This window comes from Centroberyx affinis, unplaced genomic scaffold (genome assembly GCF_046629955.1).
Source record: "Centroberyx affinis isolate AG114_WGS23_722 - 3 ecotype Tasmania unplaced genomic scaffold, CSIRO-AGI_Caff_v1 ptg004001l_1, whole genome shotgun sequence".
Classification (NCBI taxonomy): domain Eukaryota; kingdom Metazoa; phylum Chordata; class Actinopteri; order Beryciformes; family Berycidae; genus Centroberyx; species Centroberyx affinis.
In genome coordinates, this window is record NW_027281814.1 from 101,273 (window position 1) to 171,819 (window position 70,547).

The 70,547-nt window shown below is 41.2% G+C and overlaps 5 protein-coding genes across 8 annotated transcripts; 2 read left to right on the forward strand and 3 right to left on the reverse strand.

Annotated features, from left to right (window-relative positions):
* Window positions 1-3,674: 3,674 nt before the first annotated feature.
* On the reverse strand, window positions 3,675-11,583 carry LOC139663399 (dual specificity tyrosine-phosphorylation-regulated kinase 4-like). Its single transcript, XM_071542051.1, has 15 exons — window positions 11,485-11,583; window positions 10,960-11,049; window positions 10,182-10,340; window positions 9,972-10,089; window positions 9,632-9,795; window positions 9,079-9,215; window positions 8,756-8,896; window positions 8,434-8,572; window positions 8,085-8,166; window positions 7,757-7,929; window positions 7,579-7,639; window positions 7,335-7,452; window positions 5,112-5,221; window positions 4,208-4,357; window positions 3,675-3,766 (listed from the first exon to the last, which is right to left on the reverse strand). Exons 1-14 carry the CDS (start codon window positions 11,581-11,583, stop codon window positions 4,209-4,211), a joined length of 1,740 nt encoding a protein of 579 aa, XP_071398152.1. The 3' UTR covers window positions 3,675-3,766; window position 4,208.
* A 6,672-nt stretch (window positions 11,584-18,255) lies between these two features.
* On the reverse strand, window positions 18,256-19,332 carry LOC139663400 (snRNA-activating protein complex subunit 1-like). The gene has a single exon (XM_071542052.1). The coding sequence runs from the start codon at window positions 19,330-19,332 to the stop codon at window positions 18,256-18,258; it is 1,077 nt and encodes a 358-aa protein (XP_071398153.1).
* Window positions 19,333-20,425: 1,093 nt separating this feature from the next.
* srp72 (signal recognition particle 72) lies at window positions 20,426-32,744 on the reverse strand. 2 transcript variants are annotated; one of them, XM_071542043.1, is made up of 19 exons: window positions 32,627-32,744; window positions 31,907-32,027; window positions 31,525-31,648; window positions 30,814-30,957; window positions 30,004-30,115; window positions 29,883-29,914; window positions 28,947-29,071; window positions 28,211-28,268; window positions 27,793-27,924; window positions 27,099-27,227; window positions 26,608-26,680; window positions 25,966-26,030; window positions 25,512-25,607; window positions 24,788-24,891; window positions 24,166-24,243; window positions 23,513-23,650; window positions 23,298-23,335; window positions 22,733-22,892; window positions 20,426-21,651 (listed from the first exon to the last, which is right to left on the reverse strand). In XM_071542043.1, the coding sequence occupies exons 1-19, from the start codon at window positions 32,724-32,726 to the stop codon at window positions 21,471-21,473; spliced, it is 2,010 nt and encodes a 669-aa protein (XP_071398144.1). In that variant the 5' UTR covers window positions 32,727-32,744; the 3' UTR covers window positions 20,426-21,470. The 2 variants fall into 2 exon arrangements, with proteins under 2 accessions (XP_071398144.1, XP_071398145.1); XM_071542044.1 differs by lacking the exons at window positions 28,211-28,268; window positions 28,947-29,071.
* A 687-nt stretch (window positions 32,745-33,431) lies between these two features.
* Window positions 33,432-38,753, forward strand: leprotl1 (leptin receptor overlapping transcript like 1). 2 transcript variants are annotated; one of them, XM_071542049.1, is made up of 5 exons: window positions 33,433-33,604; window positions 34,296-34,371; window positions 34,713-34,899; window positions 35,690-35,802; window positions 38,038-38,753. In XM_071542049.1, coding segments are annotated over exons 1-5 (393 nt in total). In that variant the 5' UTR covers window positions 33,433-33,588; the 3' UTR covers window positions 38,039-38,753. The 2 variants fall into 2 exon arrangements, with proteins under 2 accessions (XP_071398149.1, XP_071398150.1); XM_071542048.1 differs by lacking the exon at window positions 38,038-38,753 and having other exon boundaries at window positions 33,432-33,604; window positions 35,690-35,806.
* A 2,759-nt stretch (window positions 38,754-41,512) lies between these two features.
* Window positions 41,513-55,791, forward strand: LOC139663404 (hyaluronan mediated motility receptor-like). Of its 2 annotated transcripts, none has more exons than XM_071542057.1 (8): window positions 41,513-41,657; window positions 44,294-44,451; window positions 46,606-46,808; window positions 48,884-48,971; window positions 50,588-50,700; window positions 52,155-52,307; window positions 52,942-53,014; window positions 55,248-55,791. In XM_071542057.1, exons 1-8 carry the CDS (start codon window positions 41,567-41,569, stop codon window positions 55,284-55,286), a joined length of 918 nt encoding a protein of 305 aa, XP_071398158.1. In that variant the 5' UTR covers window positions 41,513-41,566; the 3' UTR covers window positions 55,287-55,791. The 2 variants fall into 2 exon arrangements, with proteins under 2 accessions (XP_071398158.1, XP_071398159.1); XM_071542058.1 differs by having other exon boundaries at window positions 52,945-53,014.
* The last annotated feature ends 14,756 nt before the right edge of the window (window positions 55,792-70,547 follow it).

Below are 70,547 nucleotides of genomic sequence, written 5' to 3' on the forward strand. Positions count from 1 at the left end.
CCATCACAATACTTTCTAGAGCAGGATGGATTGGTTGGAGCAACAGGAGAAGTTTCTTATGGCTGATCTCAAGAAAAATGAGTAGGCTAATTGTCATGGTTAAATTCATTTTTAGACCAAACATAGAGAAGGGCTACTTGAGCCCAATATTCTTTTTATACATTCACAGAACAATTTTATATGATCAAGGAAATATTCAAGTTTGTACTTTACCTTTATCTTTATATCTATTTCTGCAAATTGCTGTTTGACCCTTGGCTTTATTTCATTTAATTTTAATGTAAAAGAAGTTAAAGCTGTAATACTGTAGATAAATTAGTTAAAATGGTTGTACTGTTGTATTCATTGTAAATCACTTTGGCTACGGGGAACACTTATAGGCCTCATGGAAGCCATATTGGCCCTCATTTACGAAACGAACGTACGACGCAAAGCTCGGCATTTATCAATTTAGACGTGAGCGGAGGCTACGATCAAGTCTCAACTCGTGTACGCAAGTTTTCGAGTCAGCATGGACTTGCGGTGTAGCATAGTAAATCTGGCTGAGTCGGAGAATTGTTATTAGACCATATATTCTGACTGGCATCTAAGCATATGCAACCACATATGCATCACTTAAAAATATGTAGCCTATGGCAAAATATTCTATTTTGTAAAGGCCTACATCGACTATGCGTCATACAGCCTATCCCTAACATAAACAGGTATTTTCAAATTGTTTGCAATTAACGTGGTTAACAGTTTTCTGGTGTAAGATTAATTTCTCTTTCATTTTGAGATAGCCTACTTGTTTGAGGTCTGACCATTTTTGCTTCACCTAAATGTAAAGAAGCAGTGATTTCTTTCCATACTGCATTTTTCCGACTTCCTTTGATGCCACTTTTCAGGCTCCCAAATAGAACTAATTGGTTCAATTGGACTTTGTGACGTTAGAGTTTCTATTTCGAGGTCGGAGAAGTTTCTCTTCTTGGACGTATTACGCGTCTCCATGTCGTAAACTCTGGGGGCGAGGCCTCTAGGGCGTGATATTTAAATGAGCCTCCACATTTATCAACGCCCGATCATTCTTACGCTGTGATTGGCGAGATACGAAAGTTTCATGAGTCACATGTGAACCGTGTCGTAAGACGATTTCTGCGCTCGGATCTGCGCTGGTTTCTACGTTAGATTGATAAATGAGGGCCATTGACTTTACTGTAGAACAAACTCCTAAATCAGTTCAGGGCAGAATGAATCATTAATTACTGATTAATAATAACTGATGTGGGAACCAGCCAGCACGCAGGCTGTTGATATCTCAGCCACAATGTTTAGATTGAAGACATCATGGAATTTGATGCTTTGAAGCCAAGACACCAGTGAACTTCAACCTCTGCAACCAAGGCGACTATGTTCCTATGTTCTTGGATTTATTACACGACCATGCTTTTGTATGTTTTTGTAGGATGGAAGGACAACAATGTGCATACCTGTACATGGTTTTGGTTACATTTACCTTGTTTTAAAACCATAGACAAGGACAACATTTTAGAATTCATATACTTCAAAATAAAATCCCAGTGGGCATTTTGCGTTAAATGAAACAAACATGACTCAACAAATAAAATGCAAGGAGACTTTATGGTTAAAATTTGGTGGATTGGGTGGAGTCATTTCATTTTCCCATATACTCCTATACAGAATCACGTGGAGCTAATTTAGAATCTCCAGTCCACATGACTTGCATGTCTTTGTACTGTGGGAGGAAACCGGAGCACCCGGAGGAAACCCACGCAAACACGGGGAGAACATGCAAACTCCACACAGAAAGGACCAGGGCCGAGATTTCAGCCCCGGACCTTCTTGCTGTGAGGCCACAGTGCTAAACACTGAGCCACCGTGTCGCCCGTTGATCGATCTTATGAGGATAAATCAAACTCGAAACACCTGAGAACATGGAGAGAGGATTTCAACTTGTGTTTTGGAATTTGGAGTCACAAAAGATATCTACAGATCTGCGATTTCACTTTGAACCCGCAGAAAAGATTCACATTTGCACGTCAAATTTGCAAAACAACAGCCTTCTTCACACCTGGCATTACAATGCATCCTGTATCCAGATCCAGGTCTACTCTGTCTAAGGCTGTGACTTAGCTGGATAACATTAACACCAGGCATTAAAATATGTGTGTTATACACATTAGGAATAGTTCACCCAAAAATGAAAATTCAGTCATTATCTACTCGCCCCCATGCCGATGCGTTCACAGCAAAACAGCGTTGCAGCATTCTCCTAAACAACCGAAGTTGCTGGGGACTTGTCTTAAAACGTAAAAAAACAACTGAAAAAACCCCCATAAAATGGCTCCATACAGCTCGTCCGGCAAGCCCCGAGATCCCAAGTTGACTTGAAAAGATGTCCCTTTTTTTTTAGCTGAGCTCAAAACTCGCGATCTCTCCATACCTCCGTGGCGTGTTTACACTGCTACCCAGAAGCTAGCGTCACACACAACAGAGAGAGCTCTGCTGAAGTTGCAGCAACAAGTGCCTCTGTCGGATCTAACGTTACATTTTCAGTCTTTTATTTGTTACCACCTCCGTTGTAGCTTCTTTCAATAGCGCCGACATATAAAACGACATATCTTTCTGTTTCTGTTGTCAGACGACTGTGCAACTGTGATCAAGGGTCACAAAATGCTAACTGGCTAACCAAGGCTAACTAATTTCTGTACTGTTAGCATTTTGTGACCCTTGTTCAATCAGTTTTTTTTTTTATAGTGGTGCAGTTTTCAGACAACAGAAACAGAAAGATATGTTGTTTTATATATCGGCGCTATTGAAAGAAGCTACAAAGGTTAGGTACCAGATCAAAGACCGAAAATGTAACGTTAGATCCGACAGAGGCACTTGTTGCTGCAACTTCAGCAGAGCTCTCTCTGTTGTGTGTGGCTAGCTTCTGGGTACAACACGGAGGTATGGAGCGATCGCGAGTTCTCGTTGATCTCGTCTAGCGGTGCATGTACGCGCCTTTTAGCTCGTGCGCCCACTTCAGACGAGGTGCGCGCTAATGTGAACGCGGCTTTGAGCTCAGCGGCTACAGTGAAGATTTCGGCTAAAAAAAACACATCTTTTCAAGTCAACTTGGGATCTCGGGGCTTCCGGAGACTTGGATTACGCCGGACAAGCTGTATGGAGCCATTTTATGGGTTTTTTTCAGTTGTTTTTTTAACGTTTTAAGACAAGTCCCCAGCAACTTCGGTTGTTTAGAAGAATGTTGCAACGCTGTTTTGCTGTGAAGCTCCAGGACTGTTTTGTGGACTAAGAAACTTCACCCGACTTTCCATCGGCATGGGGGTGAGTAGATAATGACTGAATTTTCATTTTTGGGTGAACTATTCCTTTAAAATTAGATTTCTCTTTCCCTCCAAAACACAGACTGCTGCATATGTCACTTCTTCTGATAATATGTTTGTCCTTTAAAAAAAAAGTGAACATTAAAAAAAAAACGTATTCAAGTGCAAATTTGAATTACAAATTTGTACATCTGTGATTTTTTTTTCTGTGGATTCAAATTTAACACACTGGTTTGCAGATATTGTCAGTGACTACAAATTCCATGACACAAAGTCAAATCTAATGTACGTATTCTCAGGTGTTTGGAGTCTGATTCACCTTCACAGATCAGGAGGGGTCAGTGGAGGCTGAAAAAGTAGCTAGCGGTTGGCTGGACGGGAGGCCGGAACAAGTGGTGGGAAGCAGCTGCCAGAAACCATGGAGTCCGTGACACCTAGGAGAATGAGGAAGACCAGGGTTAAGGTTCCTCCTGTCCAGGCCCTGTTCACCAGACCATCAGCATGCAACGATGAAACAGCGATGATGCCACCAGCTAAAGGCAGAATTATTCTACAAGTAGAGACCAGGGGAAACTACGGAGCCCCAGAGGTAAAATGGTGTTTTTCATAATGGGTTCTCCATGATGTGGCTCGACATAACAATCTCGTTCCCACGCCTTACTAAGTCATTCCCACAATGAAGTATCTCATTCCCATGTGTTAGTAAGTCGTATCCAAGATATTCATCATGTTGCCACAAGATGAAAAAAATTAAAAAGCACCATTTCAACTCCGGGGCTCCGTAGGAAACAGTGTCGCATGGTACCTTGATGTGTTTACATGGTACTTGCATTTTGCGTTCAATCTCTTCTATTCCCTGCTTTGGAGGTAATTACCTTAGGTCAAGACTCTTCCATTTCTTGACCTGAAGGTAGTTTCCGTCCTTGGCTCCGGTACCCTCTCCCCGATTGGCTGCAGCCGCACAGCTGGCATTTTCTCTCTCCTCAGCAGGCTACCCTCCTTGCTGCTGAAGAGTGCTGTGGCAACTGTACGGGAGTGGATGGGAAAAGGCCCAGAAACATGTTATTTCCTCTTGAGAAAGATTGGATGAACAAAAGAGGTAATCCTGCTCAGAGACTTAATATGGTTGAGTCGTTTAGAGGTGATGATGATCTTCTAAAGTTCTGTTGCAATAGATAGATAAAGTATACACAGTAACATTATGGGCTACAAATGAACAATAACACATTGGGTTACCGCTGACTTTTGTAATATTTTGCTGTTTGTCACAGGACCGGCTGATTGCCTGCCTACCTCTTCTACTTCCTCTCCATCCTCATCCCCTACTCCTCTCTCCTAGCATCTCTGAGCATCTCTCTCTTTGTCTGTGTCTTGTGTTTCTAGGTCCTGTTGCACACTACATCAGAGCATCAATCAATCCAGCCCAACTCCTCCCTGCACCAGCTGTCCTTAATTCACCATTAGTCTAGTAACATATACCAGTCACTTTCCCCTCAGTCTCTGCCAGATTGTCTAGTGTGTTTTGACCTCGCTTTCCTGTGTTTCTTCACGTTCCAGTTTGTATCAGTCTGTTATCTGAACTCTGCCTTGTCTGACTCTGTCTTGCCTGATCCCTTCCTGGTTTGTTGTGTATCTTGCTTTACTCACAGTAAAGTATTTTTCACCGTTTATCTGCCTCTATGTGTCTGCATCTGGGTATACGTTTGCCTGCCTGTCATACTGTTGGGTAATGTGTTGCAAGAGAGAGAACACAAGAGTTTTCATAGGGAGTTCTCTTACCTGATCTAGTGTTGTGTGCAACACATGTCTTCGGTCTGGCCTTCTGGTGGTGCTGAATCCATGCATGCTGCATAGCCTCCTCTGGTGTCATGCGCTTCTCTGGGTCATATCTAAATAACGAGATACATGCAGTTACTGTAGTCCACACATTCAGAGAGAAACTATAGATTTTCTAAATGGACTGCATTTATATAGCACTTTTATCCAAAGCAGTTTACAACATGCCTACATTCACCCATTTACACACACATTCATACACCGATGGCGGCAAGCTACCACGCAGGGTGCTGTCCTCTGCTCCATGACCTCGACTGTATGAGCTTCATACAGTTTGAAGGCGAGTTTCTTTTCTGAGCCGCATACAGCAGGGTGCTGGGTGGCAGGGGTGGGGTAAGAGGGGCTAACATTCCTTAGTAATTGTATGTGTTTCTCCCTCCCTCCTCTCCCTGTGTGTGTGTGTGTGTGTGTGTGTGTGTGTGTGTGTGTGTGTGTGTGTATGTGTATATGCACATGCGTGCACTTCATGGCGCAGAATGGTCTGGAAAAATTACCGCCAAGCCATGCGTTTGTGAAGTCGACCTTTACTATACAGGGTCAGAGTCAGGGTTCGGTTTTGTGTTTCAAAGAGCAGTTGGTTGGCTGATGTGCTACAGTAAGAAACAGAAAAGGGTCATATGAGGTGGCTTTGGTTCCACTGTCATTCTAGTTCAAGGTGCTTTCTATGGCTTGAAACAAAAAAAGAAATCCTCTGGTGCACAGGGAGTGATGATGCGTTTTGCGTTTCAGTTTGTTTGGAATAAATAGAAGAAGAACTGGATAGTTGATAGCCACCATGGCTGAACAGACAAAGAAAGATACCAGTACCTTCAGAAATTCAAACTTCACCAACAGAAAGTCCAAGGAAAAAGATGTCTCACCCTGCATCCACGTGCTTACGGATATATCGGAAAAACAAAATTCCTATACTTGAACATTTCACAGGAATGCCATTCAAAGTCAGATGATGAAATTTTGCTACACAAGTTTCTAAGTTATAACACAATGATGACCTTTAACCTTCTCAACATGGTGGAAAAATCAAGTTTAGTGTCAATCAACTACTAAAATCTACTACTACTTCTCTCTCACCTACCTGATATGCTTTCTTTACTCCTCATTCTCACAAAGATACATGGTAGCATTGTAGCAGGTGCTTTTGACAAGCAAGAGGCAGCTAAATCCACACCGTCCTTTTCAGTATGTTTGTCTATCGTTTGTCTACCTAATACTTTTTATTAAAGAACAGCTAACTCTTTGTTTTTCCAGTACTTGGATGCAGACCGGATCCTGTATATTTAAGAGTTGTTTTTTTTCTTAATTATATATGCGAACAGGGTCTCCCATGCAGGAAAAGAGCATCTTGCTAAGGAATATATATTATTTATGTTTACCATAGGCATCAAGCAGGAGTACTCTGCTACAAAAGGATCAACAAAATGCAAAACGAACCAACTGTACCACCACTGCCTTACAGAGACAAATATCTTTAACTCTCAGAAAAGTAACAATGTGTGTAGCTTTTTCAATATTCTCTGAATGACATTTTACTGAAGGCAGGGAGTTTCCAGGTGTGAGGTGATATATGAGTCCACTTCTATCAGTGAGTAGCTTACCTTAGGCGAGTTAGTAGGGCTTATCTGGTGCGATGGAACATCCCTCTCAATTTAGGTGTGTGTGTGAGAGAGTTTATGTGTGTGTGTGTGTGTGTGTTTCCATACTATCATTATCCACACACTGGCACACACTCTCATAAACACATATGCTTAGGTGGATGCACAAACACATGGGCACACATTCATAAAATATGATTTTCACTTATTCAATCACTCTCTCTCGCTCAAAGACACATACCTCACACCACATCACACACACATACACCTTTATTCACACTGCACACACCCCACCCCCACACACACACACACACACACACACATAGAGAGCCACCTCTCAGCGTGCTCTTGTAGCTATTAGGGTAGTATCATTAAAGCTCTTCAGACTAATTACCTCCCCCGATGAGCAACATACACACACACACACATACTCTCTCTCTCTCTCTCTAAAACATACTTTGATAGAAAGTTTGGTTAACATAAACAAAAGAGCAAATGAATTGGGACAACACAAAGTACAACACATATGGAAAAGTGTAATCCCTATGGAGTGTATCTGAGGGAGTGCACTTACTCGAGGCAGCGCTGAATGAAGTCCAGGAAATTAGCATCCTTGGTATTCAGGAGCTTGGCCAGACTGAAAGTGTTGCGTCGGTCCTTGTTGCCAAAGTTCTTTGGGATGCCCTTAGAATCTGCACAACCATAACATATTGACAACTCAATTACAAGATATCTTGTGGAGGATGACAATATCATTGACCCTATCATAAAGATGAGCAGCCAAGAAACAGTCAAAAAGCTTAAATGGTTTTGCTCACCAAAGAACTGGTTCGTTTTGGGTGCGGTTTGCCGGACCTTTTGTGGAGGGATACCCAGCACCTTAAATAATACACATTCAAACCACTTGTAAACATTACATCTTGACTAATAAATATTTGCTACAGTAAATTAAATAGAAAATGGCCTAAAATTAGTGTTCACATCTGTAAGTATTACCTCCATTATGCAGTACAGCTGGCTCTCCATGTCGGTGCCTGGAAAGAGAGGTTTGCCCGTGTGCAGCTCAGCCAAGATGCAGCCCAGGCTCCACATGTCGATGGCTGAGCTGTAGTCTTTTCCCAGAAGCACCTCTGGAGACATGAAGAGCAAAGTCTGGACGCAGGGATAGGCTGGAGGAGGGAGAGGGAAAGACAGTGTACAGTCTGTGGTATTTCATTTATTTAATATATCAAATGGCAAACAATTAACAACTCTACAATATCTTTAAAGAAACATGGCTTACTATATAATGATAAAAAAAAAAAAAAGAAACCCACACACTCACCTTTGCTATGCTCAAAGCAGCTCGCCCCGAAGTCAATCACCTTGACCTGCTCATGGTCCTCATTGGACAGAAGGATGTTCTCCTGAAAAATCAACATGTAGGTGTGGCCAGTAATTTACCTATAATATGTACATAGTAAGACTACTCTTATTAAAACATATTCATTTCTGTCTAACAACTTGGTGCACTGTAACAAATAATTAAAACAACTTGCATTGAGTATTTCAGTGCAAGGAATCAAGAATCAGTGTAAATTTGATTTGAATGCCCAACACTCATGTATTGTTTTTGATTTTGAGTTGAAACAACAGGCGGTTTCTCAGTGAAGATGGATAACTCTGGTTCCTACCGGTTTTAGGTCACAGTGGATGACCCTCTCCTTCTTGAGCATCTGAAGGCAGTTCAGCAGGTCTACAGCGTACCGTCTCACCTGAGACATGCTGAAACCCTGGAAATTATTCTCCCTCATCTTCTCATGTAGGTCTTTTCTGGAGACAATGAGAGCGATACACATCCTTTACCTTTTGATCTCAAACAAACCCCAACCCCAAAGAAAAAACACACTCCCTCCATAGTTTTGGTACAAATTTGTCCTCATCTGTTTGCTTGCATGAGTCCAGCTGCTTGGTCATAATAAAGCAAGTGAACAAAAAAGTATTTTCTGAACGCACCCCAAGAGTTCAAAGGAGATGCAGAGATGGTTGCGGAAGTGGAAGTGCTCCTTCATATGGAGGATGTTGGCCGTGTTGTCGGTGTCCTTCTTCCGCAGCGCATCTAACATCTTCACCTCAGCCATCGCCCCGCGGTGGAAACTGAATACCAAGGACCACACAGAACAATATAAGCTCAGTGATAATGAGTGACTGCTGCCTAAACTGAATCATAAAGTATGAATTATTGTCTCATTAATGTAACAATCGTCTGATAAGACGCTCAGCTTTCTCCCTTTTATATGTGACTGTCTGCTGTACTTAGGCTTTAGAAAATCTTTCACCTGTATTGGTTTCGAATGACTTTGAGGGCCACAAGCTCCATCGTTTTGTGGTCCCGGCACTTGAGGACCTGGCCAAAGGTGCCTTCGCCGATCTTCTCCAGCACCTCGAAACGATAAGCGATGTGGTCTTTCACGATCTGTGGATAAAAGGTTTAGCCCTTGATCAACTGATAAAATGCACCATAGGACAAATACACCCACATTAGTTAGCCATCCCACAGTGCAAAGCCTCCAAATATCCACATCTAACTGCCAGTCATCCCAATGCAATGGCACAGTGTTTACGTGGTGACAAACATGAATGAAGTGTCCGCCATTCTTCAGAAAGAATGTGTTTTTTTTTAGTAGGGAGAAATCACTTAACCTTGTAGCAAATTGGAGCAAGTTGGAAGGAACAGGAAAGAGATTAACTGAAGGTAAAAATTACGCAAAAAATGAATAAACTACTTTAAGTAACAGAGCACTGACAAAATTAAAGGTAAAATTCAAATTCAACTGCTTCAAACACTGGTTAATTGTTGTCCATCCCTACAGCGAATAGTTCAATAGTTACCATCCTGTAGTATCCTTTCTCCGTATCATATCCAGAGTTGCGGGGGAAGGACTTCGATCCGCGGATCTTCTTGGCATTCATGCCCAGGTACCACACCTGTGTGTAGTCCCTGATTTCCTTCCGCTCAAACTCTGTCAGATGTTTCCTGCAGGTCTTCAAGACATCTGTATGGAGGGAAAGAAATGGTTTGTCAGGCATCTTTCTCACTTCCTCTCTCTCCATGTCCCCGTCTCATGTTTTTTTTTATACAGGATTCTAAAAAGGCCTCAAAACTCATATCCTAAACTTGGGACCTTTTAAACGATTCAAGGAGTCCCTCTACTGGTCTCAGCCCACTTACATGCAGGGGACATGGGCTGTTGTCCGTCAGAGGGCGTCTCTGTGTCTGCCGTCTGCTTCTGCCTGGAGTCTGAGCTTTCCTTCACGAAGCCTCGGCCGCTCTGCGGTCTCTCCTGCTGCTGTTGGTCACAGGGATCAAATGCATGCAGTGAAAATTTTGCCTAAACGTTTCATGAGGATAATAACAAATGTGTAAATAAACAGGACTGACCAGACGACCGCCATGGTGAGGTGTTTTCTGCTGGCTCTTGCCGATTTGTGGCAGGACAGTGTCCAGCTGCTGAGGGCGCTTGGGAGCCTTCACAGCCACTGACTTTGGCTCCAGCGGGGGCAGGGTGCCTTTCTTGGTGTCAGTATTCACTTTGAATGTCTATGAATGTCAGAAATTCATAGTTCTTTAAAACAGATCATTTTAACAAACAACAACCTGGATGTTATGTAGCAATAATCATAGGATTCGATAAACACAGCCATAAACAACATAGCAATAAACAGGAAATTGTACATTTAATACAATCATGTCTGTTCTGTATTGAGCAGTATGTAATTAAGAGTAAAAGTAAAAGAGGGATGGATGCTCCTGCTGTTATATTCATGTGTGTGTATGTGTGGTGAACAAAGCATGCTACTTATTGATATGTGTTTAATAGAATAATAATCTTGCTATTTTACAGGCTGGGGAGTGCCGCCCTGACAAAGCGGTCCTTCACAGGTATGCTTGAAAAATGTAAGGCAAGGCACTATTAGTTAGTTAGTTATATAATGTTCATTAAAAAAAAAGCCTTTATCTTTCTACAGCTGCCCTGTATGTTTTGTTATAAGTACCTTTATCAGGGTTATCTCTCAGACACAGCTCAATATAGCCCATAATACTCACATAAACTATATTTTTATTGTTCCTCTGCACCTCCAGACAAATGCTGTCAGAGGACCAGAGAGAGAAACCCTCCTGTAGTGGCTCTAGATGGGGGAAAAACCCAAAACCTTACCAGCTGCTTGTCCCTGCTGAAACCCTGCTGAATGCCTTCAGCCTGGAGGTGGAACCGCTGTGGCTGGGCTTCAGGTTTACCTGTAGGTAGCTGACAGGATGGGATGATATTGCAGTGAGAATTACACAATGAGCACACCTTAATCCACAAATGTACATCTTCACTCTTCTGTTTTTTTGTTTTTTCACTGACTTCACTGTACTAGCTCAAGTATGCTGCTTGGAGCAAAAACATCACAAAATCTATGGCTGTAAAAAGGAGTACTGGCAGATTGTGAAGCTGGCTTCAATCCATAGCCAACAGCAGTGGTTCTCAAAGTGGGGTCTAGAGACCTCCAGGGGTCCAAAATGAGAAATCATTTATTTTTATCTAGAATTTAATTGATAAGAAATAATCACAGAGAGTGTATGAGGGACTTTTCTAATCATTTTCTAATCAACAGTTACACAATCCTTGATATCAAAACGTTTGAGATCCCTTGATGTGAAACACTAGAGATTTAAGTGAAAAATCAATTAAGCCAACCTTGTTGGGTTGTAGAGCGTTGTTCCTTCGTTTGAGAAGTTTCTCTGGCTTCTTTGAAATCTCTTTCGTGGAAGTTTCAATCAGGTCGGAAAAGTCCATGATGATATTTTTGTCTGTCGATGTACTTCGGGAATCATTTATTGGAAACGGTCACTCGTCGATGCACTTGACTGAACGCTGCGAACCGAACTTAACACTGGGTCATTTGTGACGGCGTAATGCTGCGCGTCATAAAGAACCATGCAAAAATCCCTATAGTTATCCAATGGTAAAGTCTAGAGGGATACTATACACATATTATAGTACTGTCTTAGTGATACCAAAGCACATAAACAATGCTATAAAGTGGCTTATAATGGTCATTATAAACTCACTATTGAGTGCTACAGACACAGTCCTAATATGAGTATTACAGTAATAACATAGGAGATAAAATACCATAACATATTATAAAGTCAATATAAAGTCATTCCAATCCAAAATGCTCTGCGCACAACACTGTAGGCTTACAGGTAGGATCTTAACCTGTCCAATAAAGTAACGGTATACATTATGGTTTGCCTGGCGTCTGCTTGTGTGCGGTGGACCACTTAAGATTTCAATAGAAAGTCAATATTGAATACCACAGACACAGAAGTCCTTACAAGAATATTCTAGGAATATGAAAAATATGAGAAATGAAAGGATGAAAAATACCATTCAGCAGGATAAGGTCACCCACTGAGTGCCACAGACACAATATCAGTCCCTTTGGGAATATTATGCCTAATTTTGATAAACTAAAAATACAGTTAGGAAATTATGTCACAGCTTTTAAGTCAAATTGTTGAAACAAAGCATTTGAATATGGAATAACTGAAATGTGAAGGCAGGCACTTCATCAGCTCCTCCCTCAGGCACAGCAGAGGAGACACTGATGTTGGACTGAAAAAACGCTCTTTGGTCATGTGACACAGGCCTTCAGCATCCACACGACCCTGTGGCACTGAAGGCCCAACGTATCAAAAACCTTTCTGTTCACTGAGAAAGTTTAGGATCAGTTCTGAAAAATCAGAATGAGAGATTTAGTGAGTTTGAATTTGCATTTCATATCTAAAGGAATCACTTGAGACGAGGCAATGGCTGCAGATGGATACCCTGGGTGTTACTGAGGCCTTCCTTGCTAGATTTATGTGATGTGTTGACAACTTGAGGTGTGAATTTGATTTGAAGTGCAAATTTGTTCAGTGTTTCGTATCTGTGATTTTCCAGTAACTTCATTCAGCAAACACTTGTTATGACTTGCTACCCAGCAAGCAATAGACGTCATTTCAACGTCTCGGCTAGATATAGCCCCGATTTAGTCCGGCTATGTGCAACCCACTTCTAGCCAAAATGATCTTGAAATTGGTTAGATTTAGTTTTTGCCAACGCAGCTTGCGAGATGTATGATATTCCATCATGTAAGCAAAGTCAGCAGTGATTACAAGGTGTTTAGTTTCATTTCTTTGACATGGTCTATGCGTAGCCACGATTTAGCTCCCAATTGGCCGGCTATTTGTAGCCCATTTGTAGTCCACTTCTAGTCAAAACTGTTTAATTGTAGTTTTTGCCTACGGAGCTTGTGAGGTGGATAATATCCCATCATGTTTGCAATGTCAATAATAAATACAAGGTGTTAGTATCATTTCATTGACATGGTCTATGTGTAGCCACGATTTAGCTCTGAATTGGACCGGCTACTGTAGTCTGCTTTTAGCCCATCCGGCGAAATCGAGGCAATCAATTGCAGTCATTTCAACGGCTTGGCTATCAACGGCTATGTGTAACCCACTTCTAGCCCTTATAGTGTTAAAATTGGTTAAATGTAGTTTTCGCCCACGCAGCTTGTGAGGTGCATGGCATCGGATAATGTTAGCAAGTCAACTATGAAAACAAACTGAGATTAGTATCATTTCATTGAAATGGTCTGTGTGTAGCCCCGATTTAGCTCTGAATTGGACTGGCTACTGTATAGCCTGCTTAAGCCCATCCGGCGAAGTTAGCATTAACCTTTGAATTAGAATTATTTTTTGCTGTCACACATTCATACACCATTCTCCGTATTTGACTTTCTTTCATTTTACAAGTAAATACAAAATGCAATTACGATTCTCAACCGCTAGAGGGCAGCTGCACTGCTTGAGAGACATGACGACTGGCAACGCGAGCCTCCACAGTTGGGTGGCGTAATGCTTCGCCCGGTTGAAGAAGCAGTCAGAGGCAGAGCAGAACTGAGCAGTTCACGACACGTTTACGGCTTATTTGGTTTATCTTGTAAGTCGCTGTGTTTTTGTCTTGTCATGTGTTCATTATGTATCTACATTATTTGTTATCATGCAGGAACCGTGCCATTTTTAGCGGTTAGCAGTGTAGAGTAAGCCATAGTGTGGTTAGCTTAACATGCTACACATGTGCTGGCACAATATTCATGCACATTTCACAGCAGCAGACGATGTGTGTTCAAGTTGCATCTGTTTGTGTATTTCCTAAAACTAGTGCAGTGCCCGTTCAAAACGTGCATGTTAGTGTTAGCATTCGCCTTAGCGGTTAGCCGGCAGTTGTTGTTGTTTAAAATATTCCTGTATGTCATTTTTGTAATAAATTCTTTTTATATTTATCTTGTTTGTTGTTGTTTGTTGGATGGATTGACATTTATTATCAGAACATGTTATATTTGAGTAAAAATAATCCTTTTGCCATTATTTTGTTGTCTATTAGACTTATATATGTAGTTGTTAAATAGCTGTCTAATTGATGGCTATATACTTGGGCTATGGTTGGACGTCTACTAAACTTTCACTGACAGCCCATATTTAACCGTGCTTTAGCCTAGACGTCAGGTCTACGTATAGACGCCCATTAGACGTCTTTTAAACGAGAGATTGGCTTGCTATTTTGTCTATCAGACGTATATATGTAGTCGTTCAATAGCTGTCTAATTGATGGCTAGGCTATACTTGGGCTATGGTTAGACGTCTACTAAACTTTCACTGACAGCCCAAATGTAGCCGTGTTTTAGCCTAGACGTCAGGTCTACGTATAGACGCCTATTAGACGTCTTTTAAACGCAAAATTGCTTGCTGGGTAGGTTCAAACTACAGCAGGTGACAGCCTTTTCTTTCTCAGACTCCTGTGGAAAGATTTCCCATTGTAAGTATCCCATCACCCATTTAACCCGGAAATATTTTTGTTATCTGCTCCAGCTACCAGTTATGGGCATCAAACCAACCACTCCCTGACACAGTGTATTTGGTTAAGCATTCATTCATCATAATCTTTATTTAAACAGGAGAAATCACAGAGAGAAGTGCTTTTGTTTACAGTTGGTAGTAAGTATTATCGTTGAAAATATATTGTAAAACTTTGTAATGAAAAACACACATAAAATAAAAACATAAAAGAGACAAAGGATGAACAACAAAAGCAAGAAAAAAAAATCGTTACAGGGCTCGAAACACAATCCATTACAAAAAAATAGAAACATTCAATTGTATGTACAGAATTAAAAGATCTAAATATTGATTCTCTCAACACACACAATGAGAGTGTGCGATCTTTCTATGAGGGGCTTATGTTAATATTATTTACATTTTTTACTCTCACAAAAGTGTAATAGTGTCAAAACGGTACTCATTATTCACAACATTGAATTGCATTTGGTCCATTTTGTGATGTGGGTGATGGTTAGAGGAGTGGGGGGCCTACAGAAATTCTTGTGAACATCAGTGGTTTATACACTTATTGACCTGAGGAGGGCGCTATAATTAAAGGGCTACATTTTGAATTAAATCAGAATACAGATATGAATATGAGCAGCTGATTGACTTCTCTTTGACCCTCTGCTGACATGAGAGAGAAGTAAGATGTTGGTGATCTCTGGATAAGATATGACCAGTAGAGTCTAAGAACTGTGGATCAATGGGTTCAAACTGTCTGACCACATAGTCTGACATGTTGGAAAGACATTTTGAATGAGCTTAACTCATTTTAGGTTTACAAAACTTACAGTGACCAATAGAATATCAAATTTAAAGAAAAAATGATAAAAACAGAGACTTGAGGCCGTTACAAAATACCAACTGGAGGATATGAAGACTCATAATTATAAAACAACTTGAACAAATTGACACCTACTTTTTCAAAATGATTGCTAGCATCAAAGTAAAGTTTCATGACATGAAAACAAGATGATGCATCTCAAGGGGGTTTAACCTCTCAACAAACTTATTATATGTTATATGACTGTTAGAAACCTGAGAATGTAATTATCTGTGTTTGGTAAGTAAGTATTGGTAGATTAATTTTAATGGAGATAATTTTTTGGAGATAGAAAATAAGCCTTGAAAAGCAGCATAGCCTGATACAAGCTGATTACAGCCTGATATTCCCTCAAATCAGTCATGAGTCATTTTTCATTCCCCTTCTCCTCAGAGAAGCACTTTGTGGATACACACAAGACACAAGTCTACCACTCACATAAGGGAACTCTATACATCACTGAATGCCAGTGGAGACTGAGGCAAAGATATATTCTAAATATCTTTACTTTGCAATAAATATGAGGAGATTTTCTATCAGGTTGGAAAGAGGAAGCAGCCCATGTTCATCAGAGAATCAGAGCAGAAATTAATTAAGAATCCCACCTGCATTTGACTTTGGATGTCTGTTTTTCTCCTCATGAATGCAAATGGTCCATTACAAATTAAAAATTAGGAAAAATAATAATTATCCTGCTTCCATCTGCACCTTTACATGTAAAACAGATTTATTTTTGAGTTGTGGTTTTTGATTTATGCCAAATTACCCCAAAATGTTTCAAAATGTGCTGATAAGTATTTTTTTTAATCAGTGTTTTTTAGTCTTATTGTGATAATTTACTTTTGGAGGATCTGTTCCAAAACCAGCAGAAAAGACTTACCTCTCATTCAAAATTCTTCTTCTGTGGTTCTTATTCTTTGAATATGTGATTAAACTGTCCAAAAAATAAATAAATACATGAAGCCATTCTACTAATGTAATACAGCTCACAACATGTGCTCATCCTTCCCTCCAGGTTTTGACAACAAACACAAATCAAATCCAAATCCATCCTGACAGGTTATGAATAATCTTGTATGGCTACTATAGACAAAACAACATAAAGTAAACCTTTAGCATAGTGTCCATTTAAGGCTAGACATTTTTGCTCCTGTCACTCCTCTCCTATGAGCAAGGGACGGAGCCAGGCGTTTTGCCCCAACTGGGCGAACTGAGCCTCGCTGGTGATGTCATGACCGTTCAAGGTGATGCATGGTATTCATAGGCGGATTATGAGCTACCTGGGCCCAGGTAGCTACTAAGTGACTTGGTATGAGTCAGTGGGCCCTATTCTGACAGATCAGGAGTGGAAAACAACATTTTGGTAAACCGTTTTCGTAAACCATGACTTTACATTACGAGGCCTTTGGACAATGATGCAGAGCTTTACTGCTAAAGCGCTATAGATAAACTGAGGGGAACACTCACTGTGACAGAGCCATGTTGACAACTTCAAAACCAATGTTAAGGTTATTATAGGGGGAATTTTGGGGCTTTGGTAAATAAATAAATGACAAAGCCCTTCGACTGCAGGGCAGTAAATGTAAAGTTAGTGACAGCATCATCCTGTATCAGGCTCTGGCTCAGGGACCCCTGAGCTCTTGAGCCCCTGGGCCTGTGCCCGGTTGGCCCGTTCAGTAATCCATCCATGTATTTCATAATGAGTTTCTTTCTTACATGAAAGCCCTTAAAGTCATGGAAAATAAAAATGCAATGAAACTTTTTAGTATAATAGAAGAATATGATTTACAAAAAAAGCCCTAGCCCTTTAAGTTATTATTTTTCTTTTTGTTATATTTAATATTATTTCAGTCTCTTGTCTGTTTTGAATTGTCATTTTTCTGTCTTTTTGGTATGCACCTGATCCTATTGGTATATTGTGAAGATTTCTAAGCCATGATATTTGTACATGGAAATTGTACAAAAAAAAAAAAAAAAAAAAAAAGAATTATATATATATATATATATACATATATATCACACACACATACTAGCCTATAGTAGTTCTGTAATATTCCTTTTTTTATTGAAAGAAAGTATTCTTGGTGCAGTCAGAAAAATTAATGAGCTGAGCATAAAATTCACATTTCAACAAAAAAGTATGTTTCATTTTACTCAAATACAGAGAAATAACTCAATAAAATATTAATTTACTAAATAAATACATTCAGTATAAATTTGAATAAATACATTTATGGCAGGGATTTTTTTTATCTCCTATGATATCAGAAAAAAAGAATCCTATCATATTTACATACACTTTAAAAGTTGATAACCAATTTTCTAGAGGTCAGTAGTGGAAAAAGAAGCGAGACAGAATTATTATTTAATACATTTTGTTTATTAGCAAAATAAAAGTGTAACATTTTAGTGCTTATTAATACTGGAAGTGAACAGACACTTGTTATGAAGGAAAATCAACTCATCTCAATCAAGTGTTTATCAAATTAAAAGGTCAGTTTCCAATCAGGTGAAATTGGTTTAACGTGGTAAAACAAAAACAATCTGGATATAACTCTTCTCTGCAGTCAGCTCAGGTTGGACCATCCTCAATGAAGCCCAACATCTCTTCAAAATAAGACAAATTATCCTAGGGGAGTCATGGTGCTCCTTTCAAAGAGCACTGCTAAACCATTTTACAATTCACAATTCCCCACTGACAATCCCCCACAATCACCACCTGAAGGGAGCCGCCTGGTTGGTCCTCTTCAGCGGCACCGTGTCCTGGTCCGGGGCGCTCAGCAGCCAAGACTGGAGGTTGCTCGTCTCCTGCTGCACCCCGAGGCTCTTCCAGGTCCGGGCCCGCAGCGAGGGAGGCCTCTTGCGCTGCAGAGTCGCGGCCGCCGCCTCCTGGCCGTGCTCCGCCCCCGAGCCGGACGAGTCCACCGTCTCGGCCTGCCGGTGCCTCCGTGACTTGGACGCCTCCTGGTAGCTGCTGTAGCTCTTGTTCTTGATGGAGGACAGGAGCCTGGCCCTGCTGCTGGACTCCGCCTCCATCGGGGTTTCCTTGTCACCGGAGCGCTCATCTTGGTTCTCCTCTGGGAAAGTCTTCTCCTGCCAAGAGCTGAACTCCACCGCGCAGTCGTACAGGCGGGTGGTGAAGTCTCGATGGGCCATGGCGATGTGGCGGTTCTCCTCCGCGATGGCCTCCTTCATCTTCTCGTAGTGGCTCTGGATGTTGCCCAACTCCTCGAGCCTTTCCGTGGAGATGAGTTCTTGAACCCTTGTGATCCTTCCAAGAAACGCCGCGCACAGGGGCTCCGTCCTGGGTTTTCTCTGCTTGCGGAAGGTGAGAAGATGTGGCATGGCGGTGTAGTGTATGGCTTTGGTAGCGATGAGCTTCTGTAGTATGTAAACCACATCGTAGTGCCGAGAGCTCACAGAGTCTTTGAGGAAATTCTGGACGTGGACCCAGTCCTTCAGGGCCAGTCTGATCTTCACTGGCGGCAGGGCGAGTTGGGTGTGGTAGAAACCGTACATCAAATACAAGCCTCCTACTTGAATCTGGTAGCTGTAAGGCGGGAGGAAGTACTTGACGGCTGTAGCCAAGGAAATTCTGCAGAATCTCTTGAGTTCACTCATCTGGACGATCCCTCTGAACACACCCGAGAAGCCCATTTCCCTCCAAATGGCTGAAAACTCCTCATACCTCACGGAGTCCTTCTGCTGGAAACGACCCAGCAGTTCCTCCACATCTTCTGTCAGAGCCTTCCAAAAGAAATCGCAGTAAATAATCGGCAACCGGGGCATCCTGTCCTGCAAAACAAACCTCAGATGCCAAAACTGAAACTCACACAGGGGGCAGAGGTCTGATTGAGCTCTTAACCAAATCAGAGCAGGTGAATCTCGTTGCAAAATTGCCAAGGGAGAACCTGTTTCTCATCACAGCGTCCCATCCCAAACCCTAATTGAGACGCTGCAGATGCAGGGAAAAGCAACCATCTGCCATGGAGGGCCACGAGTGTGCAGGTTGTCATTCAAACCAAAGACTACAGTAGGATTGATTGGTTGATTGACTTCAGATCTGATTAACACACTGAACCACAGACGAGGAACTCATCAGCTGCTGTAGTCTTTGGTTGGAATGAAAACCTGCAGACTCTCGGCCCTCCATGGCACATGGTTGCCTTTCTCTGCTGTAGATTCATTTGTATTTGCTGAAATGAAATCCTGATGTTGGGTATGGTCATTGAGAAGAAATTTTTCTTTACACAACTTCATCTGAAACAGCAGTGAGCGTGCAGAGAAAACTGGAGTCACCGATGGTTAAACCTGCTGACAAAACACATTTTCATCTCTCCTCCCCTACCAGCTGCTAAGGACAGATTTAGGTCAGAGGAGTGATCAGTTTACTGACATCAAGTTACATGATTTCTGGGTAATGAAGTCCTTCAAAACTTCAGTTACAAATCCTATAATATTCTTATGTCTGTGGTACTATATTATAGTATGTTTGTGATACTGTATATATATATATATATATATATACATATATATATATATATATATACACACCGGTGTATATATATATATATATATATATATATGGTACTTTAGAAGTTCTTTCATGTTCTACAGATTCGCTGTAAAATTCCTACAATATTCTTCTTTTGCTGTGATATTTGTGTAGCATCCTTCGAAAATGTACAATTGGATTACTATAGATCTCTTTTGTAATGAGAATCAGTAGCCTAATAGTTGTGATAGTCTAATAAAAAGGTGATTATAAGAAACATAAAAAAACATTCTAATCATTCTCCCAGAAAAACCTTTGACCCAAATAAGTGGATGAAAAATTGAGATCCACTCCAGACTCAAATAACACAAGGGACGTGTTGCTGTTGTCAAGGAACACCATTTATTAAGACATAACAAAATGGGACACGTGTTCGGCCAAAATAGTCGCTTTCTTCATGATAAATTGTTCCTAAAACAACATGCAACTGACATACTTCAATTCAAGAATTAAAATTATTTTGCTTAAATTGAGACCAACGCAGGGATTCAAAAATAAATATTCTTTAACTTTGCATCCACCACCTGTCTGTTTTTGGTTGATAAGGTCAGCTGATTTAAAGGAAAGGAGTATATCAAGGAAATTGATGCTCACAGCCAGAGTATGGCATTCTAATACTCATGGCATTCTAAAAATTAATGGGAATTCCCCCGAAAATGAAAACCTTTAAGTTATCTTGCAAAGGCAGTCGTTTTCTTTAAATGTCCTAAATATCCTCTGATTCTTCTGTTTTAAGAGTTTTGACTTATCAGGATCAAGGGAAATGCAATAGGATGCCACCAAATTCAATTTCTCAATGATTAAAAGAAAATTTCATGAGTAAGTTTTCTTTGTCCCATCTCAGGCACTGAAATTTGCTGATATCACTATGATCTCAAACACGTAACAAAACTCAAAACACACAGTAAAAGTAAAAGAACAAAACATTTTAGGGAACCGTCTGCTTTTGCAGAACCTAAACGTTCATTTCAGTGGAATTCCCCTTTAAAAAAAAAAAGAATTTGATCTGTATGTGAAGTATGCATCTCAACAAAAGAGCGGGCCCCTCCTGCCGGAAACACAAACACAAATGAGGTCTTGGGCCATTTCTAGAGAAGCTCCAACAATTTCTCTTCTGTACCTTTAAAAAAAAACAAAAAAACACCTCAAATCAAGGAGGTAGCAGGGCAAAGGGGGGCCTTTTCTCAGCTCCTTTAAACGTATACAATAACCAAGACATTATTTGTACACATTTGAATAGATGGTCTTAAAAAAAGAGAAAATCTAAAACTTGGAACTTGAAACATAAAAAAATGCCAAAGCTTATGATTTTTCGGTGACAGTCGACAGTGTATCCCATGGCCCCTCTGCCTCAGGTGTTGCGTCCCTCTGACTACCAGCCTCCCTTGCCTCCCTTCTTCTTCTTCTGTGGTGCCTTCTTGCGGGTGGCGCCCGGCGCTGCGGGTTTCTGCTGCCGCGGGGGAACCACGTTGCCGGCGGCGGTCGGGGCCGAGCCGGACGCTGAGCCCGGTCTGGGGGAGGTGGGCGGGCTGCTGGCCGTCTTACTGGCATCGCTGGAAGAGATTAAGAACCATTTTATAGTTGTTACACAGCTCATGGACATATGAAGAGCTTGTTCTCGAGGCGATACACATTCATTTTGGAAAAATCATCACGTGAAGTTCATCATACAAATCTAATATGAGAGATAATAACTCTAAAATGAGATAAAGAATGATAAAATGCACTGTATGGGAGGTTGTGCAGTCCTTGTGCCTACTTTATTTTACCTTATTTGTATAGCACCTTTAAAAACCAAGGTTACAAAGTGCTTCACAATAAAAACTAAAATTAAGACAAAAACAGAATACCAGACAGAAATTTAAGACAACAAAACAAAAATAGCAGCTTCAAGAGGCATTGAAAGCACTGTAGATTGATAGTACTTGATAATTAACACTAGAAAGGCCGATTGATTTTGAAGGTCTAACAGAAAGCCAAAAAGCCATGACTTCTAGTGAGGAAATACACTCAATGCACAAAATATTAGGAACATCTTCCTGATAATGAGTTGCAGCTGCTTTTGCACAATCCACATCATCTCAGAGTTTAAAAATCCTTCTCCAACTCGTCTGCTTCTCCTCATCTACATCTCCTCCTGTGTGATTGCTATAGATTTAATAGGGTAAATCAATGAAGGATGTTTTTTTTACCTGGATTCACCTCATCAGTGTACTTCATGAAAAGAGTAACTGTCCCTAATATCTTGTATGATGACTATAGCTATGATTTCCTTGTGTGTTATTGCAAATCTAAGAACACTGACAGAGCAGAAAGTCACGCAGGGACATTTTGAAATCTGATTATTAAAAACAGCAGTCAGTTGATGTGCTTGGCTGTGTAGGAAATTCTCAATAGGGTAAGATAACACATTAGTTATTTCCTCTGCACAGCAGCTCGGGATTTCCAGTGAGGATTCATTGGCGGGGCAACAGAAACACTTTCTCAGGTGCTTCTCCTCTGTTAGTGGTGCTGATTACTAGTTTTCAGTGACAGACAATTACAGGAAAACACGCCCAAATAGCTGTACTCACACATGATGTGCATGTGCAAGTGACTGTGACTGACAGCATCAATGTGCAGGAGTTTACTTACAGCTCTGCAGCAGCTCCTGCCGTTGCTCCCTGTGTGCCTTTGCCTATCTGCTCCTTCTTCTTTCCTTTCTTCTTGCCTCTGTAATAGGTACGCTCCCTCATGGGCAGCCATCTCTCGGGGTCAGGGGTCGCTTTGGGGTCAAAGTTCTTGGGCAATTTGCCTGAAAAGAAGAGCGGGAGGAATTACTGAAGAGTCAAGCTGTCACGTTATGTGTTTAGGTACATCAATGGGACAGATCTGTGGTCAGTGACTACTTATAGCATCTCATTAATATCTCATACCTCAATCAATATTCCAAATGCACAGCTGATTCCATCTTAAAGGGGCAATAAAGAACATTTTTACTACCCCGTAGCACAAAATGACTATAATATATCTGCAGGGGGTTGATAGGGTTGTTGATCAATACCAATAACTCAATGATTACTTGGCCAGCGGCTGAGACTTCTGGCTTTCAAAACCCACTTTCTGGCCCCTACTCTTGTTTTGGAACAAAAACTCCCCACTCATTGGAAGTTCAAGATATTTGGTGGCATGTTGATTTGTTGGTCAAGCAATAGCATACCTTTCTTTTTCTTCCTCTTCTTTTTGATCTCGCCTTGGCTGTGAAGAGAACGCAGACCGATTAGGATAAAGGCGGTGAATGTGTAGCTGCCTAGCTTGTCTATAGTATATCTTTAGCAAGAAAACACTGGAAACGTTTTCTAATGTTCTGCATATCATAAAGCCAAGCATGCAGCTGACGGTAATATGCCATAAACCAATAATAGGGGGATTTACCCTTGCTCTTTGGGAAGGTTTTCTCCTGTGACCTTAGCGGCCTTCTTCCTGACGTAGTTGGCTCCATGGGAGTTCTCCAGCTCGTCCACGTCCACGTTGAAAGACATGGTGTCCGGGGAGGGGAGGTGCTTGCTGAGGCTGGAGAAAACCGCTAAGGATATATTTTGCATTGGCAAATCAAATTAAAAAACTAAATTCAGCTCGGTCTGGGACACAGTTTGTGACATACACCAAATGCGTTTAGTGTCTCGTTTTGCCCATTTGGAACTTGTATGTATGTGGTTATAACGGAAACAACTACTTCTTAATTCTATCTATCTATCTCTCTATCTATCTATATCTATCCATCTATAATAGGCAGAACCAGTGCAAATTGTCTTTCACTTTGGAGACCTACACCTTTGGTTAAGTCAACCTGTCATTGACCTGCTGTTCGTCTCGCTGCCTCATCAGTCTGCTGTTCCTGGTCGTTGGTTAACTGCTACCTGCCTGAGGTCTTCAGGGTCTGATGGAGCTTCACACCTAACAGCCTTTTCTCTTCCTCTACCCCACGTGTGTAATATACAGCATACAGCTCAACAGCAGTTCAATCGTAGACTGATATAAAAATCCGGTACGTTCCATTTCAAACATTTCATTAGGTGAAAGGATACGATTTTGCTTTATCTGTGTCGACCAGGGAATAGGCTGAGATGAGCTGTGCCAGTGTGTGGATGTCGTTGGTGTTTTGCCTGTATTAGGGGGAAAAAACAATTTTACATTTCATCCCTGTGAAAGAGGAAATTCCAGCAAGACTTGCAGTCCTGAGAACAAGGATTTTATTAGTAAAACCGAATATCCTAACTATCACCTGACAAAGAATATGGAACAAAACAAAAAAAATTGAAAGGTATACAATATACAAACATGTAAATGCACACACCCATACACACACAAATATACTGTTTAGATATATGTATGAATAAATGCTTTGCCTTCATAATTCAATGCGTTTATTTTCTCATTTTGTAATATAATTTGTGTGTTTGTTGTTGCTGCTCCGTAAAGCACTTGGTAATGAACCAGTTTTGTTCAAATGCTTTATAAATCAATTTGACTTTTCCATTTGAAAGCAGTCCCAAACATTTGAACTACTTCATGTGCGCTGGCAAGACACTTCCAACAAAAAAGCAAAACGCCAGCTGTGAGATAACCTCTATGAAGCATGCTATGTTTTTTTTCAAACACTCCACACATGTTGAAGCACAGTACTGTTTTCTATGCGGCTGTACTCACTTCCACAGCTGCTCCAGATCACTGATGGCTTCTTTTTTCCGTCCGTACTTCAGTTTGAAATTGGCAGCTTCTCGTACAAGAGCCAAGTGTGAAGAGGATCCAGGCTAGTGAGGAGGGAGGAACGGGACAATTACACAATGGAAACATGTATTCAGATATCGTAACTTGGTTTGCATGTTGGCTTGTCCTTTTTCAGAAGACATATCATCCACACATGCAAGCCTTGACTTAAAGCAATAATTCACAATCTACGTTTTTTTATTTGGTGACATCTTTGGTGCTATTTTCTATTGATACAGTTTGAGTTTCTCTTTTCTTTGTCTGTTCAGCCATGGTGGCTATCGCTGCTCATGCTAACTACCGACTTCTTCTGTTTATTCCAAATAAACCTCTGTTGCTGCAGCTAGTAATGTAAAACGCAAGACCTACCAGACACCACATGTTTAGAAACAGCAAATGGAAAAGCTTTCATGAACTGGATATAGGTTGAATCACTATTTGAATTTGAATCACTATGTGTTATATTTATCAGAGATGGTGACAAGCAAGTAGCAAAACAGAGATTCATTTATGTGAAAATATTGCAGATTATTTCTTTGACTATATCATTTCAAATTGTTCTGGGTGAACAGATACGCCATTTAAAAAAATATTACTGTCCCACAATGTCCAGTTGTTCATGTTAATTGAGCTGTGAGGTCAATAGAAAATATCTGACACAAACCTGTTGGGACTGGTAGTGTTGAATAGCTTGGCTGAAAATGTCGATGGCGCTGTCGATGTCTTCTTCGTGGGTGTACATTGTCACTAGAGCCGATACCTGAGGAATCATTGACACAGGTTAGCTGGACGCCATGGGGAGACAACAAGGCAAATGAATGGTTGATACACCACTACCAGGGTGGTGAATTAGGCTGCACTACCAGCCACTTTAGCAGGCAACAAACCAGCCATCACTGAAAGATCAAAATGTTCTATTATCTATATATATATATAAACACAACTGGCTAGAAAAATGGTAAAAAATGTAAAATAGAAGGCTGGTTCTGCCAAAAAATAAAAACAATACCTTTACCTGGATGACTGAAATGAACCTACACAGACATAGTATAACACTTTTCCTCATATCAGGTACTTTTTCAACACAGGGACTCAGTGCAACACTACATCAGACTTACTATGCCTTGTTTGTGCTTGAAATCTTCAACCGACCTCAGGATGTCACAGGCTTTTGTAACATGACCTGTGGACCAAAAACAAGCTCTTATGACACAAGTCCCCTAATAACTGAGAATATGATAAGACGAATATAGCCTTTATGTCCATGCATAAGCCCATAAATTAACATTGTTAAGATGAAATCTCTAGAAACTAGGGCTAGGTATTGAAAAAACAGTATCGGTACAGTAACAATTTTGCTACAAATATTGATTCTGAAGTATCAAAAGGTATCAAAAAAAGTTTCAAAATGTCAGATCCTTCCATGGCAACTCATATTTCCTTCTTGTCTATGGATATTTTTACTCAGGTTATCAGCTGAATGTGTGAACAAGGGCGTGCACAAATGTTATAAAGGATAGATTCTGCTCTGTCCCGCAATGAAATGTGCTTTCATTTGACAAAAAGGTACTGAAAAGTATCGTTATGGAATCAGAAAGAAATTTTAAGGACTGGGACCAGGCATTGGAGAATTAGAAACGCTACCCAGTACTAGTAGAAAGTATCAGTAACAAAATTAGCAGTTTTCAGTTTGTTTTCAAAGGTTCTAACTGCGTGCTTTATAAATGACAGCATAAAACAGTATAAAAACACGTCGATACCTTGAGTCAAATAGAGTTGTGCCATTGTCAATTTGATACCAGACGCACTCTCTGGATGTTGATCTGAGAATTGCTGAAAAAGAAAAAGCACAAGCAATTAGCATGGTTTGGTAAAATACATGGCAATGTACAAAATCATCGTCACTATCATTTCTCACCAATCGAATACGAAATCATTCTTTTAAAATAAGATTGAACAAACTAAATAATCTTGACTGCTCATGAAACAAAGTGGTTATGGAGTCCTAAAGGGAGGAACAGTAACATCTAAGATCACACTGACACATATTGATTATGCCGATTACATGCAACTAAGGGATGAGGAGTTGACAATGAAATCTTACATTTTAAATTTTAGCCATTTTGCTGACACTGTTATGCAGAGCAGCAGACAACGAGCACAACAGTAGAATAAGCTTCAATTCCCAGATCACCAACAGTAAATATGTGTCATATAGTAAATATTTCTCTGTGGTGATTGCTGTAGCTACCTGCAGCAACTCTATGCCCTTAAGGTGCTGCTTCTCCCTGCACAGCTGGGCAACCTGGATCAGGACCGGCCGAGGGTGACCCGGGTTCTGAGACTGGAGACTGGATGACAGTTTTCTGCACTGGTCCGCCTGTTGGGAGAAGACGGCAACGAACAATTGTGATTAGTGATGGAATTTACTCTATTCTGGGCAACGGAAGAATTGCTTTAATCACTAAGGGTGATAAATGTACTAGAATTTGTCTTGGTCACATTGGTGCAGAGACATATCGAAAACGCTTCTGCTTTTTTCAAACTGCCACCCCATTGTTTTTATTTATTTTTTTGTTAAACAGCTGAATGTCAACAGGAAGCAACTGCAAGGTGGATGGAAAGTGTCTGCTTTGGAAACGTGGCATCTTTTTAGGCAGAGCAAAGTAAAGAGAATGTCATATTAAAATTATTGTTTCAGTTCAATACTGTATAGTACTTACAATTACCATACAGGTCAACATGATGAACATCAACTGGATTATTTAGCATGTGATTTCTCCATACATGAGCAAGCAGATATCATTATTTAATCGATTGGAAACATTTCAACTGATTATTGTGTTATTTAAGGTTAAAAACAAGTTTACAAGCTTCACTTTAACCTATGAAACCGACTCCTCTAGCTGTGATTGCCATGACAGCTATTCCAACCACAACCATACCTGGTTAGTGTACATGGCCAAGAGGGCTTTGTTGAAGTCTATCGCCTGCAGCTGCTTCTTGGCCAGCTTGTATTCCACACCTTCAGCGTTCGTCAATTTCACCTTCTTCTTCGAGTCAAACACGTTTTGGTCCTGGAAGAACAGACAGGGTGTTAATCTCCAAAACAGAAGAATGAAAACATCTTTCGTTCCGATTGGATTTTGACTCTTTATTGACAAATTTATAGGATACTAGCAGTGAAGTCTACCTAGGACTTTGGACAAGGTGGTGTTTGGCCAGGAGAGAAGTAGTCAGAGGTTTAAGAACAGGATTGGAACTGATTTACAAGGCAACGAGATTGAGACTTTCAGTGTTTTCCCATAATTGTCAGTGTAAAATATGTTTAAATGTTTATGTTGTGAAGTTTTGTCTACTCACCTTGTTTATTGTAATGATGTTGTTGGCAGTCACAGCAAGCAGCCCCACATCTGATGGCCTGCAATTAAACCAGAACATTTAGAGCATATCAAGGAATTTCTATTTAATACCTGCACTGTTAACAAAGACTACTAAAAAATATAACTTTTTAATTATAGCTTTTAGAGCAGCTGTTCCACTGTATCTAGAGCTGCAACGATTAATCAATTAGTTGTCAACTATTAAATTAATCGCCAACTATTTTGATAATCGATTAATCGGTTTGAGTAATTTTTTAAGAAAAATAAGTCAAAATTCTCTGATTCCAGCTTCTTAAATGTGAATATTTTCTGGGTTCTTTACTCCTCTATGACAGTAAACTGAATATCTTTGGGTTGTGGACAAAACAAGACATTTGAGGACGTCATCTTGGGCTTTGGGAAACACTGATCCACATTTTTCACCATTTTCTGACATTTTATAGACCAAACAACTAATCGAGAAAATAATCGATGGATTAATCGACAATGAAAATAATCGTTAGTTGCAGTCCTAACTGTATCACTTGTTTCTGTGACAACTGAATGAAAGGACTCTCGGTATTTTGTGGTCTACTTTGGGTTTATATTAGATAAGAAACAAAACAGACTTTAGATGTAGCAATGAAAGCACAGACTTATGACACCAGTAAGCCACACACACAAATAATTCAACAGGCTAATAAACCACACAGCAAGCACAACTACCATGAACTCACTTGAGCTTGATGACCTGGTTGTAGAGCTGCAGCGCCTCCTCTGTCCGGCCTTGTAACTGCATGATATAGGCCATCTGAGAATGGATGACGGCCAGCTCCGACTCGATGTCTTCCTCCGTCACATCCTGCAAGGGACAAACCAGTAACATCAGACGTCAGTGAGGAAGAGTCATTAACGTCGTAGGAACCAGACACAGGGGAAAGATGACGATGCATCTGCATGGTTTATATATCTATTAAGTACAAAACACAACCTTAAGAGAACATTTGATGTATGAGCGCTGTGTACACCATACTACATTTTCTGATTCTTACAATGTGAACATTTCTTTGTTGTCCACACCAAAATATCAATCATGTCAAAATCTATCTTCGGGGTTCCCACACAGTTTACATTTTACAGGCTTTAATTTATGAAGATGATTTGAAGATTTTGGTTGGTGTTCAGTATGATTTTCACCATTAGTTATCTTGTCCCTTCTAACTATGCTATATCACTCTATAGATGAAGATTATTCTTTACAGCAACAAATATCAGAATGTGTGAGATGACAGCATAGTCATATGAATATCAGGACAGTACAATAATATTCTTCCATACATTTACAAACTTCTTTGTGCCATTTCTAAACTTCTGGAAATTTGAAAATGACCAATTTTTCCATACATTTCCAGACTTTAAAAACCTGTGTAGGAACCCTGTATCTTATAACTACTTCATTATTCTCCACTTCATGGCTATTGATTCTGCAAGATCTGTGCATGAAAACATATAGGCCTACAAAATGCACATCATCATCAATCTCTGAAGTATCTTCCAGAGTCATACGGATGAAAAACACTACAAGAGAAATCCTGACTTCCTTGGAAATAGATGAGTCTTGACTGGTTTACACTTAAACGTTTAACATTTCAGAAAATCAATGCAACACTTACAGAATCGTCCGCCAAGGAAACTCGGCAAAGCTCTGAAAAAGGAAACAATCAAGTTAGTGAAAATGTTAGATCTGGACGAAACAGAGACTTGACAAGAAAGGCAGAATGAAATGAGACTGACCTTCTGCTTGCCGTAGTTTATTGAGGGCCTCTGTGAGCTGTCCTTGGCCAATCAGAGTGCAGGCAGCATTGTAGCAGAGCTCATATGTTGTCTCAGGTAAGCCTAGATCGTCCTGCAGTAAAAAAAATAAAAAATACACATCAGTATCACTTCAATCACTAAGTACAATAAATGTACAGAAAACTATCTTGGTCACATTGGAGACAAATTGACAACTCAGAGTTTCAGAGAACTACGGTAATTCAAAAGAAATTCAATTCCAGTCTCTGTAACTTTAGCTCAGCATGACGGACTTGTCTGTCTCTTCTTCTCTGGTGTTCATACCAGTTAAGAACACATGAAGAAATAGCTGAATATGAGCATCTGTCCAGACTTCATTTTGTTCTGCTAGGCTTTCCAAGCATGAGGAGCAGCTGGCTATCAGATGTCAACATCCGTCTCCTTATATCCATAAACCCTTGTGTTTTGGGGTCGTTCCCTATAGCTGGTTGGATTTCATTCTAACTCCGGAAGAGGATTGAGACCCACATTTTCACGTTTGAACGGCATTGTTCTCACCTGGCCAAACGAATCAAACTAAAGCAGTAAATGCTCCAGATTCTAATAAACTGCTCCAAACCTGCTTGGTGTGAACGCACACTTGTTTTACTGCATTCATTTTAAGTCGTTCTGGAAAAGAGTGTCAGCTGACTGACTAAAATGTAATTGTAGATGTGATCAGGAACATGTTAGAAATGAAAAGGAATTGTGTGTCTTTAGTGTAAGCCAGTTAAGTGATGTAACCGTAAAGTGTTGCAGAGGCGCGCTCACCGGACAGGCCTTCTCCCACTGGCTCATGGCGGCCACCACAGCAGACAGGTTGGTCTTCCTCTCCTCCTCGTACTCATCCTGGGAGTTCCTGATCAGGTCTGTGTAGACGGCCTTGCACTCATCGTAGCGCTCCAGTCTGTACAGCTGGCCAATGAAAACAGAGGCAGTTCCAGTCAGCAGATTATACTATTTATACTCTGCCAAATGAATGGAAGTGAAACTCCATGGGTTTCATTTATAAAAGGGATCTTGTTTGGGTTAGACTGATGAACAATATATTGAGCCAATCAAGTCAGTGTTGTTATTGAATAATTTATCAATATTATTATATATATTTCATTATTATAATCATTATTATTAGTAGTATCATTCAGAGTTTTAGTTTCCAATGATGATCTAAATTCTGTTTCAGAGGCTTTCCCACCCTGACAAGAATAACATTCTTGGAGAAACACATTTTTTTGTCGTGAACATGAACAACAGATTTAAAGATTTGAATATCATCACAAATACTGGCTATCAGCAGTTTTGAGCCAAAATATTGGTATTGGCCTTCAAAAACCCATATTGGTCAAACCAAATTTTGTGCCTTTTTGGTTCACATTAACAAGAAGGGTGGTGGGCAGGAAAACTGTCCCTTACAGTCACATTGTCTCAAATGTCTATAATCTACAAAAATGCATTCAACAATATTATCATTTGGTTACTTACCACTTGACCATAGAGCTCCTTGAGCTTGTCTGTCTGCTCTGACGCACTTTCAATGGTCTTCAGGGCACTTTCCACTCTGTTCAGCCGGTACTCACAGTACGCCTTCTCGAAAACAACAAGGTCACTGAAGGAGGAGAGAAATGAAAAATAGGTTTTTAAAAGGAGAAACATGGCCAAAAACAAGATAAGTAGAGAGTCAGTAGTTGGTTCTATGGCACTAGAACTGCAAAAACTGAATACATTTATGACATTGATTGACTATTTGGGTGTCAGTCCACCAAATGGAATCTGCTTTTATATTAAGATTGCATAGTTACTATTCAGCAAGTTAAGAGTTTACAACAATAAGAACCACAGGTGACACAGACAGTTCATAACATACCTGCCAAGCACTTTTGAACTGGTGTTCATGACATTCAGCGCCTCTTTGAAGCTGCCATTTTGAACAAGGCATACGATTTTACAGTGAAGGGCTGTCACATCATCCCTGACTTCGTGCAAAACTGCAACAGAAAATGAACACAAACACATAGCAAAACCCATTATAGCTAGAAGTTAACATCAACAGCAGATGTCAACCAGATACTGAGATTTTATGGACTGGAAAATAGTGTAAAGGGAGATAAACTAACAGAATCATTACACAATCTACGTGGTTCTCAACACTTCTACAATGTTTACATATGTGTTTACACACACAGATCAACTGCAGTGATTGGGGCTTGACTGACTCGAGCAGCTAAACCTTCCACCCATGCTAGCTAACTAGGGACACGTCACTAGTCAGCAAAGACGGCACATTTCTGGGGCAAAATATTCTTAATTTGTTTTAAATAAAACACAATGAAAATAGCTCGTTTGGTAGCTATACTCCCAAAGTACGTGGCGGCGACCGCTACTTTGGGATACGAAGTCACGATTCCGCAAATAACTGACTAACATTAACTGACGTTAGCCTAGCGAAATGCTAACAGCTGGTCCTAGCTTAGCCAATCAACCCCCCTGCTGTAGCGAGATGACCACAGCTGCAGGCATCTGATCACTGATCTGCAGATCAACAGCAGCTTCGGTTCGGTGTGGAAGTAACGGCATGAAATCCTACTTTTGTTCAGAGCTTTCAGGGCTCTTGTGAAGTCTCCATTCTGTCCACAGCGGTTCACTTCGGTCCACAGCGAAGCGACGGAGCCCCCTCCACTCGCCATTTTCGCTGCATGAGTTCTCGGACTGGCGGAAGCAGAAGGCATACACTTCCGGGTTGATTATAACATTGAGAAATAATAAATCATCAGAAATAATTTGCTGATTTGTTTATCAATTTAGTAACGACATAAATAGAGGAGATCAAGACTGACGATGAATAGAAATGAAAGTTTGTTGAGTTGTATCGTTTAATTAAATTCAAATTAAACTTCCAAAGCGAATCAGATTTTGTTGGCAATATGAAGATCCAAATTATTCATTGAAATTATCAATTTATTCAACACGTAGGTTATTTATAACAAAGATCACACTGATTCATAGTTATATGCGCAGCGCAGGCGAATGGTACTCGCTGTGAATGCGATGACTGATGCCTTCAGGTTCACCCAAAAGCTCCTACAATCGTGGTAAATACGAGTTGTCACGCATTCAGCACTTGCAGTCGGAAATTATAACAAAATGGACTCACTAACAAAACTAGATTTTGGTGGCAGATATTGCATAGATATATTCAACCGCACAATGAAGGGGAGAAATGCGCATTGCTCTTTTATTTAATTTATTAACCAAAAATTGCGTATACACGACGTTTACCATCGGTTGTTAACAGAGCTTACATTGCTCTCAGTCTCCTAAACGTAACATCTCGGAAATTCGAGTATCATAAAACAATTCATATTTTCAAGTCGTATTTATCACTTTATTTGGTCGTATATATGTGGTACCTTTATAATTACGATATTTCTGGTAGCATATGAAGGCAGCACAAGCACGCAGGGGGCTGTAGGTTGCGGTAGCTAGCCGAGGAGGGGGCATTGTTGTCGTTTTTTCGAGGGCTGTGTGTCAAGCTTTTGTCCAGGAGAAATGGCCGGGATTAAAGGTAAGCAAATTGCCGTTAAAATTTCCCACCAGAAAGGAACTGAATCCCAACACAGATCATTTGACGGTTACAGAATTTGCTCGCCACAGATGGATGTGCTTGCTGTGTAGTTAAACTAGCCGCAAGGCCAACACACAGTCGTTAGCATTAGCTGGACAGACTAACGGTACACTTCCTTGGCTAGATAGCTTAACAGCTAATAGTCTCTGTCTTGTTCAGGGCAATTAAGTACCTTAGATAACCGCAGCAGTCTAACCTTGCATATGAAACTGCGTTTAATGATAAATATCCCTCTGTCAAAACTGTAATAATATAGTAGTTCACGCTAGTACGCTAACTAATGCTAGCTGCACCACAACTGAATTGATATGACATGGACAGGCTGGTAAGCTGTCTGGTTTAATTGTAGCTAACAAGCTCCCCTACTGACAGCACTGTTACCCAGGTTTCACATAATCCCCTAGCGTGAGTTAGTCTGCTAATTTAGCTACATGTGAAATCAGCTGATTCATCACATGATGGTTTCATCCTTTCTCAGCCAGAAGCATTAGCCAGGGGCCCTATCGCCACGATCAGATGGTTGAGGCTCTCAAGACAGACCCCACACACACACACACACACACACACAGAATCACAAAGCATCATTGTCTGACTGTACATGCTAATTCCCCTCCCTCTGCCTCTCCTCCAGCTCTGATCAGCCTGTCTTTCGGAGGGGCCATCGGCCTCATGTTCCTCATGCTGGGATGTGCCCTCCCTGTGTACGAGTAAGTAACACTATCACCACATCCTGTGTTGAAGCTGAACGGAGCTGGTGAATGTGTGACAGATCTGACTCTTATTATCTCATCTCATTTCCCTCTCGGCTATCATGATACGGCATGATAGCTGTCGACCAGTGGAAAGTAGGGGAAAGGTTGTTACACGATAATAAATGTTAGTGTCCCTTGAGTGAGTCTAAAAAAATCACAGAGGTGTTTCTGTTACCTCATAACAAATGTGTGTATTAAGCATTGAGCAGTGTTTGTTCCTTCATCCTTGACTTGACTGCATCCTTATAGTGTATGGGAATCTCTTGCTCACTCCCCGTATGTCTCTGTCTCTGCAGCAAATACTGGCCCTTGTTCCTCCTCTTCTTCTACATCCTCTCTCCCATCCCTTACTGCATCTCGCGGAGGGTGGTTGACGACACAGACTCGGCCAGTAATGCCTGCAAAGAGCTGGCCATATTCCTCACGACGGGCATCGTGATCTCAGCCTTCGGCCTGCCCATCATCTTTGCTAGAGCTGAAGTAGTAAGTGAGCTCTTTCGCACACTTTGGAGTATTGCAACTCCTCACCCAAAAAAACCTGTTCCCCTTTCCTAAAACACCATTAACTTCTTCACCAAAGGAAGTCGAGTTTATTTATAGAGCATAAAATGATGCAAAGTGCTTTATTACAAACCTACATCAACATAGACATAAAACAGTTGAAAGTATACAAAGTAGAAATTTCTAAAAGTATACTAGAAAGTACAAGTTTATAAGAGTATATTAGAAAGTACAAGTATGGTTGAAAGAACTTAATCAAATGCAGCAGTAAAAATGCAAGTTTTTAATTGTCTCTTAAAACCATTTAGAGGTTAATTGTTTCTGTTCCAGAGGCTAAACGCTGCCTCCCCATCAGACTTGGTTGTGGCTCTAGGGACGATTAAACGTCCAGCATCCAGAGGCCGCTGTTTGGCTCATATGGAACAAGCAGATCAGATAAATACAAGTGCAAGGCCATTAAGAGAGGAAAACCCAATAAAGCAATTCGAAATTCTTCTAAAAAATCGATGTCTGGCTACCTGACAAAGTGGCTGATAGAGCAGACAAATGTACCAGCCACAGTAAAGTAGCAGCTTCCTAGCTTTAAGCCGGTGGCTGGTGTTAATTCCCCCCCCCCCCCCCCCCCCCCCCGCTGTGTCCTGAACTGTAGAGAAGTGTATTGAAATGATTTTGTAAAATGTTCCTGTTGATAACCCGCTAGTTTTTGGCCTAAATACTGCGGCAGCACGGAGCGGCATTTGTTAACGTGAATTATTAATGTGTTGACTTGCAGATCGCCTGGGGGGCGTGTGCGCTCGTGCTAACGGGGAACGTAGTCATCTTCGGGACCATCCTGGGCTTCTTCCTGGTCTTCGGATCCAACGACGACTTCAGTTGGCAGCAGTGGTAAATGGCAGGGGGGAGGGGGACCTTAGTCTGAACTGTTTTTATTATTAGCATTATAATTATTATTGGTATTACTGTTTGGTTCTTGTTGTTGTTATTTATATGACCGCCCATCCATAGACTCACACAAAACCAGTGCAATACTTTTTTTTCTTTTCTTTCCTTTTCTTTTTTTTTTTTTTTTTTAAACTGTCTGCATATTGAACTGACACAAGTTGGATGGAAAATGCTGACTTTCAGTTGGATTTTTTTTTTTTCTTTTCATTTCAAAACATGTTTTCCGGCTTCTGTGTTGTGAGTTTTCTCCATCTGTGCGTCTGCTTACATTCTGAGCGCTGTAAGCCGATGAACGCAGATCGCAATTGCTCATGTTATCTGTGCAAAAAAAAAAAAATCCAATTGAATGTCAAAAAAAAGACTTGATATGACCAAAAGGACAGGGTCCGAGCTGCCTGACCTCCTTTTTCTGTTTAGTAGATATTCTGTGAAAAAAGCCTGAAAGCGTCTTCTATGCCAGTGTGTATGTTGAGTGTGAATCAGCAGAGAACTGATTGAAAGCCTGCACATTGTTAGCTGCGTTTTCACCGCTCATGGTGAAAAAAAACCCTCTGTTTCCATTTGACATGGATCTTTGTTAACTCTGTTCAAGATCCATGTTGGATAGGAACTGTGTCTTTTTGTTTTTGTCACAGTAAAGGGTGAAAATCCAGCTAATTGCATGCAGATTCTGCCAGCTCTCTGCTCTTTTCTTGTATGCCACCATCAGAAAGCTGTGTAACTTGGCATTCATGTCCTGTTGATCAGTGTGTGTGAAAGAATGAGGCTGCTACTGTCACCACTACACTTCCTTTGAACCCATTTACCTGTGTAAATGTTATTCAAATCAACTGGATTTTGCAGCAATGTAATTTTTCTCTTTTTTTGACATACAACTGCTGTTAGTTTCTAATGGAAAACTGCTGTTTTTTTCTGCTTGTTTTGTTCCTCATCACATGCCTGTTATTTATGGAGATGCTGTTCAGGAGAATGTGATTGCTTGGTAAAAACGTACTGTGTGTGGTATGGCAGACCTTTGAAATGGAACAAACTGGTTTGGGAAAGAAAGAAAGGAACAGCACCTGGAGGATTCAGATACCTTGTCCCGTTCCACAGAGGTCAGAGATCAAATTCAAATGACTCAGCGATTTTGTAGACGCCAACTTGATACAGGCTGCTTTTTTCTCCATGTTGTTCTGCCCAGTTAAGCGTTTTGCATATGATAGCTCTTACCTTACTGTAAATGTGGGTTAGCTTTGCCTCGACTTGATCCAGCAAGCGAGGTTGAGAAAGCGTGAAAACCCAGTAGCAGCCAGTTAGTGTAGGATTAGCCTCAGGACAGCGGCCTTGTGGGAAACTTGGCCAAGTTAAGACCTGGGCTACTTATAACCAAGGCTTGGTCAATCACTAATGGCCCATAAGCATTAAAATGTGACTGTTTTGTTCTGACTCCCTCAAAGAAAGAGAATCCAGCTATTATATTCAAACATATACTTGGCATAAGCATTAAATCTTTCTCTAGAAGCACATTAGGTCCAGATTTGGCACACAAATCTGAAGAAATCTGAAGAAAATGCATTCATGGTTTTTGATTTGTTTTCATTTAAAGGTGCTATTATGTTCTCTGGCCTGTGTGAGAGAAATGTGTATATCGGCTGGTGTAATCTGTCGCAGCAGGAAGTCAGGTGCAGCCTCCCCGTTTGCTGTTACATTTAACTGCATTAGCGGTAGCTAAGCAAGGAATTAAGCATCTGCTGCTCCGTGCCGGTGCACTGGTGTGTTGAATGGAGGGCTGAGTGTTGAACAGTTTGTTTCAGATGTTGATTTGTTGTTTTGTGTCACAGATGGCTCAGTTATCTTTGGATACGTGCTCTCTGGAAGACGTAACCGTGAGCTCTGTCTCAGAATGAAGAGTTCTGTTCTAAAATGCGATATATCCATTGTTGGGGAAAAAGTGATTACCTCAAGTTCATGATTCAATTCACTTTAATTCAATTCAGTGAGCTTTATTGGCATGAAATTGCCAAAGCGGTAGGATATAATACAATTCTACAATACAGTTCACTATCTAAAATACAGAGGAGTCAGTGTTAAAATAATTATTTTATCAACAAGGACTTATGTTACCTGCTGTCCTTTTGTTTTTAAACTTTCTACAATCTTTTTTTTTTTTAAAGAATAGCTCTCACTGTTTTTCAGATGATAGAGATCTCATTTTGGAACGAAACTCCTCTCCAGACAGGACAGGAATTGGAAGCAGTGATGAGGCTGATAGTTTGATTACCTCTTCTCCAGTGTGACACACAGTGTGTGTGTCAGCCTGCTCTTCCAGAGACCACAGCCTCACTGAAGGTATTGATTGTATAAACAGCACCATAACAAACACCTTCTGAGTTCCAGCTAAAAAAAAAAGCATTGTTACCTTATTTAACTAAGGTAATGTTGAAAACTACTGACATATTTCTTGCATATTACGATGTAAAACCACTTTGAAGCTAAATGAACACACTCCTAGCTAAGACATACTCATTGGTGGCAGCCTGTAAGCCTGTCTAATATGGTTGGACAAGCAGGGTAAACTCCATATTGTGTTACTGAGGTGTGAACTTTTGACACTAAAAATTTTAAGCAAATTATGTCAACTTTTCTCAGAAATTCTGTTTTGTAGTTGATTTTGACTCCCCAACGTAACAAAAGTGGTCGGTAATTGTGGGATGGGTTTTGTCTGTGTTTTCTTTTTGAGAGAGATATTATGTTCTTTCACAGATCCGGGAGACTATTTTATTTATTTGTTTTATCGGACGCTTTGTGTAGATGTCCAACGCCATTTTCTATCTACAACTTTTGTGTTAAAGAGGCAGAAGTCAGCATGGTGGTTTTCTTTTTTTAAATAAACGCCATTTTTGAACATCCTCTCCTTTTGAATGATTTATAATGCATTTGCTTTGTTAAGAAGACTGAATCAAATAGGCTTAGGCTTGCTCATTTTCTAAGACTTCACAGGAAACAAGCTTAACTGATGTTATCTGCATGTCCTAGTTAGCATAGTTGGACAAGCTCAACATGTTGAGTTGGAAGTGGGGATATTACACATACACACTGATGACTTTCAACAATCTGCTTCAGTCTTTTTTTTTTTTTTTATTCAGAAGGGAGTCACGCTGATGTGACATCACACATGCCATGTTATATAATACACAGGATTAGGGTTCGACTGATATCGGTCATGGCGGCCGATACCGGTACCGATATTTTTGTACTGAAGCTGCCAATAGCCAATATTTTCTTGCCAACATTCATTATCTTTATTTATCTTTATTTGACCAATTTTTATTCCCCAAAAAATCCCGAGTATTCAGGTTTTCCCCAAGAAATATATTGTTGTCAGGGTGGAAAAGCCTCTGAAACATTTAGACCATCATGGGACACTAAAACTCTCCATTGAAACCCAGACTGATGACATTGTTTTCATGTTAGCAGCTCTTAAAGGCAGGACTGGGATACATTACTGCCTTAAACAGTTTGAACAATTAAATGTATAAATATGTGCAAAGAAAATAACATTTCTCTGGGTTTGAGTACTACCCTTTAAATGAAGGATTCATTTACCCCAAACTTTATTGAACTATAAAATGAATAAATTAAATGTGCAAGAAAATAAAATTTTATTGCAGGTTTTACAGATAGTTTTACAGACTCCCTACCCAGTCATGCATATTTAAGAGAATATTGTGGATGTGTGAAATAGCCCGAACCTGAAGACTTGGAGTAATGTGCAGTATTTCCTCTCTCAACAAGCCACTGAGTCCAGCCTGAACAGGAGGAATAGCTTTGTTTTGTCTCCCTCAGCTGGTAGGAAATGTGATAGCAAGCAGCACCAGAAGTGGCAGCAGCTGTGTGTGAAGTGCTGCACATGAATGAATTTGAAATCCCCAACATGATTTGTTTGTTCGTTTCCTTTTGACCGCTCTAAATAAAGTTTGAAGCAAGATAAGGAAGAGAAGTGAGTGAACAATCTCCGGTTTTTAGACAGATTTGGCACAAACCTATTAACACTGTTTTCTGTTGTAATTCTTGTACATCCTCTTGTGCTAACTGGAAGGGAGTGAAATCATAGTGAAATAAAAGGATACCTCATTCTGCTGGGAACCTTCCTTGAACTCCCTCAAGCACTCATTGTGGTTGCTGGACCCCACTTTGGGAGCTCCTTTTGTGAAAAAGCTATCAAGGTTTCATTTTTGACAACTTAAGTGTCGGCGTTTTGAAGCACAGAACTACAGGAAGCACCCGCGGGATCCAACAGCACCTTGGAACAGGTTCTCTATTCTCTCTGCGTAATGTTCTCTGTTCTTCACAGGTTCTTACTTGCTGATTGCGATTTAGATTTATTGCATGTGTCAGGAACAGGACATGACGGCAACAGCTTGTCTCTTGCTGGATGTATTGTTCAGCACAGATCAACACAGTCTCATAAACTTATGTGAAATGAGCAAAACTCTGAAACGCAGATTACTGTACGTGTTGTGTGCATGAATTATGTGACAAGGTTAGCAAAAAGTTAAGCAAGTAAAAACAAGTGGTTAAGGTTCAGCAACTAAAAAAATTTGGTTAAGGTTAGGTTAAGGTTTTGGTCATGGATGAATAAAACCTTTTGCTAAAAATGAAAACTTTTTTTTTTTTTTTAAACATCTCTTTATTGAATTTTCAAAAGGTTCTGGTATACATAATACAAGATCATCATATAATATACAAAATATAAAACCGCCCTCCCCTTTCCCAACCCCCTGGTCTCTCCTACTCATCCTCCCAATCCACCCCACCACCCAGTCCTACCCCCGAAAACTTTGCTTACAATAGAAAACACATGAATTGGGAATTGAACTGGGGGGTCGTCAGAGTTGAAGACAAATGCATCGGTCCATCGACTTCCTCAACCTCCACACCTTTACTTTTCACCGCACTATTTCAATGTCAAACTACCTCCTATTTCTATTTGTGTCTCCTACACCCACTCCTTTCCTGGTGGGGACAGATATTTTTCTGCAACGGAATACTGTCTTGGACTATACTCCACATAAACAAAAAAACAAACCAAGATGTGCCATGATTACATGCCAGTGGTATTTTCCTCCATAAAATGTGTTATGCAATCCTATATTGTTTTGACCCGAGGGTACGGTTTTAAAGATGCCAACCCTGTTCTCCTGCCTGCTAGACACAGCTTGCCCGGCCTGCTACTCAATCTCCTGCAGCCTTCACTGCCTTGGGGAGAGAAATTTAAGATGAGATTTGCATGTAACTTCAGATCAAGTGCAAACCTATTAAAAGATAATATATTAAAATCCTCAATTTGTGCTTGAACAACAAGGGGTAATTTTCCTATTCACACCAGAGCTGGGTCAGATCGGGCCTGCACACACACACACACACACACACACACACACACACACACACACACACACACCACCATGCCTCCGTGTTATGAAAACAGCAGCTCGGTTTAATGCTTAAACTTGCCCTTTGTAGGTGTGTTCCAAGTACACGCATTCTACCAGGCATGACTATTAGATAAACTGCAGAGGAAGAGTTAAATATTGCAGGAGCCGCAGTGTGACCTACCTGGCTGTAAGGAAAACACCCGCCCTGCTCTAAGGATCATGGGAAGGGGGATGGAATCAGGAGTCAGAGCGGGACACCGAGAGCCACAGAGAGAGGCGAGGAGGCGAGGATGAGGAGGTTTTTCCGAGCGCACAGGGATGAAGACTACAGTCAGATCCAGTACCTGACGGCGAAATGCAACCGCCTGGCACATGAGAAAGGTGAGTTGTAGGTCAGGTCAAGTCTTTTACCTATGAGAATGAAGTTCTCAGATCCCATAATGCACCAGTATAATACACACAGATAGTCATGCATTTACTGTGGCTGTGTCTGAAAGCGCATATTACCTAGTATTTAGTGGGTGTTTTCAATGTTTTAGGTTGATGTTTAATACCAGCTGCATGCCATAAAATGAAAATACCTACAGATGTTGATGTTGCCTTATGTATTGTGATTAATGCGTTGTTAGTATTTGCGTATTTTCCTCTGCATACTGTCTTTGGTAGATAGTAGATACTTGGTTCAAAGGTCATGACATGAAAGTGAAACTACGCACAAAAGACTGTAAAAAGTGCATGTTGCTGTGGCTGTGTTTTTAGCACCAGTGACAGCTGAGGAGGAAGGAATAACATTTAACATAATTATCACATAATAACAATAACACCATGGTGACTTTAATCCATTACGATTGTATTGAACAAGTAATCAGATTAGGATTGGGTAATTTCCTGTTAAACGTGTTTGAAGGATAAAAAGATATGATGATTGGAAAATTATGGACACACTTGGTCTAAATAATAAAACATAATAATTAATCATAGTTAAAGATGATGCTAACAAGGCTGATTCAGATTAAACACGTGCCATTTAATTGACACCTTTAACCAAAGCATCACACAGAACCACAAGTGAGTACATTTTAAAGATGGGTATCTGAAATTGTCTAGAAATCTGAATGAATGATCCATTTTGCAACTCCAGAGAATTTAGTTTAGTAGTAATTCAAGAAGTAATCTAACTAACTTCAGAAGTAATCCAAAAGTAATTGAAAATAATCTGAGGACATTGCTGATCTGGAGTACCTGAATGAATTACATTGCTGATTACAATTTTAATCATATAATCCTACTTTGTAACAGATTATATTCTCAAAGTAACCATCTCCTGTCACAACAACAGAGATAAAACCAGATAAGATCAGATGAATGAAGCACAAACATCAATTATCAAAGAATTTTGTAATCAAGGGATAGATATCAGCTTTATCAAGTGTCAGACTGGTTAGCCTCCAAACTACACCAGAATCACACAGATGCCATACAGGATACTTTTATTTTATTTTACTTTATATAACCAGTTTAGTCCCTCTGAGATCAAAGATCTCTTTGCCAAGGGAGACTGCAGCAGCACATTTAGTTAAAGTTGAACAATGTACACATTTCATAATAAGTAATAGACAGTTACTTATAAGGGAAGAATAAGGGAGGGGGTGAGAAAGAGAGAGAGAGAGAGAGAGAGAGAGAGAGAGAGAGAGAAACAATGCCACAGTCACATGCCACTTACGGTTGAAACTGGACAGTATGTCAGTCTGGAAGAAGAAAGGCGGATTTTTTCAATGTGCTGTTTGACTGATATAGAAAATGAGTTTCACTTTGTTTTCTATTGCCCTTTTTACTGGGAACTGCGCAATACTTTGTTTAGTAAGATAAAAACAGATATTGATTTTGTAAATATGGATGATGCACAAAGATTGAGTTGGCTGTTCGCTTATGAAACATTTAGATTAGCTAGTTACCTGGAGAAAGCCTGGGAGATGAGAAAAAAAGCTCTTTATCAAGCTAAACTGGAAGTTTGTAGCAGTTCTTTTCAGTGTATTGTTCATTTGAAACCTATCATTTCAAATATGTTATTTTAAAGAATATAGTAGTACCTTATAATGTGGTAATTTATTTATTTTATTTTTTTTGCTCTTATATGTATCACTGGAAGATGTATGTTTTGTAAAATGGTGGTGTCCTGTAATCCCATGTGGGATGGGCCAGATGTTTGGCATGACACAGAAATAAAAATAAACTAAACTAAACTAAACTAAAGGGGAAATCCATGACTTTTATTGGCGACCAGTAGGAATTGCAACAACATCGATAGAACTCATCTCCTCCAACACAAGTCTCTGGCACAGCCTCCAGATACACTGCATGGCCAAAAGTATGAGGACACCTGCTCGTGGAACATGTCATTCCAAAATCATGGGCATTAATATGGAGTTGGTCCCCGCTTTGCTGCAGCCTCCACTCTTCTGTGAAGGCTCTCCACTCCACTAGATGTTGGAACATTGCTGTGGGGATTTGCTGCAGAAATAGTGAGGTCAGAAACGGATTTTGGGGCGATTAGGCCTGGCTGGCGGTCTGCGTTCCAGTTCATCCCAAAGGTGTTGGATGTGGTTGAGGTCAAGTTCTTCCACACTAACCTCCACAAACCCTTTCTGTATGAAGCTGGTTTTGTGGACGGGGGCGTCGTCATGCTGGAGCAGGGAAGGGCCTTCCCCAAACTGTTGCCGCAAAGTTGGAAGTACGCAATCATCTAGAATGTCACTGTGCTGCAGTGTTAAGATTTCCCTTCACTGGAACCAAGAGGCCGAGCCCGAAACCATGAGAAACAGCCTCAGATCATTATTCCTCCACTTTTGGCCATGTAGTGTACATTATGGTCAGTTTGTGTTATGGGGCAGTAAAAATCTTACTGCCTCTTTAATCAAAACATAATTTCAAATGGCACATACTGTATATCTCACATTATATAGAGTTTAGAAATGAGTCCAACATTGCTGTGGTGCTTTCTGCTGTGTGTGGTACAGCAGTGCTAGACAGGGAGTGTCTGCTGGCCAAAGAGAGAGAGCGGAGGCTGCAGAATGATCTGGAAGCTGTGGCCACCCGGCTCCTCCGCCAGGAGCAGATCGACACGCAGCTCAGGATCAAACACGACCGGCTCATCAGCAGGCTGCACCAGCAACAGGTGAACACACTGTTTTAGTTCCACACACATTTCTCAGAGGCAGAGCTGCTCTGGAGGCATCTCATTGGTTGAGTTAAACCTCAGTGGGCGGAGCCAAAGAACCACAGTTTATTGTATCGCAAGTTAGCTAACTGGCAAACTTGAATGGCAAAAAAGGAACTCTAGTAAAAATATGAATAAAAAAATTGAATGGCAATGACTTCTTCTTCTTTCATGTATTCAAGACCATGGCATTCATGATGGTGGTCAGCAGCTAGCTAACTAGCTTACCTAACTAGCTATAGGCTAGTATGGCTAGTTTGAACTTGGAAGGTCATCTAGGCCAGTGGTTCTCAACCTTTTTCATATCAAGGACCCCTAATTTAGTCCACATTAGGGCCACAGACCCCCATTTGATGAGATTCTGTCTCTCAGACACAACCCTGAGAATATTTTTTATTCCTAGATATGATTTTGTCCAGAATTCCATGACTATCCTGTAGTTAGAGAGATAACAGAGAAACTATGGAAGAAACTATGGAGAAACCACTGATCTAGGCTAAGGTCAACATAGATAACTTAGTAGGACTAGATTGCATTTTTTCAGTTAGTAGCAGAGCGCTAGGCTTCATAATATTAGCTTCCTCCTCTTTTAGTGTTTTCCTTTTTCACTGCTTCAGATAGTGTTGCCAACTCTCTTCCAAGAAAAGTAGCTATTCACTGCTCAAAAAGTTGATAGAAGTCGGCAGATAACATCATATGCTAATTTTCATAGAAATATATTTGCTGCACAACAAAGTTGCCAACAGAGGCTTCAGTCGATCATTAATAAGCCAGAAAAAGGGTCTTTGGCCCCGCTCATTGTGGTTTAACTCGACCAATGAGATCATTTCTGCCTCCACAGCAGCTCTGCCTCTGAGTAACTGAAACTCTGATCTGCAGCAGGTGACCAGCCCAATCCCACAAACCCTGGACACTATAAATCAACTGTGCACTGAATGTGGTGGTCTTGTCATCTGCTGTGTATAAGAAGAATTGCCCCTTGGGAATACTTAAAGATCCACTCTACGCTATTTAACTCTAATTATCAACCCCACATGATTCCGAGCACAGCATGCAGCTCCATTTAAAAAAAAAAAAAGTGATGTGGTAATTAGAGTATTGTTAGGCAGTTGTGTTTAACCTCATTCCAACCTCATAATTTGAAACAATTCATGCATCTAACCATGGCCATGCCAGCAGGGCACCTATGCCACAATTACTGTAATTACACTGCAGTTAAGTGCTAGTGTTAACATTGTGTAAAATGCACACATTTCATTACAATTAGCTTGGATGATTTCAATAGTTTATCATAATTTGAAGATTCCCCATATGGTGAAATGAAATTCCATTTATTAAAAACCTGTATTTATCTAGGGAATGTTTTCCTGAACATGCATACTGTTTTTCAGTCATTCCCTGCTCCCTGCTCACATTCATACAGTTACACAATTTCTTACTTGTTAGCCGCCCACTACAACCACAGTCTTCTACTGTTGGCCACTGAGCCAACAGTAGGTGAGTTGTGTCTTCCCCACCCAGATTTATTTTTAATGTAATCTCATGTTTGGGCTTGCCACAAACTGCATGACCTATAGGTGCGTTGGATATCACTTCTGTCTGAACAACATGGTATGATCAGGCCATCTCAAGTAAGCTCACATTTTCTTAAAAGCACAGCAAGTGACTACATTCCTCACATATGAGAATATATGTTTACATGCATGTGTGTGTGGGTGTGTGTTGTGTCTATGTTGATGAGATTAAACTTTATTGATCCCTGGGGGGAAATTAAGTCGTTGCAGCAGCAAGGAAGGAAACTATAATTTAAGCACGCAAATAGAATATATAATAGGCAATAAAAAGAGTAGAAGCAATGAATAGTAAATATAATAGAACAATAAAAAAACATTAAAAGCCATAAAATAGAATATAAACAGCTGTGTGTATGCTGCCAACAATTGTAGCACTACAGAGTGAGAGGGATGGGAAAGAGTATGGAGTACTTACATGTATGGATTTACTTACTATCTGTGTGTGTGTGTGTGTGTGTGTGTGTGAGTGTGTGAGGGTGTACGTGTGAAGGTGTGTTTGTACGTGTCAGTGTCTAACCTACATGTTCCTCTGCTCCAGGACCTGGTGGGGTTCCTGCAGCAGCGTGTGATCCTGCTCGGGGAGGAAGCCTCCAGGGACGCCGAGCTGCTGCAGCAGGTCAGCTCAGAGCTGCTGAGTCTGCAGAGCTCCGAGGTGCAGCTGGAGGGCCTGGTGGGGGAGCTGCACGCTGAGGCCCAGCACAGCGCTGCACTGATAGAGAGTCTCCAGGAGGAGCTGTACGGGTAGGCCCACTACGGCATCTGCATGAGGGAGGGAATTTATAACAAGGTTTTGTAAATTATACAAGAGACACCCAGAATGTGAGTTTACCAAGCTTTTTATTAGTGACATATAATTTTACATTGCAAGTAATATACAACTTTATTCTAGTTCCACTATTCTAACTGCATAGTTTCAGCTTCATGTTAGCTTACGTTGTCTGAATGCATATTTGCTGTTATCGACTCTAATCCTTCTTGCTCTTCAAAACAAACTCATGCAGAGTGTCACCAGGTAGCCATCTTTGCATCTTTGCAACCAGAAGCAATGGGGCTTATGGGAAATGTGGTATTCATTTTGAGAAAACGTGTAGCACCTTTAAAGCTGCTAGAAATCTTTATGATCTAAATCCACTACATCGTAGTGAGAAGTATAAGACTGAGGCAAGTTACATGAAAATAAGGTCATTAAAAGAAGATACAACATAAATTATTACTATCCTGAAAATGTAAGTCTTTGGTTTATATTGGTGATTATTGCATAGTGGGGATTACTGACTAGAGATCACAATCTCCTAGTTTTTATTTACATCAGTGGTGAAGATGCCAAAATGATGATGTACAATATTCAAACTGGGGGTGCAATATGAACCCTTATTGTTCTTCAGTAGAACACGGCCTGTCACAGTTTTGAGTTGTGGATGAATTATCTGGAAAAAATGGCGCTGGTAATCTGTCCAATCCCCTGGTGTCTGTAGACATATTAAACTGGCAGTGGTTTGATTTAAATACAAGCCTCCACAGTCCACCCAGCTGTCCAAACTGAACAAAATGTAAAAACGAACGTTAACCCAGATAAGGGCACATACTATGCAAAGAAACATGAAAATGAATGAAAACCGCTAACTTTTGATTACCATCTCCAGCAAACTCAAGCCAAGTGAAGCTGTCACCAGCTGCTCTGCAAACACTCAGTGAAGAACTCCACCTCGCACTGTCGTCTCAAGATCGAATAAAAACATCAGAGTTTCTAATCTGTGATTTTAAGTCAGCAAAAATACAGTCATCCTCCGAGAGGCGCCGCACCTCAATCTGCTGACTTCAAATCCCTGTGGAGAGTTAGGGAAGTTGGCTTAGTGTCAGAGTATGTTATCACATTGTGATTCCAGGAGTTCTCCAGCCGACAAGTGAGCTGATGAAAGAGACCTTAACATTAACAGAGAGCTTATTATTTACATTTTTACATTTAGCGGAGCCTCTTAACCAGACTGCCTTACAATGCAAACCTTGCAATACATTGAAAGTAAGGAGTGGAAGGGTGAAAGCCGTCCTGACAATAGATCCCACAAATATTCCCCCTTCCTTTGAATGGCCATGTGTAATACAGAAATGTTAGGTAAAGAAATAACTCAATTTAACACAACCGCTGAAAGGGAAATTCATCTGCCAGTCTGTGACAGAGCAGCAAGGATCAAGGAGGGTCCAACATGTAAATCTTGATGAATAAATCTGTGGAAGAAGCACCTGTTAAAACACTGAATACTGAGAAACAATATCTAGCACAGTCATCTACTGAAACCTTTTAACATTTCAAATGAAAAGCCTTCATGCTTCTTCCCAGTACTTTTCACCAGTGACTGTTGACATTACTAGAATAAAATGTTCGTCATAGATAGTGGATGTTTTCATCGGGAATTGGCAATGACAAAATTGGGAGAAAATAGGGAGAAATCCAGCAGTGCTGTGTCATGAACCAGACCGGGGTCATATTGTAGTTGCACTTTTTTTTTTTTTTTTTGGTCTATTTAGGTGGCAGATGGGTGAGGTTTGCCATGCAGGACAATACGAATGTTGATACCATTACAGAAAGCCAATTGAAAGTCAATTTAGTTTATTTCCTGTGACTGACAAATTACCTGATACTCTTTAAATTGTCCTGATGCTCAAAACTCTGTCCATCTGGCCCTGCAAGAAGATTAAAATGCCTTCAGAAAAAGTGTTGGGGAAACACAGATACAGTGCTTTCTCATTCATTTATGCTTAAATCCCCATTTCCTTCTCCTTACTATTGTCTATTGTCTTATATTTGTCACCAACAGTAAGACAGTGGAGCTGAAGGAGCTACAAGGCAGCAAAGAAACCCTGACAGAAGAACTAAAGGAGTTACGCAGCGCCCATCAGAGGAAGGTGAGGGAAATCCAGCTCAAGAACCAATTTACTAATGTGTATAAAGAAATAGTTGCAGCCTTTGTCATTCAGACCTGCAGCGCAGCCTGAAGCTAGTTTTCAGTCAGTTTTGTAGACTGTTTCTGCCACATTCAGGGTATTTTACCTGTAACCCTTGTATACATGAGTATTAAGAGCCTGTATAAAGAAAATTCAACTTGCACACTCTTTTCTTTTAGTTTCATGCTCACCCTAACCTTAACCCTTATTTCCTTATATGTTTGGTACTGGGTCATAGGTCACAAAGTATCAGCATTCTGTGATATAAATATTAAGAGCCTGTAGTCAGCTCCACCAATCAATAATAATATCAGGGTTTCCCATAGGAGATGTGTAAGTCAAGGTGGTAGTGGCAGACTAACCTACAGTATATACCCAAATAAATAATGTGCACACTTAATGTTCTCTATTTTCCTTTTAATATGCAGGGGCAAATAAACATAATTAATTTTGTTTGAAAAATCAAGGCTAACACAGTATACCAGTAAATGCAGGGAGGAAGGCAGAGCAAAATGTCATGAAGGAAATAATTGGAGGTATTACTTGACAACAGAGCTATATACCAATACCTATATACCACTGGGTATTCTGATATTATGGCTTTAACATTAGCTGAGTGTATGGCAATATACTCAAATGATGTGGTGATCCCAGAATGATTTGCTCTTCATTGCTTGCAGTGTCATTTTTGGCCAGCAGATGTCGTGATTAGACGCTGTGTTCATCATGGCTTTGGTCTCTATGAAAGTAAACATAAATAATTGGTGTTTCTGAGTTTTTATAGTTTTACGTTTTTGGTCAGTTGTCAAGTTGTAGCCAGCTCCACCAATCAGAAGTAATGTATTAACACAACTGTTGATGCTGTCTCAGGCTAGCTTAGGTCAAGATGGCGGTGAGCCAGCGAAAAACAGTGACTTATGGTCCACTGCCTGATTTTGAATAATTAGATTATATCACGAGACAATGAAACGTAAAACCTCAAAAGGTTCAAATTTATCGTGGCCAAATTTTAAAAACTACAACCAACGCGATCAACACATTAATTCATAGTTTTGCTGGCGTTAGATTTGCATTAGTGTGTGTTGAGTCTGGGCATTACTGAAACATTCCTGTGCACTGTCAAGAGTTTTATTTACACTTGGCTTCAAAGACACACTCCCCTACTGGCCCCTGACTCAACCAGTCCATCAAATGGAAAACAATCCAGGTCTACAATTATCTTTCCTAGGAGACATCTGCAGAAGTCCAAGAGAACAAAACAACAGACCGCCATGTCAGTAAAAAAAAAAAAGACTTAATGAGAACGTCTATTTGTGGTGGATCATGCCAGTGAATTATTGTGAAAGTCCTGAGAGTCTGAGATTAAGTCTGACTCCATTGCCTTCGCTCATCTTTCCAGATGATGGCAAAGAGTGCAAGAGGCAATTTCTTTCTTTTTTTCTGATCTATTTTTAAGCAGAGACACACGCACCGCCATCACCACAACCGCCCCCATTATTTTCTGCTTTTTTGTGTTGTCTTGATCCCTTTTTAAGGGGCTTTAAGGAGCAATAAAGTATTTTCGTCTTCTTCTTGAGGTAAGGGAACTGCAGCAGGAGAATGAGAGGAGTCTGAGGAAACTACAGGAGACAGCGGAGCAGTTTGAGTGGCTGTGTGAGCAACAGCGCTACTGGATATGTTGTGTCAAGAGGTGGGCAGTTTCTCCCTGCTGTATTTATCACTACACAATACCTGACCCAATTGTCCTTTACACCCACACACAGCATCTGATACACAGGATCCATTATACAAGATCTCATGTCTCTTGTGTTTTAAAGGGGCATTAAAGTGATGTTGAATTTAGGTAGTAGCTTGGGTTGTGTAGCTTCCTGGTCATGATATAACCCCAAAATCATTGATTCTCTTTAGGCTACCTGTTGCTCCGTGAGAGATGATTGGAGAATTGTGTTTTTTTCTCTCTCCATTCACTGCCATTGTATGGCCAAACAGGTCTGAAAATCACACTTCTAGCACATAAACAAACGCAAACAAAGCAGATTCTGAAAATAGATTAAAAAACGAGCAGTGTCATTCTCATGTGTTTAAGCGATTCGCTGTTTTTAGGTTTATTAAACCAAGTGTAACATCGAAATCCAGTCAGAAGAATTATGGTGTTACACTTGTTCAAACTGAAAGGTTTAATATCACCAGCTGCAATTTCAGCGACAAGTAAAAACTGCAACAACATTGCTAGAACTTATCTCCTCTTACACAAGTCTCTGTCACAACCCCCCATCCCACTGAGTTACAGTGGCCTGTAACAGACAAACAATAAAGTCACGTTCTCACAATAAAGACAAGTAAGCTATAATTAGAGCAGAGATCCAACAGAAACGTCTAACTTTCATGGGACCCTTCAGAGAAGTGAGGTGCTACTGTACTAAGTAAGACACGTATGGATGGTGGGGGGGGGGCTGTGTCACATTTTGTAAGGGGCCCCAGAATTCCCAGCAGCACCCCTGCTAACATTGGAAACAAATGTAAATTGTATGTTGACGTCTTCTGAAGGATTATGCTAGCCCTGCTGGGTAAACGTGAGGTTTCCGGGATATTTTCAACTGAGCTTCATTTTCACATGAGAAACTTCAAGTTCTTATACACAATGTGAGCATGCTTGCTCAGGCCCGCTAACCTCCCCACCAAATATTCCCTTTGGCACAGTCATAGTGCAGATGCCTGGGGTGAACAAGATACTAGTTTTGAGCCCTGCCTCTAGCCAATAAAATGTGTGTTCCTCTGAACTTTGCCACAAATTCGGAGATGAAAGATACTCGAAGGATACTCACACCCTAGATTGGTTCTCCCAGCTTTACTAAAAACTTTTGTGGTTACAAACAAGCCTTTGCAAGTTCAAAGTCAGCACTAACCCTAAGACAATTTGCTTGACCAATCAGGGGTTATGTCATTGCACATGCTAAAAGTTTTTGCACCCAAGAAAGGCTTTAGTAAATTAGTAAACTGTTCCTGAATCAACCACTAGAGGAGTATCAATCCTGTGAACGGGTATCTTTTTTCTTTTTCATTGTCTCAACCTTTTATATCAGTCATCTAGTCAGTGTTATGGATGTTAACTAACTAAACTAATAAACTAACTACTTACAACAGATTCAAAGACTGCCTGACAGAGGAGAAGGAGACTCTGGTGCAACAGGTGAGCAGGTTAGAGAAGAAGGTTATGAAGCTGAAGAAGAGTTCAGATGGTGACAGTCACACACAGACCCTCCTCTGCCCCCTACAGGACACAGAATGCTGTGACAGGTAAGGATAAATGAATAGAGTTGAATGATTGATTGATTGACTATTTCATTGATTGATTGAGGGATTGGTTGAATGATTGAGCGACTGATCAGTGCCTGTGCTACTGAGAGGCCCTACAAAGAGAATAGACAAGGACTGATAGGGTTTTATGTTATTATAAGAGTTAAATAATTGATAACTTGGTTGCCCGCTTGATCGATTGCTTGCTTGATTGGCATCAAAGGGATTAGCACAAGAAAAAACAATCAAGAGACATAGGAGGAGACAAAGGCACATAAGGAAATAATTAAATACTGCTTTAGTCCAAATAAAATATATCATACACAGACAATAGCACCAAATCAATCTATCATAAAATTCAATTTTGAATGTCCAAGTCTAATTTAATACTGCAACAACACAATACATATTAAAACACTCACCACTATGACAGAGCTACACATCTTTTGCCAGAGATGAGCTCTGGAGTGTTTTAAAAACACTCTCCCAAAGAAAGAAAAGAAAAGAAAGAAAAGAACATTCTTCCACAGCTTCCATAATTTTTCTGTAGTTTCCACTTTGTTCCATCTCCTACATATTTCCAATATAACATGAATCTACATAGCAAGCTGTGTAACCTGCCTTTCCTTTGAAGCAGGAGAACTTCGTGGGATGCGGAGGCCATGGCGGATCTGCAGTCAAACGGGTTGTATGAGGAGCTCAGCCGGGTATCTAATCTATCTATCCATCTATCTATCTATCTATCTATCTATCTATCTATCTATCTATTCCTTGATGGTCATATATGTTTAGACAGTAATAGTACCATCAGGGTTCATAAACTCTTCATAAAGTGTTTTTTAATTAATCTTCTGGTTGCAGAACTCCTAAAGATTCCTCTAAATCCCTTTACATTTTAGAGTGCACCAAGTTCAGCGTTTTTAAATCTCTGGGTAGGAGACAAGTGCAAACCTCAGGGGTGAAATAGTGGAGATTCATAACAGAAGGCTAATATTCAGGTGGACGGCCGCCAGTCCCCAGAGGAGCTGTTGTGCTGTCTGAACTTCCAGAGAACACGGATACATCTTGGGCACTGGAGTCTGATTAGTCTGTTGTATACTCTAAAAAGTAAAAAGACCTTTGGGGGACTTTTAGGGGTTGCTCAAAGCCATTTTGCAACCATAGGGTTCCTTGAAGAACTCTTTTGTGAAGGGTTTATGAACCCTGATGGTGCCTCCACAAGCATCTAACATATATAAGGGTTCTTCAAGTGACGAACTTACTTACTGGCTCCCTTCGGATTTTAGAAGAACCCCTGGATGAACCCCTATTTTTTAGAGTGACAAGTTCAGTATTTTAAAATTTCTGGATCAGAGACAAGTGCAAATCTCAGGAGTGAAATAGTAGAAAACCAAAACACAGGGCTAATATTCTTCTGAGCACGTCTGCCAGTCCCTAGAGGAGTTGTCGTGCTGCCAGAGCTTTCACAAAACTCTGATACTTCATGGGCACTGCAGTCTCATCAATGTTTTTTTTTTCTGTCTGCCTGCTGTATACTCTAAAAAGTAAAAGGGCATTGAGGAACTATTAATGGTTGCTATAAGCCTTTATGCAATCATAGGGGAACCCCAGAATGTTCCTTGAAGAACCCCTACAGAAAGGCTTTACAAACCCTGCTGGTATTTCCACAAGCCTCTGACCTAGCAGGGTTCTTCAAAGAATCCTTTAGGGCTGTTTTTTTCTAGTGAGGAACCCAAAGGTGACTATTGACTGCCTCTGGATTTTAGAAGGGACCCTCTATCTTTAGAGTGCCCAGTTCAGTATTTTAAAATCTCTGGATCGGAGACAAGTGCAAATCTCAGGGGTGAAATATAAATCCAAAACACAGGGCTAATATTCATCTGAGGACGGCTGCCAGTCCCCAGTGGACTTGTCGTGCTGCCAGAACTTTCAAAAAACTCTGATACTTCATGGGCACTGAAGTCTCATCAATGATTTTTTTTTTCTGTCTGCCAGCTGTAAACTCTAAAAAGTAAAAAGGGCTTTGAGAAACTTTTTGATTGCAAAGCCTTTTTGCAATCAAAGGGGAACCCCAGAACGTTCCTTGATGAACCCCTTCAGGAAGGGTTCGCAGACCCTAATCATACCTCAAACATATGGACGTTCTTCAAGGAGCCCTCTAGGAATATTTTTCTAATGAGGAACGCTAAGGTGTCTAATGGCTGTGTGTTTGGATTTTAAAAGACCCCCTATCTTTAGAGTGACAATTTCAGTGTTTTAAAGTCTCTAGACAGGGGGAAGCTTGACAGACAGAACATAGGGCTAATATTCGTTTGCGGATGGCTGCCAGTCCCCAGAGGAGCCGTTGTACTGCCAGAACCTTCAGAGACTGCTGATACTTTTTGGGCACCGGAGTCACATCAGGCCTTTTCTCTGTCTGTCGGCTGTACATGGCTTCCTCCCAAGCCGTCCGGGTGCTCTTCCAAAGCAGCAGAGAGATGACTAATAATGACTGGAGGGAGGCGATTGCCAATAGCCTCTGTGCTTCATTCCCCTCACCTCTCACAGGCTCTGCAGTGCATTTCTTGGGATAATTATTCTGATTGAGTGCAGATGATGCAGGGTGTTTTTTTCAGTCCCTGCAGAGCTGAGAGAGAGAGGAAATTTAGCTGGAGGAACAGGGACCGCCGGAGACCTAAAGGAAGCAGCCATGATAAAGCACATTACCGGTTTCAGCATTATTTATGTATATGGCAAATTCACATAGTTCTAACTCTTAAATGCCTAAATGGACACTGAGAAAGAAAGGGACACTGAGAAAGGGAGAAAGAAATGGAGACACAGAAGTGGTATAGTTTTCCTGAATGCATTTTTCTCACTGTAAATTGTGTAGGTCTTGAGCATGGTTTATGTTTATTGTCTTTGGTCATGTTAACCTGCAGTTTATTTTTCTGTCCGCAGGCGGGGAGCTCTATTGACGGATACCAGAAACCTCCTTGAGGACACGAGCCTGGAGTCTTCTTCTTCTTCTTTTTCTCTTCCCACCTTTTCCAACCAGAAGATACTGTAACTGCTGGATCTTGGTGTGTGGTTAGCTTTGTGTTGCACTTTCCAGTCATTGTGCAAAAACCATACAACCTTAGAAAAACATACATACAAAACCATACAGTGTCTATTCTACTTCTGCTATTGTTTACCTGTCTTGAAAAGAATCTGCGTAATGATATATGAGGGAATGAAACACCGTACAGCTGTTTCACAATGTGCTTCTGTCTCTCTTTCGTTGTGACACATGCGCATCACATGTGTGTATAGTTATTTGGTCACATTTTCCTGTAATTGTCCATTATTGAAACCTTGTAATCAACACCACTAAAAGAGGAAAAAAGCACCTGAGAATGTTCTTTTGTTGTTCTGCCAATGAATCCTCACAGGGAAGCACCAGCTGGCGTGCAGAGGAAACAACAAGTGTGTTGTTTTCGCCAAAATTAAACTGTACTGATTGTTCCCCCATTGAGAATTTGGTACATCCTGACTCAGACGAGCAGAATCACTTCACTTATCACTTCACTTTCACTTATCAACAAGTCTCTTAAATGTACACGAATGAGTCTTGGTGATATTGGTCCAGAGAAACATTGACAACTTAGAAGTACATAGTGAGAGACCTCAGGAACCTTGCAAGACGAACTATGGAGAGTAGACTATATCACTTTAGTGCTTTATAGCTGTGTGCATTTGTTGCATACAGTATGGTTGAAGCTGTAGAGGAAAGTGTAGATACTGGCCAACAGTGTATAAGTCCAGACAATGAGGAAGTTAAGCAGAATACAATGAGATGCATGAAATAAATTATGAGTGTTGGTAGGCCTGCATTCAAGGTTGAGCAAGACTTCTGAAGTGAATGTTTTCCGCTAACTCTTGTAAACAGTTTTTAGCCTGGGGCTCATCTTAGGCATCTACCAATACACATAATCTTCTGCAACTCTTCCTGCTGCTAATGAGGGTGAGCACCTATGTAGAAAGCTAGCTTGAATGTTAAGACCAGGGTAAACTTACAATGGAGTCAAAACTTGCCCAAAATAGAAACACAGTCAAACACCTCTTTGTATTACTTGTTTATTTACACTCCATGCCAGTTGGGTTGCATGACAATTAAAGATGTAAACGTAACCTAGGGGAACTGGAGACAGCAGTGACAAAAACTCAAAGAAGAAGAACAACAAAAGGATTTAGCAGCGGTTTGTTGGGTCATAAAAATGCAGATATTCTCCAACAAGCAAGCCATGACTCAAAATGATTCATTTTGAAAGACTTGACCACAAGATATTAGCACAGAAATGGAAATGGAGACGTTATTCCCACAAGGAAACACAACCGATCATGAGAGATTTTACACCAGGCGCAGACGATCTCGCAGTGGGAGCTGGAGTGCAAAGAATTCGACAAGTTCGGCCAGCAAGCTTGTTCACACTGTGGAGTCCGATGCCAATGTGGTGCTTCATGTTTTTCCACAAACGTGCCCTTTTCTTAGAAATTCACTTCAGCAGCAAGTATACTGTGGCGTTTAGAAGAAAGAGGAGATGGGTGAGAGCGAGGAGATTAGATGAGCAACCCCCAACAAGTTTGACCTAACTGTGAACTTTAGATCTTCCCTCTGTCAATAGTATCCAAATGGATATTTTGTTGATAGTTTGAGCATCTGTGGACCGTTCAGTGTAATACCTGGACAGTCTGTTGTGTTGACAGAATCTTATTCTCACTGGGTTTCCACACTCATTTGGACATAAAATTCAAGGACCTTTCAGTTACTTTAAAGGTATTTTGTGGTGAAATTCAAAGACTCAAAACTGGCATGTTTTGGGGTAAGACATGACATCGGCCAAAATTAGACATGATAGAAGCCTCATTTTTTTTCTTGTGATCTTATCAAGTCAAGAAATCCTAAAATTCTGAATTTAAAAACTGCTGCTATATCAACACAAATCTTCATCACAGGGTTTTCCTCAGGATGTGAAGCGTTGATGCTAGGACAGACAGAGGGCCAGAGAGCTGAGGCATATTGATGAATTTGGGTGCTATATTTTTTGTAAAAAATTGACTAGTTTCAAAGCCACCCAAACATTTTCAAAAACACTTAAGGCCTCTATTTTAATTTTTTTTTCAAATCCACAAACTTTCAAAGAAATTTCAAAGCCTGTGGGAACCCGGTCCTCAAGTCATTCCACCCTTTTCCCCATTAGACAAGAAAAGTGTGGTGGTGGTATGGTGTGTGTGTGGTGTGTGTGTGTGTGTGTGTGTGTGTGTGTGTGGGGGGGGGTACTTTCAGGATTAGGGGTTAGTCTGAGGGTTGAGGTGATGCTAGACTAAGAGCTGAATGTGTCAGGGTGCAGGGCCCAGTGTCGCGTCTTGTCGGAGGGGTGGGGCCCCCGAATTTCGAGCGGCGCCCCCGACCACAAGGGACGCCAGTGGCAACATAGCAGCAGCAGCAGCTTGCCCTCTGACTGCCAAGCGCTAAAAGAGGCTGACCCAAATGAGTTCTGAATGCCAGAGGTGTAGCCAGAGATTAACAACGTGTGGCAGCTGGAAACAGGTCGCGTTTGCACACAATAAATACTCCTGCACCCCTCCATGCAGAACGCAGCCAGCGAGAGTCAGACCTTATAGGCGTTATTAATAGAACAATTATAGGTAGAGCAAGAATAGCATGTTTATGTCCAACGCTCGTCACAGCCAGGGAAAACACATTACAGATATTTAACACCAGGATATATCCATTAAAAAAGTGAGACTTGTTAAAATGGAGACCAGGAGACTTGTATTGCCACGTGTGACTTTTACTTTTGTCTGCACACTTGCTTGTGCAAACACGGATTATGCGGTACAAGCGTGTACTGTACATAGCTTATATACGGATTATAAATAGAAGTGCTTGGGTTTGGAATAGGTTCAATTATTGTAAATAGGACGCATTTATTGGACGTTTACGGGACCTGGGGTTCATGTGGAGAAATGTCCCTCTGTCTTCCCTCGCAAAACAAACTCTGAGATGTAACAGCGCACAGTCGTCTGCGGTTCCAAGCTTTAACTAAAAGACAAAACGTTAGTGAAACATCACGTCTGATTGGCTCCCTCGCGGAGATGAGACTTCAACCCAGCTGAGTTGAAAGTTGTTTACTCCGACGTCCTCGGTGTATACTGCTGTTTGGTTTCATCAGATTGATTACTATGGATGTTTTGGGACTTTTTCTCCCTCTCGGAGGAAGAGGCAAACTACTTGCCCGCATGCTAATGTAAAACAGAGCGGGGTGATGCGGTTTTCTCCCTGACACTGTTTGGAAGGGTATGTAAATGTTTAACAGTGGCGTGAGTAAACACACACAAGGGTTAGGTGTCAGGATTTAGAGAGGGCTTTGTTTGGCGGCAGTGGATCTGAGCTGCGTACAGCCAGCATCCTCGTGGCACAAAGCTGTATGTAAACGCAGTGCTATTCTTATCTGGGAGAAACAATGACATCACATGTGGAGAAGTCATCCCCATAAACAACAGTGGAGTGGCCAAATCAAGTGAAAAACGCCTGAGCTATGTGACAGTGTTCAGAGTCCTGGAGGAAGGAAGCTGGAGAGTTCGGGGGTTCTGGTTCTTGTCGGTAGTTTACTTCTTTCTTACTGCGGCACCAATAATAAAGCACACACCGCACAAATTAGGCATGTGGTGTGTGCACTGTTACAGATATTTTCATACTTTAAACTTAAACCAAACTAAACAGTACTGTGCTGGACCGCTTTAAAACCCATTACAGTTGAAATGCGACGAGAATAAGAATAAGTGTGTACAGGAATTTGATGTAAATTCTTATTGTTTACACATTACTTAACTGAAACTTAACTGAAGTAGTTGCAGCGTAGACATAAATTCCGATTTAAAACCATAGACCGTGAAAAATAAAATTGAATCTTTTTTGTTTTCTTTTATATTTTGGTTATGTGCCTGCTTTCACTTGTACTCTGTTTATGTGCCTCTTTCATCTCTGTATTGAATATGTTTTTAACTATGTATCTGAAACTTTTGTGTTTTTATGGACGCCAGTCAGACTAGCTGTTATCTTGGTGATAGCTAATGTGTATCCTAATAAATTAACAAATGGACATAATGTTTAGTGTAGATTTTACTCTCTAAATTTCGATCCAACGCACGTTCAGCTGGTGCGACAGGCTGCAGGAGCATAAAGATGGCCGCCTCCAGGACTGATGTCATCCAGACACATTTCACAATGCATTACATACCCAGTACCCTCCTAATGGTTTCTACACAAAGCAGATGCTCACATCTGGAGGATCTGTATTGTAAGACAGGAAATTACCAATAAGTTGCCTTCCTTGTCCACAGTCCACTGGGATCTACATCTCTACCTGCCTGGTGTGTGACTTCAAAAAGAAAGCCATTGAGTTTCTCACACGCTGGAACTCATATGAGGATCTAACCGACTATAGCCAACATGCAAGTCCACCCACAATGCATCTATCCTGCACAAAAGACCAGCTGCCACATAATGTGTTGTGCCTTCTCCTGTTTGAGAAGAGAACAAGATTTTAATTTTCCAAACGTATTTTTGCTGCAGAACAACAGTTGCAGGGCGGCGAGAATTAGGACACCGCCCTTGACAAGACACTGTGGCATTACGTCACATTAGGTCCCAGTTGAATATGGCAAGAGGAGGGACTTCTATGTTGGCTATGTCTGTGGCTTCTGACAAGAGGAAGGGACTGAAAACCATGTGACTCTTTAAGGCCCTTCAGCTCCAGAAGACGGTGACTATGAATAGACTGAAGCATTCATCACTCCTTGGCTCGTACCCTTCCTTTTGTATGGCTTCAATAGGTTCTCTCCAGACAAAAGAGGATGCAGCTCCATTGAAGCACCATTTTCTCAGTGTGTGTGTGTGTGTGTGTGTGTACTTGTTTTACCCTCCTTGTGAGAGCCAGTTTGAGTTTGGACCTTTCAGATCGAGGACATTTTTGCAGCGTGAGGTCAATCTGGCCGATCCTCACTTCTACAAGGATCTGTTATGGGTTAGAGTTACAGGTTAGGGAATGAATGTAGTCAGTGAAGGTCCGTACAAATACAAATGTGTGTGTGTGTGTGTGTGTGTATGTGTGTACTTGTGTCTATGTGTATCTGAGCATCTCCAAACAAAATAGAGGATAGAGCTTCATTGGATCACCACTTGCATGTGTGTAGGTGTGTGTGTGAGCATGTTTGTCTATGTCTGGGTGTTTGCATGTGTGTGTGTCCAAGTCTGTGTGTGTGTGTGTGTGTTTCTACGTGTGTATCTGTCTTCTTGACAGAGGCAAGATGTTGACACACCGCTGACCCCTGGCTGGCATGCAGCGGCAGCTTATTTTACAGCCCATGGGGTGACTGAAGGGTGACTCTGTGTGTGTGCGTGTGTGTGTGTGTGTAGGTGTGTGTGTGTGTGTGTGTGGCGGGAGCGATGAGCCCCAGACGGCTGCTGCAGCGGGCGTCCGGACCGTGGAGTGCACAGGTGAAGCAGAGCGATGGGGTCGTTCCACCATCAGCCGGCTGGGAAGAAAAGCCTCCCTTTACTGTCGTACGAGACGTAATGTCAACGGTCTGGAAGACATATGTGTTTTATGTTGAGAAATATACTTTCCACGCCACGGAGTATTTACCCTGGCAAGGAATTTTGACTGATATTATGATGGCTGTATTTCATTGTTATTACATTGCCAATATTGCCAGTATTCTTGTTGAATTTTGATAAATTGCTCTGAAAGAGATTCCCAAACGACAGTGTTACGGGGGAGAGCAAAGTTACGACCACGAAATGCAACGGCGCTCTCGTGAACTTTGTGACTTTGTGACGTTCGATCGTGGAGAATGTGTGACGCTCGTCTGCTTTTTTTTTGTACCTCCCAGTATTCACTCAAGCTTTCATACAGCAGGCAAAATATTAGGACGACCTGCTCTTTCCTTGAAATACACTGACCCGATGGATCCAGGTGAAAGCTGCTGTCTTTATTTGATTTCAGCTGTTAAATCCATTCATCGATTGAAGAGAGAGGAGATGTAGATGAAGGACAGGGTAAAGAAGGATTTTTTTTTTAATCCTTGCGACAGTTGAGGCATGGATTCACTTCAAAAAGAAAGGGGAAATGTAGATGAAGGGGAGAAGATGGGGTAAAGAAAGTTTAAGCCTTGAGACAATAATATGTGCATAAGAGGAGTGTAACTCAACAGTAAGAAGGTGGTCCTAGCACTTTGTACACTTGTATGATTCCCATTCAAGTTTCATTCCTCATACTTTCTTACAGAATGACTGGGAGCACAAATCAAGACAAATTCTAATACTTTTTAAAGGATGCAAGATAACTTAAAGTGATGTTGAACCTTGGTAGTACCTTGGATTGTGTATCTTCCTCCATGATAAAACCCCAAAATCATTGATTCTCTGTTATCTGTTGCTCCGGTCAAGGAGATTGGAGAATTGGGGTTTTTTCTCTCTCCATCCACTGCCATTGTATGGAGGAACAGGTCTGAAAATCACACATCTAGCACATAAACGAATACAAGCAAAGATTCTGACAATATATTACAATATATTGTTTTTTTAAGTGAATCGCTTTCTTTATGTTTATTAAACAAGTGTCAGAGATATTGAAAGCTGAACTTCAGGTAATGATTCACGTTCCAAAATGGACGTATACGGTCTCCTCTTCATATATGCTCACTTGCTATTTTTGGAAGTCCTGTCTGCTAATATCACTCCTCAGCTGTTGGACTTCTCTTTCAGTGTAAAAGCAGCACGATATCAGCCCTGCTGCTGGCACCTACAGGGTATACAAGGTGCACCAGGTTGGAAACATTTCCTCCTCAGGTTTTGGCAGACATCTGCAATCCATTTTCTCGCAGACCCGAAATGCCTTTTGTGTGCCAGGGCAGGGATTTTCTTTTTTTTTTTTTTTTTTTTTTTGAGGCACTGCTTTTTACTCCATCTCTGTTTCTTCTCTTTTCATCTTCTTTTCACCTCCCCTATTTCAGACGTCCAACTGTGTTTTTCTTTTTTTTGGCACCTTAAAAAGGCAGAAAGGAGAAGGGAGAGGCCTGCGAAGGATCCTGGGAAAAAAGTCAAAGGTTTTGTCAGACATCAATAGAGAAGGAGGGATGTCTTTCTTATCACTCCCTTCTTTGCCCGCCTTTTCTCTGTTTGGCCATTAAAAAACAGTTGAGCTACCGCCTCCTTGTGCCCCCTCCAACCCCCCCTCCCCCCACTGTCCCACCCCCTGGCTTCTGGTGGGAATATATCATGATGTGTGTGGAGGAACTATTGTCAGTACTCTTTAAATCAAGACTCTCCTCCTCAGCATGTGAAGCCGGGATGAAAGCCTGGGTAAAGCCAGGCAGTAAAGCCCCGCTCAGGTATCAGTCAGCTCACTCACAACATTCACATGACATTGACATTTTTAAAACATGACATAAGCCACAAGAAAGGAGAGAATATGTTAATAGGCAAAGTGTTGCTAGGATTGATCAGATGCCATTTCAATTCAATATCTTTAATGTCGAATTAGAACAAACACAGACATAGAACAAACACTGTAGATTAAAACAAACATAAAAAACATATAAGAGAACAGAATCCCTAAAATAAGATCATTTATCATTCATAAAAAGCTGCTTTTTTAACGCCTTACAGTATCATGACTTTATACAATAGTAGATAGGTTTGCCCCAGCAGCAACTGAACCCCCTAACACTAGGAGTATTAATGCCATGTTCTAGTCATTAATCCATCCATTAAAGGCCTACATTGGATCACACACATACCCAGTGAACCTCAAAATCCTGATGTCCAATCCTCCTAAATTCTCAATGAACTCAATGAACTATCTGATTTCCAGGGAACTCACCCCCGTCATACCTGCATGTTCTCCATCATATTTGACCTACATGAGAGGCAGAGTGCTGTTTCACGGCTTACCCCTCCACTAGAGGTCCCTCTTGCACCAGGATTGCCAGATCAGTGCAAGCCCATTTGGCACGCAGCGAGACATCTCTCAAATGTGTCTTCAATTAGCGGGGCTGCAGTCAACACCATCCTCTGACTTGGAATGTCAGCTGAGTTCGAGATAACCTCCTCGGTTTTCTTTTATCCCACCATAAAAACCCCATCAGGGCCAGCAAGTCTCTCTGGACGTCCTGCACACATTTGTAAAGCAGACTCAAGGCTTGCAAATAACAAAAGCCACTTCTGAAAGCCACTGAGCTCTGCTGTGACTCGGGTCGGCCCGGTTGAGTTATGGCGCCGCTCCTTTGCGCGTGAAATTTTCATTGGTGCCCGTGTGCAAGCAACAGGCTGGTGAGCTTATAATGAAACGGTAAGATGAGAGGATGAACTCAGTGCACCGGTGAAGATTCTTCAGCAGCAGGGTGCAGGGATGAAAGAAGGGTAAGCCGGGACATCCAAACATATGCACACACATTTGGGTTGGGCTAGTTTTTGAATGCCGATATTGATATTTTGCGTTGATATTCAAAATCCTTAAATTTGACCATTTTTATGCCCAAAAACTGACAAGGATCCAGTGTTTACCCCAGAATTGTATTCTTATCAGGGTGGAAAAGCCTCTGAAACAGCATGTAGACCATCATGGGACACTAAAACTCTCCACTGAAACACTAATGAAATTCTTTTAGTGTAACCAGCTCTTTAAGGCAGGGTGCCCAACCACACCTATTCAATGGTAGAGAAACTCTGGGATACATTAATGCCTTTTAATTAAGAATTTATTTATAAGAACACTGAACAATGAGATAAAACACAAAGTGCAAAGAAAAGAAACATTTAATTGTAGGATTTTATGTGGCTGTGGTCATATTGGCAGGGGTGGACATGACCGGTTGATATCTAATATTTCATGAATATCGGCCTGATGTATATCGGCAAACCAATATCGGTCTAATCCTAACACACATGCACACACACACACGTGCACAGACACATGCATGCTCAATTGCACATAAGCACACCAATGTATGAATGCATTCCCTCAGACAGACAAATACATGCATGCACACACACACACACACACCCATTCCCTAAACTCCTGTGTAATATTATTGTAAGGTTTCCCACCTGTCTGCAGCTGTCAGCGGAGTCTTCTTGCTATGGATACCTCCCACCTACTGTGTCTGCAATGTTAACACACACACACACATGCACACACACACACGCATGCACACACACACACACACACACACAAAGAAACAGTAGTCTCCTCCCCAGTGGGAGAGCGGCCTTGACGAGCACGATGACCGAGTCGTCCGCCGCAGGAATGCAGCCTGCCCTTCTGCCAAAATTAGGTATGACAACAAACCTTAAAACATTCAGCAAACAATTGGAAAAGTTGAGCTACCCTTGGATTGTATCGTGGCCCGTTTTATGAAAACAAACAAAAAAAAGCCTTCGAGCGGAACGCAGGGAGACCCAAAGCTCTTTTTCTCTCTCAGTGATTTCTGTGTCAAATCTGGGCTTCTCCAAATCTCACTCCCATGCAGTCACACCCGTTCCAAGAATATGTTTTGAATAAAGCTATTAGGCGCGCAAATACGGTGCGTGGCACGGTCACCGTTCTTATAATGTGAAAAATATGCTTGTAATTAAGTAAATACAAATGGGTTTGCGAGTGTGCGTGTGGGTGCACACGTGTGTGTTTGTGTGTTCTTGTGTACGATACAATGCACATCCAGAGTTTCCCCTACCATTGAATAGGTGGGTGGTGTGGGGGGTCACCCTGCATTAAGGTGCTGCCAACCCACCTAAAAGAGTTTCATTAGTCTGGTATGAGTCCAATGATGGTCTGAATGCTGGGTGGAAACACTTGTGTACACTGTGCAAAATGTTTGCATATGTACATGTTTATATGTTTATGTACCCTACTGGATTTTTTGTTGCATATTTTGTCTGTGCTCTGTGGCTCTGACCTTTGTGTTCCTTAATTTTTTTGCTTATTCTACTGCTGCACTCATTTTTCGTCTCTCTGGATGAGAGTGTCAAGTAAAAGCCTAAGATGTAAATGGAAAAAATGTGTGTGCGAGCTCTCCACACATGCATGCGTGAGTTTGTATGTACTGGTTCCTATTTGTGTGTGCATCTGTATGTGTATGTATATATATGTTCTGTGTGTGAGTAAATCCTTCTCCACTTGCTCCGCCGTGTCCCTGCCAAGCAGACGGGGTGACATGAGAATTGAACCATCTGCGTCTCCCCGTTGGCCCGATCGCCGAGCAGCCGCTAACTCGCTCCAGCTGCCTGGGAATGGAAAAGACGATCCGGAGACGTTCCAAACGAATGGCAACCGCGATACAAAAGAATGAGGAATGAAGAAAAAAAACAAGAACGACGTGAGACAACGCAGATGTAGATGCTACTTTCTCTAAGCTACCCATCTTAACTGCGGCTGGCTGGGTCTTTCTTTTCCGTGACTCACCGCTGGGGAGCCGCTGGAGTGCCGCTGACCCGAACAAAGCTCTCTGGCGGACTTGTGAGCCCTCTTCAGCGCCCAGACGGGACAGGGCAGCGGGTTTAAGCCCCGCTCTGACACGAGGGGTACGTGCCATAACTGTCAGACACACAGCAGGCTCACGGTGGCTGGAAAAACGTGGACACAGATAACAAGCTAGAGGCCATAAAATCGAAGATACACATGTCACTGTCACAGCAGTTCTACTTTATAGTGCAGTCCTATGCTTTCTGGACTGTTGCTCTGTGCTGGAGAAGAATTGTTTGGAGGATGAGGAGGTTTTTATTCATCTGTCATTGAGTGCATGGAACATTAAAGCTGCACTAGACAAGATGTTTATGTAGAAATACATCCATCTTATCAGCCTAAATCACTACAAGACAGAAAAGCGTCCTATCCACATGAGACCCCATAGATTTGAATGAAGTTCTGGCACCAGGTGTGGACTCTCCTTCGTGCTCAGGATCCAAAAATTAAGACCAAAATCCAAACTGTCTCCTAAACAGATTGAACAGCGAGAAAGCTGGACTCATCACTGTTAGATCTTTTCCTCTCTCGTCTGTTTGGTTTCCTTCGGTATAAAGCATCACCAGGTTTGGGTTGGTTACTTTAAAAATGTATTCCATTACTGTTACCTAATCAAAACTGTAATCAGTAACCTAATCCAAGGGATTATCAAAACTCAGTAATGTATGTAATGTAATGTTGAGGTATAAAGTTTGCATACAAACACAAATTTTCTTCTGTGCCATATAAAGATATGGAACACCTGCCACTATTTAAATGGCCTACAAAAGCATTCCTAGAAGTACTTTTTGGCTGGACCGCAACAGCGGGGCCAGCCCTACAAACGCGAATGTCTGTCACTGACTGACTGACTGACTGACTGACTGACTGAGTGATCAAGTTACACCATTGGTCGGCCGTGGCACGTGGCACATCATAGGATCACAGAGCCAGAAATTTCAGTTTCGTTTTCTCCGCCGTCTAGTTTCTCCGCTGAGATCAGGAGCCCGTTTCTCCCACACAGTAAGCAGGCTGACCAATATCATGCATGAAAGCTGAAGCTAAAGTAGAATCTATACAATTATATCATATCACCGTTTATGTCGATGCATATGCGCGAGCTCAGTCCACCTGAAGCCCCTCTGTTCTGAGAGCGACACAAACAAGCATGGAGGTTTCATCACGCCGAGGGCTTATTGCCGACCTTCCCGAAGTTTCCCGGGGCCACGGTTCCGGCCAGTGCCACTAGCTGGCCGCCGATTTGTTCCCGATGATCCGGCCGAGATTTCGGCCGGGGTCCCGACGACAATGCGCCCCCGGTGTCCGGCGAACAGCGTTTTCGGTACCGACGGGTAACAGAGCGCCTGGCGCTTGGATCGGCAGGATCGATGCGGGCCGTGGGTGTGGTGGAGACGACAGCGGTGGAGAGAGAGACGGGACGCGCTGGAACGATCGGTATGGATGTATGGACTATTATTCTGTATTAGCAGTCTACAGCGGAGTTAGTTACACCATTGGTCGGCCGTGGCACGTGGCACACTCATACACGGTCCAGCCATATACTAGGTTTTGACCTAGTCTTGTTTATAAGTATCTGCCATCAGAATTCATAATTTTTATAGGTAAAACAATACAAGTTACAATTTTTGTATTTAGAATACATAACGCCGTTACAAGTATTTTGTTACCACCCAACCCTGAGCATCACAGAGCGTCAGGACTGCAACATGAGCGTGCCGTGTGCAGTTCACTGACATCATGTGATTTGGAGCCGCCAACCTGCAAAGTTGCCAAGTGCAGCTCTGAAAATAAGATAATAAAGATATAGCCAACACTGCAGTTTAATGAGCAGGTCGCTGTTGACCCAAATTTCTTCTTCCTCACACAGACCGGAGGAATGGAGGAGAGCTCACTGGTTGAAAAGTTTAGCGAGGCTGAGCCTCTGTCAAAACAGTTGACGCAACGCTGTCAAAACAATGAGCTGTGAGTAAACCCCTGATTACAGAGCGATGTGTATCTGCAGCATTGTTGTGGAAACACAGACCTGCGCGCCGCCGTATGGTTCCTCTTACAGACCGCTCACATTTAACCCCTTTGCTGATGTGTTGTTTAATAGCGATACTATCTGGGCGCTCGCTCAGCATGGCTAACTCGGTAGCAATGCTATCATTACAAAGTCATTAACTCGTACCGTGTTGCAATATGTTGACAGCGGAGACAGGCAAACATTGACATAACACCGTGTCAACAGAAATATAAAATACATGTTTAGATTTGGTTCACCCACCATCGAAAAATAAGTGGTTTGGATGAGAATCTGTGAGCGGGGAACGAGTGTGTTTTTTGCTGTCTTTCTCTATATATCTCGCGTCTCTCTGTGTGTCTCTATTGTGATTCGGTTACATAATTGAATCCATAAGCGGTGATACACCAGGCAAAAGTTTGGGCAATGTAGACGAACAACATTTTCAACAACAGGCAACAAACTGAGCTGCAGGGTCGTAAATCCAGTCGAATGTTCCCTGGCTTTGTGCTGAGGCAGCTTGTTGGACCTGTTGCCTGTCACCGCGGCCAAGAAAGTTGCCGTGTGCATCACTGCAACCGGCAGGTTTCAGGCCGCTGATGTGCATTGTGTATTAGCCTGAAGCCTGAGTATGGTATCAAAACATAAGGAACATATTTTAATACTATTTTCTGCACAGTGCGGCTGCTGTACATCCATTAAATTGCCTCAGAGCCGAGGTCCAAAGCACTTTAAGACCGCAAGCTCCCCAAAGAAAAACAACGCGTTCGAGAAGAAGAAAGAATACCTATTCATCTGAAGGCCAAGGTATTTTCTTTGCGGCGTGGCTCGTGATTTTTTTTTTTTTTTTAAATAATCCTATATGGCCGGGTCTAAATTTTGTCTTTATGAATGGCTGTTTTCTTTCCAGGTATTTTCATTGTCAATTAACCCGTATGGATTGGTGTCAAGGGGTAGCGGTTGACTCCCGGACCCCAGACGGGTCGGAGAATGTCTGGCTGTAAAAGAGAGGAAGAGGCGTCTGGGCGTGGAGCGGGGAGTTGTGGGTTTTGGAGTCTGGGGTACAAGTCCGATCCACACCGCCGCTGCTGGACGAAAACCACGTATCTGCAAAGAAGGAAGAGAAGAATGCTTAATACTCTCATTGATCCCCGTGTATTTTTGGAGGCTTTTAACAAGTTGCAAAGGTCCAAGGTTCGTGAAACACATAAATGACCGTGTAAACTTTTATTTCAAGAAAGAAAAACATCCAAATTGCGGTTACATTGTTTTCCGGAGACGGCCATCATCCGTTCCACTTTTTCTGTCTCTGTGTGTGTGTGTGTGTGTGTGTGTGTACACAGTGAGGAAACTGACCTTGAAGCTTATAGGCTTTGCTTCAACTTCTAACCATACATGAGTTCCTGAGAGAATTGTACACACACAGATACACACACACACACACAGACACCCCAATCACACTATTATTTATCTCTCTTCATTTGTGTGATGAATTCCCCTCGTATTTAACATTTTTGCAAAGCTACTCATGGGACATTCATGCCAATAAACATGTTAAATTAATGTTAAATTAAATGATCTCAAAACTGATTACAAATCTGTGAGCATTGATTGTAATATCCACAATCTAATCTACAATCTATAATCTAATACAGTACATTTATCAGGGAGTTATGTATTGTTTATTTTAATATGCTGTACATGGTTTGCACAGTTACCAAAGAAACACGTGTGTTTGAACAACAGACCCTCTCCACTAAGCCCAATTCTCTGACTTTGGAGGTAATTAGCAGGGGTTTGAATGCGGGCCAGTGCGTAGCATATTGTACACTGGCGAGGGGTAGAGGACACGCCGCTTTGATGTAACATGGATTGGAGCGGATTGAGGAGTGGCTGCATTCCCAAAAATACGATGTGACCTCTATAAAGAGCTGGTCCAGAAGCTGTCTTCAATCTGCTCCAGGATCACTGCTTGGGTCACAAGACTACAGCGCTCTGATTAGGACTTCAGACGCCAGAAATGATCTTAGATCACGACTCCTGACAGGTTTTTCTAAAGAATTTGAGTACGGGCTCAGAGCAGTGGGAAGCCTTCACTGTCTTTGCACACAGTCTACATTCTCTGTTACGAGTATTGTAGTAGAAAAAGGTGTGGCCAGTGTAAAGCTGGAGGTTAGAGAAGTGGGCACTGGTTCAAATCCCCAGACTGGCTGAGATGTGTGATACTTTTTCTCATCATCTGTGTGTGTGATGTGTGATCTCATCATCATCATAGCAAAAACCAAAAGTTGAGCTCAAGTTAACTTTATACAAATGAACGCGGTGTTCGCATCTCGAGAGTCAATCACTTTCAATAACGAGCCAATACGAATTGATCGCGTTCAATGGGCCATCGCCGTTCTGCTGCAACTACTCTGTCCTACAAAGTCTAGTCAAGTTTATTGATAGAGAGCTTTTAAAGGGGCAATAGGTAAGACTTTTACTGGTCCAAGAGACAGAACAAGGATAACTCAAACTTGTAGAAATAGGGTCAGAGCTTGTGTGTGTGTGTGTGTGAATATGGGAGTATCAGACAATACCAGGTCAGTTTACTGGAGAAGTAAGAAAAAATTGGAGCGGAGGGTTCAATAAAATGTGATATTTTCAAATAAATACATTTCTGATTTGCTACTGTCACAAAGCTAAAAC

What these genes read in the sequence shown, in the direction of transcription:
- LOC139663399 (XM_071542051.1), bottom strand. Translation starts at nt 11,583, where the DNA reads ATGGACTTTTCCGACCTGATTGAAACTTCCACGAAAGAGATTTCAAAG. An exon ending in CTGCTTTGAGCATAGCAAAG is followed by an intron (nt 7,930 to 8,084) that starts GTGAGTGTGTGG and finishes TCCCTCCTCCAG; the next exon opens with CCTATCCCTGCGTCCAGACT. An exon ending in CAAAACGAACCAGTTCTTTG is followed by an intron (nt 7,453 to 7,578) that starts GTGAGCAAAACC and finishes ATGGTTGTGCAG; the next exon opens with ATTCTAAGGGCATCCCAAAG.
- LOC139663400 (XM_071542052.1), bottom strand. Translation starts at nt 19,332, where the DNA reads ATGCCCCGGTTGCCGATTATTTACTGCGATTTCTTTTGGAAGGCTCTG.
- srp72 (XM_071542043.1), bottom strand. Translation starts at nt 32,726, where the DNA reads ATGGCGAGTGGAGGGGGCTCCGTCGCTTCGCTGTGGACCGAAGTGAAC. An exon ending in AGGAGCTCTATGGTCAAGTG is followed by an intron (nt 30,958 to 31,524) that starts GTAAGTAACCAA and finishes TTCATTGGCCAG; the next exon opens with CTGTACAGACTGGAGCGCTA. An exon ending in AGTGGGAGAAGGCCTGTCCG is followed by an intron (nt 30,116 to 30,813) that starts GTGAGCGCGCCT and finishes TTTTTACTGCAG; the next exon opens with GACGATCTAGGCTTACCTGA.
- leprotl1 (XM_071542048.1), top strand. An exon ending in TGTGCCCTCCCTGTGTACGA is followed by an intron (nt 34,372 to 34,712) that starts GTAAGTAACACT and finishes CTGTCTCTGCAG; the next exon opens with CAAATACTGGCCCTTGTTCC. An exon ending in TCTTTGCTAGAGCTGAAGTA is followed by an intron (nt 34,900 to 35,689) that starts GTAAGTGAGCTC and finishes GTTGACTTGCAG; the next exon opens with ATCGCCTGGGGGGCGTGTGC.
- LOC139663404 (XM_071542057.1), top strand. Translation starts at nt 41,567, where the DNA reads ATGAGGAGGTTTTTCCGAGCGCACAGGGATGAAGACTACAGTCAGATC. An exon ending in CTCCAGGAGGAGCTGTACGG is followed by an intron (nt 46,809 to 48,883) that starts GTAGGCCCACTA and finishes TGTCACCAACAG; the next exon opens with TAAGACAGTGGAGCTGAAGG. An exon ending in TGGATATGTTGTGTCAAGAG is followed by an intron (nt 50,701 to 52,154) that starts GTGGGCAGTTTC and finishes TACTTACAACAG; the next exon opens with ATTCAAAGACTGCCTGACAG.